The sequence below is a fragment of the Anthonomus grandis genome, chromosome 12, assembly GCF_022605725.1.
Source record: "Anthonomus grandis grandis chromosome 12, icAntGran1.3, whole genome shotgun sequence".
Taxonomy (NCBI): domain Eukaryota; kingdom Metazoa; phylum Arthropoda; class Insecta; order Coleoptera; family Curculionidae; genus Anthonomus; species Anthonomus grandis.
This window is the reverse complement of record NC_065557.1, coordinates 23,790,075-23,856,720: the sequence shown is the minus strand read 5'-3', so window position 1 is coordinate 23,856,720 and position 66,646 is coordinate 23,790,075. Positions and strand designations below refer to the sequence as shown.

At 32.4% G+C, this 66,646-nt stretch overlaps 1 protein-coding gene across 1 annotated transcript; it reads right to left on the bottom strand.

Moving 5' to 3' along the window:
• Nucleotides 1–11,521: 11,521 nt before the first annotated feature.
• Nucleotides 11,522–43,450, bottom strand: LOC126742767 (chorion peroxidase-like). The gene is made up of 14 exons (XM_050449555.1): nucleotides 43,290–43,450; nucleotides 42,385–42,528; nucleotides 41,585–41,864; nucleotides 41,316–41,530; nucleotides 41,084–41,260; nucleotides 28,166–28,362; nucleotides 27,895–28,087; nucleotides 27,587–27,784; nucleotides 14,721–14,871; nucleotides 14,512–14,665; nucleotides 14,293–14,451; nucleotides 13,997–14,201; nucleotides 12,451–12,565; nucleotides 11,522–11,755 (listed from the first exon to the last, which is right to left on the bottom strand). The coding sequence occupies exons 1-14, from the start codon at nucleotides 43,441–43,443 to the stop codon at nucleotides 11,689–11,691; spliced, it is 2,409 nt and encodes an 802-aa protein (XP_050305512.1). The 5' UTR covers nucleotides 43,444–43,450; the 3' UTR covers nucleotides 11,522–11,688.
• Nucleotides 43,451–66,646: the final 23,196 nt, after the last annotated feature.

Below are 66,646 nucleotides of genomic sequence, written 5' to 3'. Positions count from 1 at the left end.
GGAAATATATAAAATTTGAAGACAAACCAAAACATTTTACACTTTTGTGTCAAAAAGTAACTATCTAATGCCTTAATCCACAGAATAAATGGGCCTAAGTATTTTGTCACCTACTCTCTCATTAAACTCAAAAATGCTTTATTGTCAATATAAACATAGAAGTTGTAGACAAAGCCAATAGACTGTACATTAAAGGAATAAAAACGAGAAACTAATTTAAAATAAAATAAAATTATATAAAGCTTTGAAAAATACTTAAATGCTAACCATTAAAAATTCATCATAGTTTAGGTGCTACATAGTTTAGTACGCTTTACTAGCAAGAAATATTTTCTTCCTTGTACGTAGGCTTTTTTCAGTCTTAAGTTGTCTTATTTCTAGTGGAAGTTTATTAAACAGCTTTCTACCTCCATATATGATAGAGCTACGGACAAGTTCAAAATGAATAATGGGTAGCCTCAACAAATAGTTTTGTCGCGTATTATAGTGGCTTCCTAAGTGGAGTTCCTGTTTATATTTTCTAAAAACTAAGCAAACTGTTTCCAAAATAAAAATACAACACAGGGTTAAAATATTATGACTTACAAAAAGCGGGCGACATGAATCACGAGGCTTGGCCCCACATAGATATCTAATGGCCCCTTTCTGGAGTACAAACACTGAACTAAAGAGTGAATTTGAACATGAACCCCAAAAGCAAATTCCATATCGAAGGTGGCGTAGCAGCCTGATGAGACTTTTCTACATACATTCACAAAATGGTCTTCAAATTTAAGGAACTTGTCTATGGAAAGACCCAAAAACTTACTGAACGGTGGCATGTTGATGGCTTCATTATTTAAACATATATCATTTGTATTACATTTAAGGATATTTGTTTTGGAAACATTAAATGTCAAAAAAATTGCATCACACCAGTCTTTTATTTTTAACAAATCTGCACGTATATTGGCCTCCATTTGAGAAACATCAGAGTCGTGCCAGAGGATGGTGGTATCATCGGCACACCAGTTACCTGCAGTTGTGGCAGATCGTTCACATAAATGAGAAAAATTAAAAGACCAAGTACTGATCCTTGCGGAACACCCACATTTATATTAAGTTCCTTAGACATACCACCATTAAATTTGACAGCCTGGACACGATTTGATAAGTAGGAACGAAACCACTCAAGGGCAGTTCCCCTGAAACCATAAAGCTCCAGATTCATCAGCAGCACTCTGTGACTCATGCAGTCAAATGCCTTGGACAAGTCACAGAATACCGCTGCTGCAACTTCACCAACATTCAGTCGGTTGTACAGGTGCTCTAGAAAGCTAAAGATAGCATCATTTGTGCTCACAGACTCACGAAAGCCAAACTGCTGAAGACTCAATAGGCCAAATCTATTTGAAAATGAAACCATCCTCACCTTAACGAGCCGTTCCACTATCTTGGCTAAAGTAGGCAATAACGCTATAGGTCTAAAGTTAGAACGACAGTCGCGATCGCCACCCTTGTAAAGAGGAACAATCATTGCTCTTTTTAAGCACTCTGGGAAAACTCCAGACATAAATGAAAAGTTAATTGACTCGGCCAAGACTTGCAAAGCAACAAGAGGTAAAACAGAACATATTTTAAGAGAAAGCCCAACCTGATGAACTCTTATTCTTAATATTAACCATTAACTGTTTAAGCTCTTCTACACTTGTGGGGGCAAAAAAGAAAGATTCGGCTACTACCACATTGCTGAGATAGCTCCTAGGATCTATTTTTTGTGAGAGATTGGCTGCAAGGTTACTAGCAATATCACAGTAGAAGGAATTGAGGACATTGGAATCTAAGGTACTTGGAATAACCAAGACATTATTTTTACCCCTAAGCTCATTTAAAATCTTCCAAGACTCTTTTGCTCTGTTGGAGGAATTATTGATCCTCCTTTGAAAGTAGGTCTACTTAGCCATTCTGATTGAGTTTCTGTAAATCTTGCGGTATCTGTTATAATAATTTAAAAATGTTGCATTGTTCATAGCGTATTTCCTAATGTAAAAAAGGAAGCGCATATTTTTCCCAGATACTCGTAAACCCTTAGTATATCAAGGTTTTCTATTTCGTTTCTTAATATTGACAACAGGAAAAGCAGTGTTAAAATTGTTTGATACTATTTGATGAAAGCTATGCAGTGGGTTAACAGTAGTCAATACATTATTCCAACTTGACATATTGCAAAGCAAAGAGACTTGACTTGTTATAAGGGACTGATGGCGCTAAAAACTAAACTTATGAAATTAAAATTGTTGGTTAAACTCATTTAACGTACTTAAATCTTATATTTAAATTAAATATTATCTTGCTATCAACTATCCTGAATTTCTAACTTAATAAAACTAAACACAAAAATCCCGAATAATAAAGTTTTAAATACAAATAAATTTTAAGGCCGGACCTGTGCAACTTTTCACGCTTGAGTGGCTGTGACTAAGGTCAGGCGTTTAACAAAATAGTACGTGGGCACATGCAGTCACATTTTACGAATCAAATGTATAAATTCTTAAAAAAATGATTAAAACATTTATTTATTTAATGAAATGATTAAATATCGCTTAGAATAATACTTTATGACTCTTTGACATAAAATTTTGCGGTTTAAAGATGCATGTCATGTGACAATACAAGCAACACCGGCACACGGACTATTTGCGGTACATCAAAGATTCTAATAGATCTCTGAACTGAACTATACAATTGTATAGATGGTTAAAAAATATATATGTTTAATTTTTTATTTAGGTATGGTTGTTACATGTTTCTTATAATATTTTGTACACTTATGAAAACAAAAAAAAGCAGGTAATTTTTTCTGACTCTAGAAATTAGGATTTTTAGTTAAAATATGCTTTATACCTGTAAAAATTCAATTTTTTACATAAAAGGTCTTATTAATACCATACTTACAGCTTGGAGTATTTAATTTATATTGTAACTTTTTTATGCATTTTAAAACCCTTTGATAAATTGATTTTTAATTCATCTTAAAATAAAACATTTAAAAAAAAATTTAGTTTTGTTTTTTTTATTTAAAATTTGGTCCCATATCTATCGTGCCAAATTGTCTTAGGAACCAAATTTAAATTAAATAATATTTTAGTTGATGTGTTAATTTTTGAAGTGATAAGGGATGTCTGAGATTCTTTAACTGATAATTTCTTAACTTAAGGAGATTTCTTAACTGATAAGCATATTGTTTTTTTAAAATAAAATAAAATTCTATTTAAATATATCTCATCACTCGTCACTTAACGCATCAACTTTTGTAATTCTGCAAATTACTTCAAATCTAAATATCAGGCAACAGATCAGGCTTAAATTTCCCGCCACACGCCACCCAAGATGGTTGTCCCCGTCTTTGTCAACAACGTCAATAAAGCTGTCAACAGAATTTCTGTTTCTTTTTGTCTGTTTTTTTTGTCTGTTCATTAGGCAACACGCATTTCTCTATATTTGTGTTCTGTGGCCAAAGAGGTAGGCGGTAGGCGGTGCCTGATGAAATTCACTTGTATAGTTCAGAGATCTATCAGAATCTTTGATGTGCCGCGAATAGTCCGTGTGCCGGTGTTGCTTGTATTGTCACATGACATGCATGTTTAAATCGCAAAATTTTATGTGAAAAGAATCATAAAGTAATATTCTAAGCGATATTTAATCATTCCATTAAAGAAATAAATGTTTTAAGCCTTTTTTTTGAATTTATACATTTGATTCGTAAAATTTGACTACATGCGCCCACGTACTATTTTGTTAGACGTCTGACCTCAGTCACAGCCACTCAAGCGTGAAAAGTTGCACAGGTCTGGCCTTAAAATGTATTTGTATTTAAAACTTTATTATTCGCGTTTTTTGGGTTTAGTTTTATTAAGTTAGAAATTGAAGATAGTTGATAGCATGATAATATTTAATTTAACTATAAGATTTAAGTACGTAAAATGAGTTTAACCAAAAATTTTAATTTAATAAGTTTAGTTTTTAGCGCCATCAGTGGGGTGTTTATAACAAGTGATGAGAGAATAGGTGGTACGAATTACTTAGGCCCATTTATATTGTGGATTAAGGCATTAAAGATTTACTTTTTGACACAAAAGGGTAAAATGTTTTGGTTTGTCTTCAAATTTTATATATGTCCTTTTTTTGGATATTGGGATTTATTTTTACTTGGTGGTGATTATTAATAGGGATTTTGGCTGCCATATTCAATGTCCTTTATTATTGTTTTTTTTTTAAATTAATCCATATTACGATATATTATTATAATAATATACTCATGAAAACCCCCATCTCTATATTTAGTACCAACTTCTTTTGATAAAAAGTAATTATGTAGTCAGAAAAGTGGAAGTATATTTTTTAACATAAACTTTTACATTAAAAATCATCTAGCTGTCTATATCTTAAGGGTGTAAAAGACATAAGTTTTACTTATAAAAAAACACACTCTTTACATCCTAAATGTCATATTTATTAATTTGTTTGCCTCATATCTAGTTATTGTGCATATTAGGAGAGATTAGATGAAAATTAACAAAAACAAATGCTTATACTAAAAACTAAAAATCTTATACAAAACACTACATTTACAAGTATACTGGATCCTAAAACTACAGTGAGGATACTAAATACTTTTATAAATTTAACCACTCATTTGAATCTGGCCCAAAGAGTTAATACAATTTTCTAAATTCTGTTTTTTTGCCTTTGTTCTTTAGCAGTTTCTTCCATTAAGAAAGGAAACAGTTTCTCTGTTGCCGCTATGGATTCCAACTTCATATCGCACATCAACATATGGATATTAAAGCATTACATTATATATACTTTATTGTGTCGCTGACAAACAAGGGCAGTAAGCTGAAAAAAACAAAACTTTAAACTTGTTTAATTAATAAAAATAGGGTTTTCTTACTATGGCAAAAAATGGACTTTTCTCCAGAGAATGGAGGAAGAAGTAGTCTTTATTGTGTCGCTGAGGGATAACAGGGGCAGTAAGCTGTAAAAAACAAAATTTTAGACTTGTTTTCTTGATAAAAACAGTTTTTTTCTTTTTTTTCTTACCATAGCAGAAAAGGGTTTTTCCCAGAGAATGGTGGAAGAAGCAGTCTTTATTGTATCACTGAAGGACAAACAGGGGCAGTAAGCTGTAAAAAACAAAATTTTAAACTTGTTTAATTAATAAAAATATGGGTTTCTTACTATGGCAAAAACGACATTTTTTCCCAGAGAATGGAAATCATACATCAATCATAAATGTATCATACCAGGTTTCGGCTAAATAATATATGGATCTTTCTTCCTCCCAATTTTTTTTAATTTTCTTCAAATATTCTATACAAAAGCTGACAATTCCATTACAGCAGCTCCTTTGTTAACCATTTTAAGATTAAATCCAAGTTTTATCAGGTATCTCCGCAAGGTTGAGACTGATAAATGTTTGTCCCTTGCCGATAAGGTGTCCTTAATCATCTCTATGGTCAGAACCTCATTGTTTTTGTATGTAGAATACACACACTTCCTTAGCAATTTGGCAATATCCGTGTCAAGTCCCTTTGATTGTCCTGCATCTTTCCTTTTTAGTCTTTAATCCCTTTTTTTACAGGCATATTGTACTATAGGGAACCCCTGTTAAAAACGTTTTTTGCAAAGCACTACAATCATTTGTGAACTGAGGATTATTCCTTATATTGTTATTGACATTTAGATAAATTTGTTTGGCGTCTGTGCTTAAACATTTACGTTTTAAAACTGCTTGATTTTCCCCTGTAGCTTCTACTTCCCATTAATTCTCCACATTCATAAACGTGTAAAAAGCAAAACCGGCAAAACTCATCAAATAATAATACCCTCACATGACCCCCCTTCCAACTATTAAAGGTGATAGACCCATCCAACAACTATTTTAAAGGCGATAGACTCATCCTTAAAGATCTCTTTAAAAACACGACGAAAGTAATACAAAAACAGCCGAAAAAATTATTTGGGGACGGACCCGTAATATTGAAAATAAGTGGGATAGAAAGAGATACAAAATCACTTGCACAGCCTGAAGTAGGAATGGCCAGAACGCAGGTGTTTTATCTTTGTTTAATAGACTGGCTAAAAAGAGGTGATAAGTCTGTGAGTGCTGGAGATGTTTAAAATATTTTGTAAAATGCTTGTATTTTAGTCCGCGGTCAATTTTTTTATATTATTTTCTTGTGATATTATTTTCTCTCTAAAAATGGACATTTTCGAAAGAAAAATAAAAAATACTATAAAACATGGGGTTTTACATATATTTAAAATGATTTCATAGATAAACAATATAAAATTTTGCCATTTAAACATGTATATCATGCGACAATAAATACGACATAGGCGCACGGACTAGTTACTGCAGCATCTGCGACACATCAAAGATTCTAATAGATCTCTGAACTGGACTTTATGAAGTGTGCACGCTTCGACGTACGAAAAATGTTTTTTATAGTTTGTAAAATTGTCTCTTTTACTTTTCTTCTTACCTAGTATTAATTAATGGCTGTAGCAATTGTCAATTTCTGCTAAAAAATCTGCCATCTGCTTTTTAATAATTTTTCTAGCTAAACGTTGATAAAATTTGGTAAATCTAGCAGAAAAATAGCTAAGTTGGCAACACTGCCCAAGATGGCCGATTGATTTTGATGGACTAATTTTTGACGTACATCAAATATATCAATAGTGACATTTTAACTGTCGTATTTGACGATTGTCTTTTGTAGGGTCTCTTTGGGTGGAAGGCAAGCCAAGCCTCATGATTTTCTTCCAATTTAAAGTGTTTACGTAATTTTATAGCTTTTTGTAGTTTTTTTTGAGTCATGGGTTGATAAATTATTTTACAAACGTGCCAACATCGAATCGTCGTGCAACTACATAGAGTAGGAGACAGGTAAATTTCAATTATGATATACCTAAGTGTTGTCTAATAATGTTGAGGTGCATCTTGGATGTATTATCATTTTCCAGGGTATAATTATAGATTCAATATGATTTTGGACATATCTATGTCACTGTTCTCAATTTACCATTTTTTTACAATTTAGTTTTAATTCTTGGATCTCCACTGGGAACCACATGGATGAAACTTGTATGGTGAAAATCGGAATCGTATATCGGCCATCTTGCTTGGCAAAATTGACAGGGAGCTGACAGACAGTTATTGACATTGACTGATAGAACATCATTTGTCATTGTCATACCATTTGAGTTTGTTTTTCATTTCAATGAATGCCAGCGTGGGTTGAGTTCGCTATTTGTTTTAAGGATGTTATTTTAAATTTACGACTTTTTTTCTAAAAAGTTCTCTTTCAATATTGGGAGTAGTGTTTTAATTAGTTTGCGGCAAGCAATTTCAGGTTTCTGGTAAGAAAATCTGATTTTATTTATTACTATTATGTTTTTGTATTGTCAATTTGAGCTTTATTGTCAAGCTTTGAGCTATAGAATTTCTTCTGATCAGTTCTCCACAAATTTTAATAATGCCGATACCCCTGGCTTTACACTACAATACATATTTATTTAAACATTTATTTTGTCTTTTTTTTTACATGAATCATTTAGTAAATTGGTTTATAAGGTTTGCACTATGTATTTTTTTATTTTATTTCTTGCTCGTATCATACCACTTCCTATGTTCACTGAGACAAGACATAGGTATAGCGGCTAAGAGACCTGAGCACCCGGAATGGATCAGAATTAATGTTTTTCTTACAACATGTTTTTTTAAGAGTTTCTTTTTATTTTATGTAAACATCTATCCTTGAATTAAGTTTTTAGTAATATTATAGTTCCAAGATATGTTGTTAGTATTATAAGAGATCAACAAATATATTCTATGTAAGTGATATATGTTTATACTAAAAAGTTGTTTTCATTTTGAAAGAGTTTATTTTGTTTTGTCAATGGATATATTGTTTCTTTCGATAATAATCTGTTATAGAATTTTTAATTAATTTTAAAAATTAATATTTAGATTATAATTTAAATAATTTTAAAATCTGTTTAATTTTTCTTTAGGAAACAGATACAAGTACATATTAAATAAGAATAATTCATTCTCTATTGACTCTATGTGTTAATCAAATGAGGATATTATTAACCTAATGGAAATGCCTTTAGATGTATTATGAGAAAATAGCACAAAAATGTTGACAACCTTTTCTAATCTGTATAAAATTAGGGTAGTTCAGTGCTAACAAAATAATTTTAAGCATTTTTAGATTAATTCTAATTTATATAATGTCTGTTATAATGAATTATTGAATATTATGTATATCATTTTAAGTAATTTTTTTTTCCAGGAAAATTAAATAATAAATGTATTAAAGCAAAAAAACATTGTTTTATTTTCATTTGTCCAATTGGTGATATGTCGTATTGTTAGTACACTTTCGTAGATTATTGCAGTAAATTAACCTATTTAGATATGTAAAATAAAGCTGAAAAGTTTTATTTTTGTTCAGATCAATATCTGATGCTAACACCTAAACAAAAAGGCTCTTTTCTCTATAGTCTCTATACCTATGTCTCGTCTCAGTAAACAAAGAAAGTAGTATGATACGAGCATGAAATAAAATAAAAAAATAGGCAAAACCTTACAAATCAATTTACTTAATGATTCATGTGAAAAAAAGGCAAAATAAATGTTTAAATAAATATGTATTGTAGTGTAAAGCCTATCTTAAAATGGGATCTGAAATTAATTCATTTTTGAGCACGCCAAAAGCATTACAATCCGCATTCAAGTCAAAAGGTACATCCTTTGGGATCAATGTCGGTAGTGGTTTGGAATTTTGGGATAAACCGCCGATAATAACCAGTGAGACCAAGGAAGAATTAATGTCTTTTGGAGATTTTAATTATTGTAAATTTTTAATGCATTTAATTTTCTCAGGATTGGGTTTTACTCCATCTTGTGTTATTAAGTGCGCAAGGTAAGCTACTTCCTTTCTGAGAAATTCGCACTTGTCTGGTTGTATTTTAAGATTAGATTTTCTTAGGCGTTTGAAAACATCAGTTAGTCGATTAATATGATCGTGCATGGTGGAAGAGTAAACTATTAGATCGTCCATGTAGACAAGACAGGGTTCATTTAAAATGCCAAGGAGAATGTTGTCCATAACGCGCTGGAAGGTGGACGGGGTATTTTTGAGACGAAACGGCATTCTGATGATTTCATAATGGCCGTTTTCAAGGAAAAATTCAATTTTTGGGATATTTTTTGTGCCGATTTCTATTTGGTGGAAACCAGATGCGAGGTCAAGTGTGGTGAAGTAATGACACTTTTCAAGCTGATATAGTTAATCGGAGATGTTGGGTAGTGGGTATTTGTCATCCACAGTAGTCTTATTGAGTTTTCTGTAGTCGATGACTACGCTCCACTTTTGTTTTCTGGAAGAATCAATTTTTTTGAGAACATCCCAAACAGGGGAGGACCATGAAGAAACAGAAGGCCTATTATAAAAATTTCTAGAACTAACATTTTATTGACTTGGCGTTTTACTTTCTCTTTATGGATGTGAGGGTATCTATAGGATTTAGTGAGCATGGGCCTGGCATTATTTATTTTTATTTCATGCTTAATTTCATTAGTGAATGAAAGTTTGTCGCCTTCGAGATAAAATATCTCTTCATATTCAAAACAAAGATCGGTAATGAGCTCGGTTTCTTCTTCTCTGAGATATTCTGTGCGAATTTGGCTTTTAATATTCTCAATTCGAGTGGTGAAAAAATTGGATTGATTTCCAGAAGTTTTGTAATTTAATAGGTTAAAAATAAAAGGCTCAATTTGAATATCGGAAAATTCTATGCTTTTGGGAATGACATTAGCATTGACTATTGACGTATAAAATTCTGTAATAATAAACACTATTTTTGCTTATTGAACTAAAGCTTTTTAACTCCTACAATATGAATATTACGGTACCAATTATAATTTACAAATTATTTTATTACGACAAATAAAATAAAGTTTTCAATAAAAGAGCAAATACTACAAGGCATATTTTATTTTTTGATGTAAGAATATGGGGATTCAAGCTGTTCTCAAAGATAAGTCATTTATTTTAACACCTTGTAAAAAACGTCAAAAGAATATTAGCAGTAAAATAGTACATTTAGTAGTTTATAAAAGTTGCATCACAGAGTTACTTCACATTATTGAAAATTATTTTTAAATTTTTAACTTAATTTTTATAAAAAAATTAAGTTAAATTATATAACAGTACTATTAAGTTAAATGGTTACCGTTTTTACAAAAACTGTTCAAAATTGCCTCCATTTGTTTAATTAACACACAATCTTGCTCGGCGAATCTACGACTACAAGCTTCGAAAATAAAATCCTGGTGTCCACGAATTAAATGACAAGACTTCTCAAAGCGCTTCTTGCTCGCAAGTTCTTCTGTGGTGGAGCCCTATCATGTAGGAACCACATATTCTGTCTCACATTTAGAGAACATCTAATAATTGTGGCAGCTTATGTCGAAGAAAAGCTAAAGAAATTTATTAGCTTACTATAAGAAAGCTCAACTTCTGAGAGTTCTAATACTTATTGTTAGGATGTCTTCGACTATTTCTTAAATATCTTCCTGAATTTGTAATGTTTCAATTAAAGCAGCTTTTCCAGCGTGGGCCAAATTTAAAGACATAGGGGGGTCAATCCACAAGGGTGATTCCTTAAAGGAACCCTTTCCGCATACAACTATTACAACCTGCATGCTCCGGCTGCATTCTGTTGACACTCTCCATAGGTAAGTATTACGTTCACTAGTTTATTGTTTTCCTAAATATCGGTCATTTTTCCGCACAAAATAATCGGACAAATGAAATACGCATTATTAAACGATATAACCAATCGAACCAAATATTCGTACTGAAAACTATACAATAACACAAATTTTGATAAATGGTAAGAGCAGTAAACAAAAAACGGTAAGAATTTAGAGAATATAAATTAACATTCTTATTTTTTTCAAATTTTTGATGTTTTACTATTTGGTTTATAATGCAACTGGTATATTTATACAGGGAGTTTCCTAACTACGGTACAAAACTATACAGGGTGAATGATTTGTTTCTGAGATACAGGGCGATGAAGGTTCAAAAAAATAACGGTATTTTAAAAATACTTTAACTATCCTTAAACCGATTTGGTTGAAATTTGGTGCAGTTATTTGAAGTTATAAGACGCTTATTTAGCTGTAACTAGATTGAAATTATTAGGTCCAGTGGCGTTTCATCACCCTGTATCTCAGAAACAAAGCAACTCCCGACATACGTTCATAGGAACTTTTTTTCATAAAACGACCTAACGATTCACCCTGTATAGTTTCGTGCCGTAGTTAGGAAACACCCTGTATATGTGATTCTTCGTATATCAACTCCTTTTGACAGTTAAAATTAATAACTCAACTTGGAAACACCCTGTATAGTATAATTCTGATGCTGGGAGTCTGAAATTATATTGGGCTAAAACTAAATTTATTAAATAGAAAATCTGCAAGTTTTTATTTATGTTAATCCTAACTAAAACATGTAGCTTTTAAACCACTTTTTAAAAAATTACTAGTGGATATAAAAATAATGTGATATAACAATAACAAAAAATTAACAAATAAAACACAATTAACAACACAACACATTAATCTTAGTCTTGCCAGAAAGTTAGATCAATCGAAGGTATTTCCGTACCTGTGCACTCAAACAGCTCATTTCTAAAAAGAAAATAAAAGATTAATTTACAAATTCGGGGTGAATTTAAGAAAAAAAAATGCTAGAAAAATGCCTGGCAAGATAATAATTAGATATTGCACTAATACACATTATTAAAACGTAGATTGTTATTCCATAGAGGCAGCATGTTATATTATTTATTTCTAGAACTCCGTGCTGTTTATTTAATTATGTGTATTATTACTATTCTTCTGGAAAAGAAAAAATGACAGTGAATAAAGTAAAGCAAAAATAATTCTTAAATTTTGTTTTTCTTTAATCACTGACAACAAGACACACAAAACCTGTCCTATAAAAGGCATGTCTTGTCTATGCCTTCAAAGGAATAAAATTTTACATAATATAACGTAACGGCAAATAAATGTTGAATGTTAACAGAAATTGCTATGGAGGCTGTTAAGAAATGGGCGAGATAACTAAGTCAAATTTGCCTTAACTCAAGAACATAGTGCGTGCAGGATATTAACAAAATGTTTCATTATATTTATTGACATGTTAAATAATAATAAAGTTTGCTACGTTAATTAGTCTCAAGATTAAGGGTTATAATTAAATTTAATAATTTGAACCCTAATAATTTCTTTATCATATCTTCTCTTTTCATTAGATTGTCGAGTCATTAAAATAAATGCAGTAATAGAAATGTTTTTAATATTTCAAAAACATTTAATCTTACCCAGGTACTCCAGGTTTTCTAAAGGCGTTAGGAGCTTGACGAGACAATAGCAATTTATCACTATTATCGCAAATAATTCGCGAGAAGGATGACTTTCGAATTTCTTGCAGTTGTTCTAAAATGAAATAAAGTTGAATTTAACAGAATAATTTAAATTAGATACAGATATTTAATCATTTTTTAATACAATGGACCTAATTCACGTTTATTTGCAACACTAGCTTAGATGCCGCCACGGTACATACCAGTAAAAACAGAACAAATTATTTGTTTGAATAGTTTAAGTTTTCAGTACCAGTAACCAGTGATGTTATCATTTTTAGACTGCGCCACGATACAGTAATCAGTAGCAAGGGCAAGACTAAATATTCGCCCACTGTTTCCTAATAATCGTACAAAAAGTTCATTAAATTTTGAAACTGTTTCCGTGTCTGTGTGGATGATATGCTGCACGGCGGTAATGGGCAACATCACCGCTCGGTATATATTTGGGTATTGTTGTTTAACGTAATATTTGCTTATATCACTAAAAAGACCAAGGACGGATTAATTTCACTCCTATAAGTTCTAGAGAATGCGGCCTATGAACTTAAATTTTATGGTTTCTACTGACTTTTCTAATGAGTTATCTAGGTAATTTTATACCTCTATCCAAGTTCGAGAACACTGCATATTTTAATAATATGAATAAGTAGGTTTTATGAAAAAAATTATTTGATTATTACACAGTACTTATGATACAGTATAGGCACATTGTGAACCTCCGGCAAAGTTCATTTTTAGTTTATTATCCCCCTTAGCAATTCTAGCTATTTAACGAAGGCTATGATATCGCAAGTAACGTCATAACTCACTCTCATGTCTTTAAGAGATAAGTAGGATTGTCCCAGGATTGGTTTACTTATCACCTAGGGATTAGAGCAGGATAAAGAAGATGTTCCATGGTCTTGACTTTATTAAAAATTGATTTAATTGACAGTGACGTTTTTAAGTCATATTTTTGGCTGATGCAGAGATGAGGTCCATAAAAGGTTAGTTATGTTCCAAAAGTCATAGCCTTATTTTCCATAATTGAAATAATTATTTGAAATATTTCTTATGTTGTGATGATATATACCCAGGTAATTTTGATAATTGTGTCATTGTTGAAAACAAACATTGCTGATATGAGTTGTGGTCTAAATAAGGCTAGTCTCGTTTATCTGAAATCTATGTGATTTGCAACTATGGTCATTTTGTCATGGTATGGTGCGCCAGCTAAATCAAATATCAACTTTAGGGCTTTGTAGTATAATCCGCAACTTAGTCTTAGTTTTGAATTCATCCGTATAAACATTACTGGTACACATATCTTTTATGTTGATTATTTCTAAAGGATTTTTTTTCTTAAAGACGAAATTTCATTTAGGTACGTTTTGTTTACCTTTTATATAGGATTTTGGAATGGTACGGGAAAAAAGTCTCAAACGTAATCGTACGCAGACAGATTATAGATGGTGGCGAATCCTATTTTATACTAGTATTAGCTCCTGGAGAAGAACCTTACCTGGTGAAAAATATCCTGGATTTATAGAAGGATGATTTTCAAAGAAATATCGATCTCCTTTTTTAAGGCGTGCAAATTGGTCAGCAATTATGTCTCTAAAAGTAGGTCCTACCATGCTACCTGGGGCTTTAGGCTCTAAAAGTCCTCCAATCCAAAGATCGATGTCATCCACTGACTTATATACTTTTTTCAGTTTTCTACCTATCTAAAAAAACTTTTTGTTAACTAGAGCCTTATATTTATAAGTAAATTAGAAGTAAGATTTACTGATAAGTTGAATTATTTAAAAACCCTACTTCACTGCCGAACTCATCAAAGTCCTGGATGCGTGGTAAGCCTGTAAGCTCTCTGTAATCATTGTAAGGTCTTAAGCCATGATCTCGACCTCTTTGAATATTAATTGCTGCTAAGTCGACTCCGAATGGATTTCCACCTTTAAACATGTATTTTGTAAGCTGAAAATATATTATTATAAATTAAAAATGTTGAAGTAAATGATTAAATAGGAAAACTACTGCGTCTGATAAAGATAAATCAACGTCTTGTAGAGGTTCAGTTGCAAGAGTGCTCAGGGCCTGGTCCAAGAATTCACGGTGTCTCATTCTAGATGGAAAAAACATAACTTCTGGAATAGATATCATCTCTTCCATTTTATCTGTACCATAAATGCTATAATTGATAAAACGTGGTTAATACGTGATGATTGCTTGATTTTTAGACATACTTAAGCTGTCCATGGACAGTTGAATGGCCAAATCTATAAGCAGCTGCTGCTAATTCATTTGTTATTGATGGATTGACTTTCGGGTTGTAATCTAGAGAGTAGTGTGACCCTTCTTGTAATGTAATACCGAACTCTTCGATTGCGTCATTACCTGTAATATAATAATAATAACTAAGCGGTTGCTACAAGAAATTACCTTAAGTACATTACTAAAGATGAGAAAGTAATCGACGATCGATAGAACGATCGTAGTAAAATGCCTGCGCGTACCGGAGACAATTCAACATATAACATCAGGATGCACATCTCTATCAGCTACCGAATATCTGCACCGACATAACTGTGTGGCAAAAATTATTCATCAAGAACTGGCAAAACTTTATCATCTAATTGGCGAAACTTGCCTCTATTACCAGTACAAACCAGAAACTGTACTTGAAAATGACGACTTTCGCCTCTACTGGGACAGAACTGTTTTGACCGATAGGACTTCAAACAGACCAGATATAATCTTAATAAACAAAGCCCAAAAGAAAACCTTTCTAATTGACATAGCAGTGCCAAATACCAATAATGTCCTAGAAACGACACTCACTAAACTTGGTAAATACGCAGATCTAGCTCACGAGATAAAAGAGCAATGGAGGCAAGATAATGTATATATACTCCCTCTAGTTATTTCATCCACTGGAATTGTCCCTTTAACACTGTCCAAAAACCTTATCGCATTGGGTCTTTCCTCCTGGACGATTGTAACTATATAGAAATCTGTTATACTGAATACATGCAACAAATGTTCGAAAGTTCCTAAATCTACCATAGCAAAATTCATCTCGCCTTCAGGCCGATGAAATTGACAACATCGCTATCAGCGAGCTAAAACAGAATAATAATAATACTAATAATATTAATTATAATGTCTCAGATATTCGAAAATTCAGAGGATATTTCCCGCAGACCAGTGGTGAAGAATATAATTTTGTGAAACCATGATAGAAAAAGCCAATGAAAATTTAAATTTCTAACGAACTTTACTGATGGCATTTTAAAAGTCTAAAAATACCTTGAGTTGCTGCAAAACCAAGTTCTTCCTGTCATAGAAATCCGCCCTCACTTAGACCCGAAATCAGTATATTTTCAGCAAGACCGCTCTCCTGCTCATAATGCTCAGCTATGTTAAAGGAAATCTTAATAAATTATTAAGATTACTTATCCTAAGTGTCCTATTAGTGGAACTGACGATATTAAAAGGCCCCCTAGATATCCAGATAGTTTCTAAAAGACAGATTTGTCCCTAAATAGCATATATTTTTTGAAGTTATATTAAGAAGACCCTTGACATACTGGAATTTAGTAGGCTAAGTAAGACCTTTAATTTAATTTTTTATAGTGTTTAAATTTTTCTACACTTATTATTAGAGTTGAGCTTATAATTTAAAAAAAATTAGAAATGCATAAGCTTACTCGTAATATTCTTCTAAATCTGATTGCAAGTACAGTAAACTCTCGTTCACAAAAATGTATTGCAAGTTTCATTTAATACAACTGTCGCCAAATGCAATGCGATACTTCTGTTTATTGCAACTTCCCCTCATTTGCTTTATTCCCACCAAGCTGCAGTATAGCGTACTTCCGACTAATCAAAAACCGAAGTAAGACTGGCGCGAGTTTGACTTGTTTGAATTAAACCAAGATTTACAATATGTAAATTAATACAGATCATATGAAATATCACGTGCAAATAAGAAATTTATGTATATTTTTAACAATACATAAATAAGCATGTTATATTATAGCTTTATTTTATTAAATTTAAGGTTTCGTTAGTTGTGGCGCGGTTAGACTGCGACCTGTGCGACAGATGGGCTGTCGTGTTGAAATGAGAGGCAGAGTGGGGACCCCTCTCGAGTTGGGATAGCCGAAAGAGATCAGGGCTGGGATTCTAAAATCACGACTCGATCTCGATACGATCACGACTTCGAATTCGATCGCAACCCAGTCGTGACGACAAGGGTGATTCTAAATTTCAATCGTCGGCTAAACTCGTTTTATTCGATTTGATTTAGGTTTCTTGGGATATATTTGTTATTTTCCCTAATATTTGACAGATGGAAGCGTCAATTGTCTTTTCTACTGATAAACACAAGATTTTTAATTTATTTTGTTAATTTTTTTCGCCTTCGTGTTTTTTTATTTAAATATATGCCTATATTATTTCTTTAAAATAAAAAATTGTCGTTTAAAACCATCACTATCCATTGGAAAATCATAATTGAATTCATGGAAAATCACAAAAACTTGTTGTGTTTATCCACTTTTGGTATGTTTAAACGTTTTAATATGGCAACATGTGTGCAATCAATAGGACCTAGAACACCAGGAAAATTGGATCTCTCTATAAATGTTAATTTAATAATTTCTCTAATCTCTTATATTTAAAAAATTAATGAATCAGTCAGCAAGGTGATTGTCAATAATTTCAGTAATTTTATGGATCCAATGACTTGTAGTAGTTTCGCTAATTTCAAATTTAAAATCTTGTCCAATGCTTCTTTGGTAACAATATGTGGCATAAAATCTTGATATATGATATATGTACTAAAACTGCCCATTCAATGGTAACTCCATTTCCTCTGCCTCTATTATTAACAGAAGGTTGTGGAAAAAAGGGTCGAATTAAATCTATTAGTTGTTGTGTTTAAGAAAGCTTCTTGATATACTAATGAAAACCTGGTATCATAGATAATATATATAATAACTAAAAATGCCTGGTATGACTATTGGTAAACAATAAATGAAACAAATACGTTTAAAAAAGGATGCTGTTACATTATGCACGTATTAAAAAAGGAAGAAGCTATATCGTTTGGTGTATACGATATATCCAAGCGTGTCGTCGACAAATCGTTAAAAACTAGGCAATCCGCAAGACACTCACGACTGAAAATTTTATTTAGAATCAGTCATATCGAGTAATCGTGTCGAGTCGTGATTTTAGAATCCCAGCACAGATTCTGGGACGCAATAAACAAGAGTTTCCTGTGATACAGTGACAATTAACGTCAGACGCTTATTAACGACTCAACGTACTGAAAAACAATGACGTATTAAGCGAGTAGCAAAGCGTACGAAATGCATGCGTGCGCGTTTTATTGTCAACGTCACGCCTAGTTGAGCGTTTGTTTGCGTGTTATATACTGCTCAAAAACCGTTTCTTTTACAGTAAATAACCAATATTATTGTCTCCTTTTGTACTTAAAGTGATGCCACCTAGTGGAAGAACCTGGAACGGTTTTCCCTGGGTTTGAAAATTCTTCTATGAGCAACCTATAAACTACCGAAAGTAAACATGGCATATATTAGACTTTGTACACATTGTTTGTTGATTACATTTATATTATCTGCCCTATGTTGTTGCTAAAAGTATTTTGCTTTTCTCATATACCTTATTGACATATCTAATAGAAAATTGCACATTTTTTTGTCGAAATGTGGGCAAAACTCTTAAGCTGCAACGTGGGCGTTGTTCTGCAATGGTACCTCAACTTTGAAGGCGTTACTGAGGTGGGGGCTAGATTGATGGTAGCCCACAAAACACGTTGGAACTGCAAGGACTGCGATAGCAGCAGTTGACGACTGATAGCCGGTAGCATCATCTTCTAAATCTTATAGTGACACGATGGAACTTAAGACAATGATAAAGAAGCCAGAGAGCGAGATACGAAACGTAAAAAAAACATGGACTTCATCAATGAGCGATTTGATGAAGGGAGGGAGTGTAATCGAATTATATTTAAACTGTTTTCCGAACTATCAAAGGAAAAAAGGAAAATAAAATACCAAAGAAGAGAATGGAGCGACTGAAAAAAATGGACCTGCCGATTTGGAGAACATGAAAAAATTATAACAAAACTCTTACCCTTAATGGTTATAATAATAATACAAAAAGGCCTTCGAACGCATTCAACACGAAATATTAATACATGTTTTGCTGGGCATGGGACTATCACAGCCACGATATAATGATAATCCGGAACACACACTGGAATCACCGGGGATGCACAACAAATTAATACATCTTATATTAATATAGAAAGGGAAGTTCGTCAAGATTGCTTCCTATCCCCCTTACTATATTAATGTATATGCAGAGTATATAGTTAAAAAATCATTAGAGATATCGTATATAATCATAAAGACCGACCCGAAAGAGCAAAAATAATCGGTATCAGAAGCAACAAAATAAGTTACACAAACGACACTATACTCATGGGCGAATCCAAAAAACAACTGCAGGTATTGATGAGAACCCTAACAAATGAAAGTTTAAGAATGGGATTAGAGATAAATGTGGCTATTTAATACCATGGTTTTCGGTCGAAACTCACAAGAACAACATATAAACATTGTAATTATATAATAATAATAATAATAATAATAATAATAATAATAATAATAATAATAATAATAATAATAATAATAATAATAATAATAATAATAATAATAATAATAATAATAATATTAATAATAAACCCCGCCTGGGGTGCGGGGCATAGAATACCCTATGGGTATCTCCCACTCGTAAAAGGCGACTTTCTTTGTAGAGGAGCTGTCCGCTGTCCTAAACCTGTATCCTGTCATTCACTATTACCCATCCTCGAGGAGTAAACGTCGCATTCAAAAATCACCTGGCAGTAGGTCTAAAATGCAACTCTCGATAATGTACAATCTTCGGAATAAAAGGGTGAATTGTACCACAAAACCTCTTGTCGCGTTCAGGCTTCTGGCAGCGGGACCTGTTCGAAAAATGAGCTACCGTCTCCCTCGGCTAGCGCCAGGCGCACCGTGACGCCGAGTAGGGCTACTGCGAACCCCACCACTCCAGAGGAACACAGCAACAATTCTCCTTTACCAGCTTTTGATGTTTCTGCGGCGACGAAAGTCAATTTGCCATTAATCACAAAAGCTGAACTGCCTAGGAAGCACATGAAGTGGACTACAGAGATCAATTCCTTCATAATGCGCTCCTATTTTAAAATTACCAAAATGGATCTGACCATCTATAGATGTGCTGTTCATCGTGCTTTTGTTAAAAAGTACGCCGAACTAGAACATCTTACCGAACAGCGCGTTGCTGACCAGCGGCAATTCTCCAAAGAATTCTTCAAAGAACTTCCCCCAACAGTAAATGCACTCGATGAAGACCACACTTGCGTATAGGAAAACAAATTCGAATATGACATCAATTCTATTAGAGACAATAACACCCAAACCGATATGCCCGATCGTGTGACTTCGGAGCTCTCTAGAGCACTGGCGGAATTTTACAGCACCGATCCTACCCGCAGGCCGAAACTACCAAAACTCAGAACCAGTAAGAACAGTAATGATATTATTACGGCTGTAAATGCTCTCTTACGGGATATCACCAGATACTGTCACAATCTAGAACGACTCTATTCACTTGTGTACTCCGGAGCAGTGGCAGTGCTTCGCATTCATAATCAACCAGTTTACCCGTCTAGGAATGAGTGCAGTGGTAATAATAATAATAATAACAAAAGTTTAAAACCTTGGTGGCAGCGACGACTCAAGGGCGCGATTGATAATATTCGAGGAGAACTCAGAGAGACTTAACGAGTTCCATAAGATCCCAAAACCATCTAAGCGCCTTAGAAACCGAATTAGAAAAATCTTTAAAAAAATCGGTACTTATACGAAACATCCAGAATATCAATAGCATGTGTGTGAGTATATTGATCTGCTTAAGCAAAAACTAAAGGCTAAAGCTGAGCGGTTATCCGGATACGTAAAATGCACCAAAAGAAAACAACAAAACGCCCTATTTAACAACAATCAAAAAGTGTTCTTCAGGAAATTAGGATCTTACGCTAACAACAACAGTCAAGCCATGCCAAGTAGAGAGAACCTTATGAGCTATTGGAACCATCCGGAAGACTCACCAAGGTTCCTTACACTGGAACTAACCGCATTTACAGGCATGTCGAACTTAACAACATTTTAGCCGAAGAGCAGAAGGGATATAAGTGAAAGCACCACGGGTGTAAAGAACAACTTATTGTAGATTCTGTAATTCTCAAGCAGACTCAGAACAACCACAGAAATATATGTACTGCCTTTGTAGATTACAAGAAGGCCTTCGACAGTGTGCCGCATTATTGGCTTATTAAAGTTTTAGAGATCTACAAAATCTACCCCACCATAATTACATTTCTTTCCAGCATTATGAAAACCTGGCGGACAAACCTACACCTCAACTTAAATAGTAAGTATTTACCAACGGAGGAAATATATATTTGTAGGGGAATTTACCAGGGCGACTCTCCAAGTCCATTGTGGTTTTACCTCGCAATGAACCCACTATCTACCATGTTAAATGACACCAAATATGGTTTTAAAATCACAGCCAACAGAAACACCAATTGTGTTGTCTCGCATCTTCTCTACATCGATGATATAAAGCTTTACGCAGCAAAGCAACAACAAATGCGACAGCTGCTGGACATTACGCAAAAATTCTCCAGTGACATCCATATGGAATTTGGTCTTATTAAGTGTAAAACCTTAAGCATCGAGAAGGGTGTCATTGTGGATGGAGACGTTAAGCTCCCAAACGGTGACATAATTCAGGCTATGGAGAATGACGAGACTCACAAATATTTGGGATTCTAATAACTAATAACTAATAAACTAATAATCAGACTGCTCGAAGATAAACAAGCTAAAACCAGGATTGAGGGACCAGTATACACAACGGGTAAGGTTCTTAAGCCTCTCAAGCCTCCATAATACCGTTGCGAAGGCAGACAAGAATTATACGCCTCTTAACCTCGCCTCGCCTAAACTAACGTCTGAAGTAAACTCGAACACTACAAAGATGGATGAATGGGCTCAAAAAAAAATACATGGTCGACATTATCATGACCTTAACCAACTTCATATCTTTCCTGAGACAGAATACTAACAACTATAAGAAATTTATCATTAGGGATCCAAACACCGAGTCAGACAAATGCAGGAAATATCACCAAGTATCGGAAACAATCCAGCACATAACATCTGGGCGCAGCTTGTTGGCAAATACCGATTATCTTTATCGACATAACCAGGTCTGCGATATCATCCATCAAAAGTTGGCCAACAAGTATGGACCTATTAATACTTACACTCCATACTATAAGTATCAACCCCCAAAGGTACTTGAGAAAGACAGCTTTAAACTCTACTACGACAGGCCCATTATCACCGATAGACAGGTGAGAAATAACAGGCCTGATATAGTGGTGGTGGATAAAGGAGTCAACTCGGTCCTTCTAATAGACATTGCGATACCAAATAACAACAAGGTATTGAAAGAAGAAGGTAAGTAAATATGCAGATCTAGCTTTTGAGATCCGACAAATGTGGCATGCAAACAGTATTATTATCATCTACAGGGCTTATACCGAAATCACTAGAAGCTAGCCTCTTGAAACTGGGGCTGTACAGGAACACCTACAACGACCTCCAAAAAGCGGTCATTCTGAACACTTGCCGCACCGTGAGACAATTTTTACAGGTTTGAGAGTTATTGAGAGAGCCCAACTCTTTTTATACTTGCATCCGGGGGTGGGTGAACTTTATCCAGCCAATTGGCTGAGATAGTTTGTGCATATTAATACTAATAAACTGTCTCGTAATACCATAATTTTTCATACAGCATTCATACAGCTGAAAAATATAAAACGTTAGGTGTAGAAGACTGGAGCAGTCTATGTAATAGCTACTCTACGCACCAATCAGCACACCTTAATGGAGATGTGTCAATATGTAATACTTATAAATACGAAAAATAAGTAGGTGTCTAAAGCACTATTTATTAATAAGAGTAAATATATATTTTTATTTTTTATGTCTGCACTACTCAAAACACATTTCTCAGACTGGGAAGTCAAATGCAAGGAAAATAAACAAGAAAATAATTAAAAATGAACCTCATTAAATTACATCTTTGCCAGATACTTCTTAAATGTAGTCATTAAATCAGACATTAACTGGTAAATTTAACTGATTTACTGGTAATTTATTGTATACTACTGCTACGTTATATGGAAAAGACCTTTCAAATATAGCACTCCGATGGAGTGGAACCGAAAAATATATACATATATACATATCAGGAAATCTAGTCATGTTCATTTTTAAGTATTAAGTAAGCAAATTTCTGCTGGCGCGAATTTAAGTTCCAAGTATTTTTAAAATGGGCATAGTTATGACCATGTTAAAAATATGGGCAAAGATTATGAACAGATGTAAATAATAATAATAATAATAATAAAAATAAAGGTGTTTTTTATTTAGGAAAAAAATACAATTACAAAGTTAATAGGTTAAAGGCGAGATTCAGCGTACAAAGATTCAGATATCTAAATGCCTGTTCTTCCATCTAACCTAATTATCTATACTATACTAAGTTTCAAAATAGGAATAATATAAGCGCTATAAATTATAAAGAGTACATCAACCAGCAACAAAAAAAGAGAATATCTGACAGCATATATGCCTACACAAGGAAAAAGAAACAAATTCAACCCACAAACAAAACACATCAGAAAGCAAAAGATACAGTCTGTTATATGTATGTATATCATAATATATAGTCTATTGCATTAATTATTTTTGTTATCATCATCGGGATAGAAAAAAGAAAGTAAAAAGAAACGAAACAACCACTAAATTATGCTTTATTGTTCCTGTAGTAATTTCTTAAAAATGTATTTCTTTAAAGAATATAAGCTAAAAATGTTTTCGGTATTAGTTTGGCAGCTATTTATAATTTTTGAAATTTGATAAGAAAATGATCTTTTATAAGTTTCGGTTGAGTGAAGTGGAGGTGTTGCCTTCCTTTATACCGGGTATTAATATTGTGAAAATCTGTGCGAAATTTTATTTTATTATATAAGTAAGGTGGAGATCTTAAATGAATTATTTTAAAAAACATTGAAGGTGTGTGAAAAATTCTTCTGTTGTGCATAGTCAATCACCTGGTTTCCTTAAGCTTTTGTTTTATGGGGTGGCGCTTTCTTATGCCATATATATCTATCTGCTATATATATCTAGGGCACGCCTTTTGGAGTCTCTGAATTCTACTCTCTTCAGCAGTTCTCAAGCATGGACCATACACTGCATCGCAATGATTAAGCTGTGATAGGACCAGCGAATCACACAGTAGAATTTTTATTTTTCTATTTAAAACGTAACGATCTGGATAAATATTTTTAAGGCTTAAAAATCCTTTTTGAATACTTGAATTTACGTGCTGCGTGAATCGCAGGTCACTATCCAGAATTAAACCCAAGCTCTTACAGTGCTCGACGTGTTTTATAGGCTTGTTATTGATATGAATTAAGTCCCTATACTGCTGTAAAAAATTGTTATGTCTACCATTGCCCCCAAACAGCATAAATGCTGATTTCATAGAATTTAATTGTAAGCAATGATTTTTAGAAAACTCGTAAACGTTAGTTTACGAGTTTTCTAGTTAGGTTAGTGCTGCTTAGATGATATGAATATTTTTGCCATGTTTGATATATAAATTGAGAAAAGGATTGGCCCAAGGATGGAGCCCTAGGGCACGCCAGAAGAAATCTCTAAAAAACCAGAATCTACCCCATTATAAGAAACAACTTGATACCTATTTCTAAAATAATTAGCAATTAACGCGCATGCCCCCTCCCCTAAACCAACAGATGACAAAATATTTATTAAGAGATCATGGTTGAGAGTATCAAAGGCCTTGCTATAATCAAGCATTACTAGTAATGTTAGACTATCTACTGTTATACTTACTGTTATGTTTACTGGGCTAACTTTCGCTTAATAAGTTTATGACATATAAGGTATATTTTATAACAATATAAGGTAGTAGAAAAGGCAGGCATAGTCGGATGGTAAGTATTTTAATTTCATCAATGCCCGTGGCAGTAGTTTTAATGTTATTAATAACCTTTACAATATCATACTCCGACACAGTCAAAAACCTAAAACTTGCTTGAAATAAGTTATTTTTAACACTTTTATATTCATTTAGAGTATTTTTATTTAAATTAATTTTTGGAACAGAGTTGATAAAAAACTGATTAATAGTTTCAACATTTTCAAGAATTTTAGGAATATTATTTTGTTTATTTTTTAGGTTAAGTAATTTTATTGAAGACCAAACATCTTTTGTAGCAGTTAATTGTAAGTTAAAATATATTTTTTTTTTCATTACTTATTGCAAGAGTGTTCATATTTCTTAGGAGTTTATAACTTATATATTCTTAACTATTCCAGTCTTTTATTATTATTCCAGTCAGTTATTACTTTATTTTTTTTTATTTTGCTAGCATTCTATTTCTATCCTGCATCATAGCCCTTACAGCGTCAGTCAACCAAGGAGCGTACGGCTTGGTAATGCGAAATTTTATAGGTGGTGCATGTAAATTACGCAACGCAACTATGTTGTCGGTTATAAAAGAATTTTTTTGATCAACATCTATTAAATGATTATTCCAGGGTATAGACCGAAGTCAAACCCATTGCATTAAATAACTCATTAATTTTAACTACATTCGAATTTTCATAGTTAAGTAGATTTATATTAAAATCCCCAACACAATAAATATTATCATGTACTGGAATAAGATATGAGAATAAGAGTATACTTGAAATTATTTAAAAACTCCATACATAAAAAAGTTGGTGGCCTATACACAACCCCTATAACAATATTTTTTGCTTCAATCGATAGTTTAAACCAAAGCTGCTCTATTGCAAGTGGAGAATTAATTAATGAGAAAATAAATTCACTTCTTGCATAAGCGCCGACACCTCCGTCCCGACCATTCCTATCACACCTTAAAAGCCTATATCTAGGAATTTCAAAAGACTTTTTAAGCCAGGTATCAGTTAATACAATAATATCATAAATAGCACATATTTGGTCTATAATCTTGTCCAACACGTATATTACTTATATTTGAATTTTAGAAATCTAAACTGTAATTAATTTTTCGTAATTATAGACTTCATTGAGTTTTGGCTTGATTGCTATTGATTATATGATAGCATATTAATGTTTTTTTTTGGAACTAAGGAATTAAGAGGGTTTGTGAGCTTAATAGTGATTTGCTGCCTTGTAGTATTCATTATTGGAGGGACGATCTATCATTTGAGCAAATCGTGTGGGGAGAAACGAAAAAGGCGAGCAACCATATAGGGTGAGGGTTAAGCATTAAGTTCGCTGTCTATTTCGTCAATTGAGTTTAGACAAAAATCATCGGTTCTCTTCTGAAGTATTTATTGTGTGATAGGGCTGTTTTATAGAAGTCTTTTATATCGGGGTATACAGTTTATTAGTTAAAGCTGATATTATAATAAGATAAAATCTATTGTGTTTTTTCTCGGTTGCAGGTATAATTCATTATTTATCCAAAAAAAGATATTGTAAGAGCTATATAGTGCATAGCTTACGTGATCACGTCGGTTACATTATTTAGGTTATTATTGCAATATATGTATAAGCTCTATTCTATTAGGTATATCAGATGCCCTCAATGTCAGTTGCCATAAGTATAACATATTTTAGAATTTTGGTAGACATATTAATGACATAAACAATTCTAATTGTATTTACTTTTTTAAAAGTCACTTATGTTATATTTTTAAATTGGTATTTAAATGATCAGGGTTTAGAACTTGAATCTTGAGTTAATTTTTCTATAATATTCTTTTAAAATAAGCTAATAATAATAATTATTGTATCGGGTTTAATCAAACCAAGCTAGCAAGGCATTTTGCTGCACCATTTGGCATCCCCAACCCTACTGTTACTCAGCAGTGTAGCAACCTAACATTTAAATTATGAATATGTCAACGGAATATCAGTCTTTCTTGAAGGATGGTAGGGAAAGATGGATCATTAATAATTTTTATTATAAAAATGCAACAGCCTTCGACAATCCCTTATAAGCCACCCAATATCTCGATATAAGTTAGATATCTTCTTTAAGTATTCGATTTTAATATATCAGATGTATCATTTATGAAAAACAAAGACCTCAATTTTAAACCTTGAGAGTCATCACAAGTAATATTTATTTGATCTGAATATCTATTATCTAAGAATCTATCGTCTGTTAGTTAAATATGATTGAACATTAATAAAAGGGCAAAGGAATCGTTAAATCCGTAATATTTAAGTTTAGCCAGTAACAAATTATGATTCTTGGTGTCGAACGTCTTATAATAATACAGAAATATATAATAATACCAGAATACTATAAAATTCTTATCCCAAACTCTAATTATGTCGTATGTAAAATTAGACAATTCGACTGAAGTATTAAAATTTTTTGTAAAGCCTCTCTGTGTGATATGAATCAAATCGTTCAGCGTAAAATATTCATATATTTGATTTGAAAGTATTCGCTCCAAAATCTTAGAAATTGCAGGAAAAAATATCTTATATACGCAGATCGATTAAATGTGGATGGAGTGTTCATTTTTGAAAGCGGCATAAAAAAATATCAATAAAAGGTCTACAATACCTTAATGGCGAGATATAATCAGTACACACGGCATGTTTGTATATAATTTAAAATTGAGTCAACATCTTCTCCATCAGTTAATCGAAATGAAAACCTATCATTACTACTTGAATACCACACCAGCAAAAAACCTACCCAATTTATTTATCATTGGCATTAATGCCATTAAAAATACATAACTATTACATAAAACGATTTCAGTTAGTAGTGTATAAGTCCAGTCATAATAAGTACAATTTATCATTAATCATCTTAAACGTTTTCTTATTTACTCACCGAGTACAACTGGCAGATACTCCTTATATAAAATATTTTGAGTCTCTGCAATTAATATCTGTCTAGCTTCCAAAAACAGCTTTTCATCCTGCCAATGCGGATTCAGTCGAGCGAGTTCGGCAGCTAATCTGTTATGTTCTCTATGAAATAAGGTATGCATAACAACCAATGTGATCATCTGATTTGTTCGAGTATCACCTGAAATTTGTTCGATTATCAAATGCTCAATCAATTAACAAATGCTCGCATTTTCTTAAATCATAATTTTAATCGATGCACTAACAACTTAACTATTTTATTTTAATTACCCGATTCAAAACATGCTGATCCCTGCTCCATCGAAAGACAAGCCTCAGGCTGCTTAGATAAAGGTAAGAGGTCTCTTCCATAATCAGTAAAAGTGTTTAGTTTACCACCATGAAAACTTCTGAGTTCGCTAGTTTGATGTGGCGTTGAGCCATAAACAGAAGATGCATCAATAAAATGGGTAAGTTTGTTCATCTATCAAAAATCATAATAATAATAATAATAAAGAGATGTTTCTAAAAAAACTTTCAACATTTATTAAAAGTTACTTACTTGCTGAGCATATCCCATTGTACAGTCTTCTCTTGGCGCTAAGACTGACCTAACAAAATTCATACAACGCTGGTTAAATGTGGAGTAAAAAGAGTCGGCTTCAGAAATAGAGATAGGCATACAAGCGTAATGGGAAGATTTCTCTGGAAGAATAGCTGTCCCGTCCAACGTGCAGCAAGATATAGCGCTACCATTGCCTGAAATTGAAAAAAAATATTTATAATATTTAAGACTTATACAGTGCCATTGTTATAATTGTTTTAATTCTTATTGATGACAATTTTATTTAGGTTTTAGCCCTAATAATGCTTTTATATTTTTTGATTGTGACTTTGTGGTTTTGTCAAATATATTCATTTGATCTCTTAGAAAGGCTCAGGGTATTCTTATTATAAGTTAGTAGGGGAAGTCTTTTCTCCACAAATAAAATGCCAATCCTCTAATTTCAGGAGTGATGCATTTCGGCAAGTGTTTTTGCCATCATCAAACTCTAAAATATATTACAAACAGTTTAAAAACATATACGAACATTTTTTTCCTTGACAGGCGGCATAAAAAAATACAGATAAAATTATGAAATTGTAAAATACTTACTGAGTTACTTAACACATACACTAATTCTAAACAATAACAAACAATACTTGAATGGTACATTGCACGACATCTAGTGAACAGTTAAAATTATAACAAAATTAAACAATATGAGATTAGCAGATTTGTATTAAGTAATGGGAGCGAGTAAGAGAGAACCACCACTACAACAACACGAGATAAAGAATAACTACAGCAACTTAAATGACACTAACCAGAAACTAAAATTTAGTTATTTTTTACTGACCGATAAGCTTCATGCTTCAAGCTCTCATGAACTATATTGAAGACTTTGTAAACCGAGAGAGCGAGAAACATCGTACTGTATTAAACAAGAAACTCTATTACTTAAAATTAAAACAAAAACCTTTATACGACAGTGGCTACTCTGTTACATCTGATAGAACTTCAAAAACATCTCTACATCAATTTCATCCCCGTTTTATAAATTTAAGTAACATACAGCGATCTAAAAACGATGAAGAAATATTAAATTTAGGACTTAAATTTAACTTTGACCATTCTGATTGACTAGCGGTGTCTGAGTAAACTCTGGTAGACTGTGAAAGAGTGTTGAAGTCCACCAACTTACCTAATCCAGATCTAGTTAGAGCTGACATCTCTTTGAAGGTTAACAAATTTCTAAATTCAAAAGAAATAACTGAAAATCGTAAGAACTCCCCAGGTCAACTCATAAACAAACTCAATGATCTTAAAGTTAAAATCAACCAAAATGGCCTTATTCTAACAAAATCCTCCCTTAACTCACCAATTTCTCTAACCCACTCTCAATAAAAAACTCATATGAACTTACCAAAAATTTAATAAAAACAGAAATACCCTTTAACTTATTTCTTGTTTCCTTCGATGTTTCACAAAGCAATCTACCTACTCATATCATATTAGAAATTTGTTCTCTTATCGACAGCAGTGTACTGAAGCAAAACTTCTTTCAAGTTGATAATAAATTATATAATAATAATAATAATAATAATAATACATCGTTTATTTGCCCAATTTACAATAAAATATTATATCTTAACTAGATACAAAGATAATAAATATCATATGCTTTAAAATAAAAAAAAACATCTTAACCATAATATAGGCAAAAAGGAGGCTAAAGGCAATTTAAAAAAGATTCGTGTTTAACCTCCTTTATTAAATAAGTTATAATTTCTTTTCTGTTTCTTTTGCATCCAAAATAATTTACTAGGTATCCCCCAACAAGTGCCAAACATCCAATAAGCCTTAACATACCCAATACATACATATTTAATAAACGCGACGATCGCCAGATATACCCATTTTACCGCAATAAATATTTTTTGTATTTATGTTTAAATACGCTTGTTGATACATTTTTAAAGTCCTCCGGAATCTGGTTGTAAATTAAATAAATATTATAAGAAAATGACCGCTGATAAAACATAGTGGTATGCAAAGGCGGAGAAATTAGACCTCTATGCCGGAGATTCAAAGAATGTACGTCAGTTCTATAGCGTATTTTATTTAATAGATACGAGGGGCGATTTTAAGTTATTACTTGGTGAAATACAGTAGCAGCATGCAGATCTCTACGATCCTCCATAGAAAGCCATTTGGTTTGTCGTAGCATGTAACTTACAGGATGTCCACGACGAATGCCGTAAATTAATCGCAAGCATGACTTTTGCACTCGCTGAATTCGACCTTTGTCGATAGAGTCTAAGCATGGACCATATACGACGTCGGCAAAATTAAAATGACTCAAAACCAGAGCGTCGCATAAAGTAATTTTTTGAGATGTTGAAAGCAGGTGTCTATGCGGAAACAGTTGTTTTAAATTAAAATAAGCAGATTGAATGCACTTACTTATATGCTGTTTATACCTCATATTGGTGTCAATGTGAAGTCCCAAATTGCGGGAACAAGTAGAATGCAAAAGCTTGTTTGAGGAAGCTTCCAAAGCCATACTCTGATGCAATACTTCGCGATTTTTGCCGAAAATCAAGAAGGTAGATTTAGACGAGTTTATTTGCAGATTGTGTTTTTCTGAAAAATCTATTAAGGCTTTTAGATCATCGTTTATTTTCTTGGCAGCTATTTCTTTACTTTCAGGAAAAAAAGAAAAGTAGAGTTGCGTGTCATCAGCATATAAATGAGCACTGCAATATTTTAAACAACTGGTGAGATTACTAGTATAAATACAAAATAAAACAGGTCCCAATATGGAACCTTGTGGAACTCCACATAACTGAAATGCAGTAGATGAAATGCCCTTATTCGTTTCAACGTATTGATTTCTATCGGTTAAATAACTTTTAATAATATCAATTGCGTCAGAGTCAAACCCATTATAGCCTAAGATCGCGTAGAGTAATGTATGATTGATACGATCAAACGCTTTGCTGTAGTCGATAAGTACTAAAGCAGTGGCCTTACCCTGATCAGTAGCTTCAATAATATCATCTGTGATCTTTAAAAGTGCCGTGGTACAGCTATGACCCGATCTAAACCCTGACTGAAATGCCGGTAAAATATTATATTTATCTAGGTACTCCCTAATTTGGACATTTAATATCTTCTCCATGACTTTAGAAAGAACTGGCAGAATACTAATAGGTCTTAAATCATTAAAATCGGAAATATTTTGCTTTTTTAAAAGTGGAAATATTTTTGAGACCTTCCAGACATCAGGAAAACATTTGTCTAATATACATGAGTTTACAATATTAGTTACAAAAGGTATAACTCGGTCCACACACAACAACAACATCTCCAGATTTATTTGATCCGCCCCGGTAGCAAGCGATTTAATCTCGAATAAATATTTTCTCACAATATCAGTGGACACGGTATGAAAATTAAATTTTGATAATATTTGACGATTTTGCTTATTTTGATACAAATTTAAAAGATCTCCATGCACTGAATTGTTCTGCGCTGAGGCCTGTATAAAATGATTATTTATAGAATTGGGGACATTAAGATGATCGGGTAATTCGTTAACTTTGCCATTTGAAAATACATTAAGTTTCTTTAGCCTTTGCCAGAAAATCTTTTTATCTTTAAAACCCATAGTTACTATCTGTGCGAGGTATTGTTTTTTTTCTTCACGTATTGCAATGCTAGCTTGATTTTTAATTTGTTTGTAATAGTCCCAATTCAAATCAGTTTTAGTCTTTTGATATTTTTTGTAGGCTTTGTTCTTCAAACTTATCATTTTTTTAATGGTATAAGTTAGCCATGGAGGTTGTTGTTTTTTTATTTTGTGCTGGGTTAGAGGTGCTAAAACGTCGAACAAATTTATCAAAAAATTATTTAAGGCAGCGACTTTTTCGTTAACTGTTTCCAAATAAATTATGTGTTCAAATGGGGTGACCTGTAAAAATTCGTTAAGCAATTCTCTATCAATGTTTTTGAGGTTTCGTGACATAAATTTAAGGTTTTTGTCAGTTTTTTTGTTTATTATGTTGCAATACGTCAAGAAATGGTCAGAAATTTCTAAATCGCTAATACCCGCCTCAAAGCTTGTTTCGTCATTTGGAATCAAAATTAAATCTAGAAGTGCAGATGATGTCCCTGTAACTCTTGTAGGTTCCATTATAACCTGTTGTAAATTTAAAGACTCTATACAATCATAAAAAGTTGATACATAATGATGTTCCATATTTAGAAGGTTTAAATTTACATCACCGCCACATATAATTTCCAAAGGCTGAAAATCAGCCAACCTTTTTTCAAAAGTCTGTAGAAAATTATTGATATTACCTTTGGGAGGTCTATAGAGGACACCAACCATATAATTTTTATGAAAAAATTTTAGTTGAAACCATAACTCTTCACAAGTTTCTTCACTAACAGAAACCATATTAGAAAATTGTAAGTTATTTTTTATATAAAAAGCCAACCCACCACCTCTAGTTTTTCTATCATTTCTTAAAATGTTATACCCATTAATATTAATATTCGATGATAAAATATTCGAATTTAACCAAGTTTCAGAAATTCCTACAATATCATAATCACCCTCATTGATAATTTCCTTTAGTTCTGCCAGTCGTGGCACAAGCGACCGCGCATTTAAAAAACATGTACGCAAATCCACCATATTAAATATTTAACAACAAAAAAAAATAAAAATTTTGAAAAGAAGAAAAAAATGACACCTACCAAACGGATATAGAAACAAAAAAAAAAAAAATTTTTCCCCTTTTACTACAAATAAACAAAAATATATATATGTATATAAGTAAGAAAATCTTATATATAGAACTGCACTGAACTTAAACTATAAAAAAAAGATTTCGATGGTAAATACAAACCCAAAGAAACGTATTTGTTTATGGCCTCAGCTTATCCAATATTATTAACATCAATTTCGGATTTTATGGCTCTTTTCTTATTATTTACGTTGACAAAAATGTTACCACCGATAGTCCAAACAGTCTGTTTCCCAAATTTTTCTTTTGCAAGAAGCATTAACTCATACCTTGTTTTTGTTAATTCTTCTACTATACTTATTTCGCTTCCCTTAAGTTTTTTCTTTTCCTGAAAGATAGCATTACGATCCGTGGAACTGTTGAAATGAACAATTACAGGCCCGTTTTTGTTATTCTGAAATCCTCCAAATTTTTGACAAAAAGCAGGTTTAATATCCTTAATACCAAGTTTTGTTTCAAACATATTAGTAACCTGTGCCATAAGTTGTCCTTGGTCACGAGAGTTTCTGGGTAATCCATATACTCTCAGCTGATTTAGTTTGCTTCGCTGATCTAGTTCATCTATCCTTGCTTTATACTGGTCATTCTCCTTCTCAAGAAGTGTGATGCGTGTTTCCAAGTCATTCACCTTGCTCGATAGCTGCTGCATTGTATCGCTTATTTTTTGCGACACTTTATCGGAAATTTTGTCTATTAAGATATTCAGAAATTCCGTATCCGATATAGTGCTTTTTACAATGTCTCGTACCATACCGTTGGTCAAGGTCTTGAGCTCGGTTTTTTGCCTCTCCGTGAATACCATTGTACTGTATTATGGTAAAACAATAAAAACAAGTGATTGTTAAGGTTTCTATATCGTGAAATACACCACACTATTGATTGATACTAAATATAACTGTGCAACACTTTTCAATCAAAACAATTAACTTTAGCCCTTTAAAACTTGACTTTAAGCCGGAGCCACGCCAAACACGTTCAGTTTCTGTGGACGCACATTTTAATATGCCAAACATATTGCCAAAAGGCTGGTCTTGCAATGGATTCCAACTTGTAACCTTTTCTGGCAGAAGTGTTTATGTTTTTTCTTGAAAGAGAAATCTCAAATTGCGAGATTTATAAAAAACATATAAGATGTTGGTATAGGTACGTCGATGAAAGTCTCGTTTAAATAAAAAAATCTCGATGAATTTTCAAAGGCAATTTTTTTTAGTTATGACTTAAATATTAATATTTTGGAACATACGTAGCGTAAATCAATACACAACCCAATATTTAAACTGTTTCAGTTGCATAGGGTACGTAAGTCCCATACAAAATTGTATAGTCATGTCTTTCTAAAAAATTATATCAAAGATATTATTGCTAAGCCGCCTATCTTAACAAATGACTTACCAGACCACTTTCTGATACTATTGAATCTGCAAATCCCAAATTAAATCAATAACCCCAAAATCTCAGTAACTAAATCATAAATTTAAATAACTTTCAAAATATCGTAAAGTCATTGAATAATTTTAATTGGAATAATATTTTAGCTCAAAAGATCTGAATTTTTTAAAAATATAATGACCATAATTAAAAATTCACCCAGTTTAAAAATCAACTATTTATTAAACATAAGAAAAAGGTATAGATTATACCGGCAAATATAAATTCATATAAAGTAGTAAGGGTAGTGGAGCTAGAGCTCAGGCAATAGGTCTAAAAGTCGCTTTTTGCGAACCTCAGAACTCGTATATAACTATATAATAAAACAATTTAAGTAATATATAAATATTCTTATTAAGCGTATCAAAAGAGCAAAATATATATTTTTTTAAATGTATAGTAAGTAAAAACCCACAAGGAGAAGTCGAACATTATCGACCAATTACTATTACTAGTACTCTAATTACACTGGTAGATGATATATGTATTAATTAAGCTAGAAAAACGTCTGGAAAGTAATAAACTGTTGCAGATAATCAATTTGGGTTTCGGACTGAAATGTGCACCAATGATTACACCAGTATTTTATAGATAACATAAGGATATATATCGATTTGGCTTTAACAGTGTGGCACATCATATTCTATTAGAAAAATTAAACGATATAGGTATTAGAGAAATCGAGTTGGCACTTTTAAAATTCTATTTTATTCGCACTCAGCAAGTGAAAATATATAATTTCTGGATCAAATAAATGCTTATAAAAAGAAAAAATGACCTACCTGAAAAAAAATTTAACTTTCTGCTCAATGGAAAAAACTTTGGTAACCGCTTTCTAAAATAGTTCAACCTAAATATTTGACATCAATTATAAGTGTCAAATTCAAATAATAAATTATTATCTTGTTATTTGCAATTGGAAAGCTTTTTCAAAAACTCATTTATCTGCAGGTTAAGTTTTTGAATTAAATATATCTTATGCCCATTTTATCAATCATACACATATATTTCGTAAAAACCATAATATAAACCATAACAAGTAAATTGTAGACTCTAATTAAAGCTATCGATGATATCGTAAGTGCATCATGTTATCGTAAAACTCCTTTATTTAAGGCGTTTCCAAAGAATCCTCTTACTTCTTAGATGCCTCTATACTGTTTTTCAGATAATTTATGTTAATTAGTTAAAATTAATAACAGCCCTCCAGATTTTATAATTAATGTAATATAAGAGACTCTTAGAACATTGAAAGGCTAGAATTAGGAAACAGCAACTTTGTTTAAGTTCAACATGTGCACAGGGGCAAGGGGGATGTTTTGTTTACAAACATATTCATGGATTCTCTGTTGTCAAATTTACACTCATTTCTAAAAGAGGACATTTTCTGCTATATATCAACACATATAATAATGTTAATTTAACTAATTGGTGTTATATTTTTAATTAAAAATAAAAAGTAGATATAGATATACATCTTCAAAGCAAAAAAGTATTAACATTCTTATTCTTAAAACCGCTTCTAAAAAATTTGAAATGGTAATACTGGACTTAAAAGCTGATGTCATCTTGCGAAATGTTATCTTCATAAACAGCTTTGTGCTTATATTCGGGATTTGTGAAGTTCTGTGTTTTTTCTTTGGTTTTTGGTTGAGGAAAGAAAAAGGTTGAGTTATTTCAGTGTTTTTGTGAATTGTTATGATAGTAAAAAGTTGTGCCGTTTGTGCCGCACCATGGGAAAAAGGCGATTTAGGCCGATCCTGTCACAAGTAAATACTGATATTGTCATAACATCATATGAAGAGACAACTGTCGTCATAAACGTAGAATAATAAACTTATTAACTTATTAGGAAATCTATAATAATTATAGCATTATAGGTTTGTTCTCACTGCAAATTTCTTACAAGTTTGAAACTGTTTCCAAACCATTCTTGATGCGCATGTGTAAAATATTACAACTTCTGATCGATTTGAAACCGTCTGTGCGAACATCAAATACGGGTTGGGTGGAGAAGAAAAATAACCTCATTTTTTTATGCCAGTGGGAAATGGGAAAATAAATAAAACATAAACAAAACAAAAATTATACTACAACCTTGAAATAGCTGTATATTATTAATAGAGTTTAAGATTGTGTGATTATTTGCTACTTTAAGACTTACTCTAAAATGGTCGAGAAATTCTATTCTATTAAATTGGGACACAGTTTCATGAAAATAGTTTTGATTTTTGGGGTTTGTCCGTTCTTCAATTAAATCTTCTTTAAAAGTCTGTGTCGGAATCAACATAATTCTGATCAGATTCTTTCGACGATTCAAAATCACTTGTTTCCTTAATATTTATTTTTAGACTAATCCAACAATTTAAAATACAATTTTCAAAACGAATATCAAGGACTATACAAAACGACAAAATACAAACAACAACTTAGAGGTTATGTTCATATTCCGAAGATCGGCGTTGATTGGCTACACGAATGCTCTGACACTTTGCTTGAAATAAATCCGAAAACAAGTCTGACTATCAGATGACGATCAGAAATTTGTGTAAGAACATCAAAATTTTGATTTGAAACCGATCAGAAGTTCCTGTGCGAACGCATTTTACTCTATTGCGCATGTGTATTTGTCGAAAACTTGTTCCTTACTGCTGTGAGAACAAACCTGATGTAATTTCCGTAAAAATGCTTTTTCTTAAACAAATACCTTTACTCTAATGAAGCTTGTTAAAAAATGCATAAAGAGTTCATAAACGGTATAATTGTTTATAATGTAAAGCATAATCTATTAATAATAAATATAAATCATGTATATATTTTTTGACGACGTCACTGGTAAAGATTATTTGTGTCGGTGGAATCAACAATACGATCGAGCGGCGTTGCGATATTGTTCCCTTATTCTCTAATAAAGGGACGCTATCTACATTAATTTAACTTTCAATGTTGATTTCTTTACAGAGTATCTTATCTTTATTTTATTTTTTATAAGTTATATTTTATGAAAAAAATGCTTCATATATTATTAAAGAGGAATAGTATTATGTTGCACCTGTCAAAATAAGTGACAAATTTTTATAATATAAAATGTGTTATTTGGCATCATTGCATAAGAGATGTTGCAAGCAAACAAACTGCTCATTACACTCAGTATAAAACGAATAATTTCCACTGTTATAATTTCTAAACAATTAATAATTACTAATCAATTTTACTACCGAATTTGCGAAGCACTGCATTTTGTGCTTAGCAATTATGTGTATTTCATATTTATTTTACTATGGGTCATTGACATAATTTTTAGGTATAAATACCATAAAGCGCTGGTCTCCACCTAAGGGTGGAATACCCTTGTAAGGGGGTAACTCTGCCCTCTGGGGGAACCGACAAATTACCTGCAGTTACCCAGTCGGTCTCCTTGCCTGAGGGAAGAGTTGGCTCGGATAGCTGGGTTCCGAGGAACCCCGGGACATAATTATCCAAAGGGTTGGATTTAAAACTATTTCTTAATTTAGGTATCTTTATTATTGATAACGCCCCCTCAGCTGAAAACTTAGTCTTTGTCAAAGTTACACCCCGTACTACCATTGGCCTTTTGTGGTAAGGCCCTTTGTACAGCCTAAGGTCACACAATACATTTGTCAAACTAAGTTGTTTTCCAAGAGCTATCTGTCCCCCATCCCCGTACGCCGCGCATAATCAGGGAGCCAGAAAGGCCTACTGGCCCTTTAATCAACGCAGCTGCGCAGGAACTACTTTATCCAAACGGACCAAGTCGACTGGGCGGGGTGACAATTTGATACACCCAAGCACAAGACTGAACTGGTTTGGAGACCCTTTTATTATTTGAATCCTACCTAATGTAGCCGACATCTACAAAGTTTGCTACTAATTAAATAAGTTATTTAACCAAAAATTAAGAAAAAAACATTTATTCAGCAAATGCTAGGGAATTTTCTTTTTGATGCCTTTGATTGATATGTTATATTCTTTATATTTCTATATGTTCTTCTGTTTGTTGTTCATCATATAGAGAGCAAGAAAGAAATATCGGAATATTTTAACAGATTTTATGGAGAAATAGGAGAAAAACTTGCTGCACAGATAGAATGTATAAACAGTGAAAACCTAGAATACCTTGCAACTTCATTTTATTTGTCAAACACAAATTGTTTAGTAGTGAAAAACACCGTATACCAACTAAAACAGAAGAAATCGCGTGGTTTTGATAAAATATGAGCAGAAAGTTTACCAACAGTGGCGAAAGAAATGTCAAACCCACTAATTAATCTGTGTTTTACCACTGGTGTTTTTCCCGATATTCTAAAGACTGGAATTATAATACATTTACACAAAAGCGGATTTTATACTGATGTTATTAATTTTCGACCGATTTCTTTGATTTACAATCTATCTAAAATCTTAAAAAAGATTTTTAAATCTCGATTGGTTGAAATTTATATATTGCTTTAGGTAAAAATAAACCTGCCATCTGCATCTTTGTGGACCTATCGAAAGCATTTGAAACCGTAAACCGTATAATTCTATTAAGTAAAGTCGAGGCTTATAGTATAAGAGAAACTTGTAAAAGATTGATAAAAAATTACCCTACCAATCGGCATCAGTCTGTGAAAGAAAATGAAATACTAGGCAATAGTTGTAAAGTAACTTATGGGGTCCCTCAGGGAATGGTGTTAAGTCCTCTATTTTTCATACTATACGTTAAGTTTAAAAAAAAAATTCATTGAGAAGTTATCGTGATAATACTGCAATTTTGTATAAGGCAAACACTGAAAGAGATTTTGGTAATATTTCAAATTTGTTCCAAGATAGCAGGCATTCACTTAATGAAAGAAAACAGAATATATTAGTTTTACATCGTATATGGACAAGCTTCTCAGAATAAGGCTGTCTGAATTCCCGGAACAGGAACCATTAGACATCTAGGAATTATTATCCATCAAAATCTTAAATGAAATTTTTACATTTGACACGTAACCTAAAAGCTCAGATGCAAATTTAAATACCTAAGGACTTATTTAGATATTAAACTATTAAACACCTGGTGGTAATCTACTATTCAATAATACATACAAATAATACCAGAACATTACAAAAAAAATATACGTTCACCAAATAAAAAAAATTACCCGTTATGCGGAATAAAAACAACAATAAATAAAAGAATTAAAATTAAAAACATAGTACAATAAGGACATCTACGATTCAAAATATAAAATTTATACTTAGGACGATACAGATTTCTACATATTAAAAGTAGGTACTATAAGGTAAACTATAGTACCTACTACCTACCTACCTACCTACCTACCTACCTAATAATCGTAACTATTGTATATTAGCGTTGCGTTAAAGAAAAGATTTTAAATTTTGATTAATACAAGTGTTATAAGATGAAAGAGTTAAAAACAATAAAGGTAAGAGTTATTTTCTAGGGCTAATTGAATCAAAGAAGCGTAAATTGTCAAACTTAGTTTGCTCATTAATGCATGTGCAGTCTGGGGAGTTTATGGCCCTATTTATTTCAAATGCTTCTAACAAGTCCAATTGTAACCCTTTCTCACAAAAAAATACTTTTATTAACAATACCAATTCTCCTTTGGCGAACCACATATTAGAGTCTGGGCATCCGGTCCCGGATCAAAATTATGCCCAGGAAGGCCCTGCATGTTTGTGAGAAAGGGTTACAATTGGACTTGTTGGAAGCATTTGAAATAAATAGGGCCATAAACTCCCCAGACTGCATATGCATTAATGAGCAAACTAAGTTTGACAGTTTACGCTTCTTTGATTCAATTAGCCCTAGAAAATAACTTTTACCTTTATTGGTTTTAACTCTTTCATCTTATAACATTTGTATTAATTAAAATTTAAAATCTTTTCTTTAACGCAACGCTAATATACAATAGTTCCTTATAGCACCTACAGTTAATATGTAAAAATCTGTATCGTCCTAAGTATAAATTTTATATTTTGAATCGTAGATGTCCTTATTGTACTATGTTTTTAATTTTAATTCTTTTATTTATTGTTGTTTTTATTCCCGATAATGGATAATTTTTGTTTCATTTGGTGAACGTATTTGTTTTTTGTAATGTTCTGGTAAGTTGTAAATCTGTATTGTTATAGCGAATAAGCTCTTTTTTAAAACTGTCTTGAATTACCTGTATTTTATTTTAGTATCTGATGATGGCTGTTTACACAGCCGAAATGCATAATACATTTAGCTAAGTGACCTACATGCATTTTTCTTGAAGATAAAGACTTCCCCTATTTGTAATCTTTATATACACATTCTCCTACAAAATATGGACTTCTATTCAACTGTTATTATATTGTGTTCATAATTTAATTTTTTTTATTTGTAGATTAATACCTATACTATAAAGATGTTATGCTCAATGTCCAAATTCCATTTATAGTTATTTATCTTTAGAGTAGTACAGTACAATATAGGAAAAAAATCAGTAACAAGTTGCCAGTGAGTGCAACATGTGTGATTTTTTTCGTTTATTTGTAAGTACTTATTTCTGATAAATTGTATTTTTTGGCAATAAAATTAGTATTATTATGATTATAAATAAGTTTAATACTATTAAATTCAAAGTTTTAAAATACTTTTTTTAAATATTGTTCTGCTTTCATTGTAGTAAAGCTAATGTGTCTGACTTACTATATGCCATATCCATAGATTGCGTAAAGTCATGCGAAATGTATTGACCAAACGTCGTGACAAGTTGGGTATATTCATGATTTGGGACATCAATATCTGATACTATGATTTCACTGATTTTTCGTGCATTTGGCAGCGGTTCGTCATTAATTACCGAAACTCTTGGAATCCAGATACCTAAAAATTTAATTAAAATAATAAATTATTTTAGTACTTAAAAAATTGTATGTACCATCTTGATAACTCGCAGGCAACAGCCTAGAGTATGGAGTAAATGGTGCGCCCCACGCTGGGTTAAGCACATTATTGCAGGCACCATCTATTCTACGATATTTATCTGGTATCATCGGACAAAATGGGGCTGGGACGCAAGTGTGACCCAGAACGGTTGGACGCAAATTTTGATCAAATATTCCTAGTTCCAGTTGTTCAGGGCTTAAACCTTGTCTAGAAATATATAAAAAATATATTTTGCATTATTTTAACCATTGTGAATGTTACCTGTCTTTAAAGGCCCTTGTTGCTATCGCCAGTTCCAAAGCACTATTAGCAACGTTCATAACCTGAGACAAATCCGCCATATCAAAAGACCTAGAGTTCCGAAAATGCCCAAAGGCTGCAGGACCTGGATTTAGAACTGTAAACTCTTTGGAAGAAAGTAGATCGGCCTCTCTTGATTTTAACTTTGACATTTCGGCTCTGCTTTTACGCTGGATAGCTCCAAGAGTTACACTATCCAAATGGATTCTACGATGTCCGCGATCTTTTTCGGTTTTTATTGCTAAAATTAAATATATGTATAAAAAAATATATACATATATATATAGTTAACGATGTATAGAATAAAATTTTCTTATAAAAGAATCTATAATACTTGCGAAAATTTTTAAAATTTTTAAAAACTATATAAAATCAATATGTTATTCAGATAAACTGGTCGGTTATATATATATATATATATATATATGTATATATATATATATATATATATATAGTATATAAAAATATATAGTATAAAAAATTAATTTAGGTAGTACAAATAATAATGAATAAATAGTAATCATCTTAGTAGAAAAATTGCATTTTTAATGTATATATGAATTTAAAAAATAATCCTGAATACAGTCTCGGTATAATTGGTCCTGAATTATTCCTAATTCACGAGAACCTCTAAAGTAAAAAAAAATCCTTAAAAAGATGTAAAATAAACGTCGAAATGTCAGCGGATTTATAATTTTGACGTTTTATTTACTTAACCTGAATACTAAATACTAAATACCCTCCTACTGTTAAATAGTTACCTGTATGATTTTGTCCTGTAGTACAAATAATTCCCTTTCTTTTCGATTTTGTCAAACATAATTTTTTCTCATCTAAATTTACATGAGCTGGACAACTAACTAAGGGAGTACATTCATCACTTTTCTTTTTAGGGCTTATAGTTCCTAGAAACAGGTATATAGTAATAGAAATGAATCTTAAAAAAAATTTTCTTAAATAAAAATCACAAGCAATGCAGGATATCCTTGAACCACCTACATTACAATACTCATATTCTTCAGATCCTCTGACGATATGCAGTATCTGTGATATTTTAATTTTTCTTAGTTTTTAAAATAGGTATTTTTGGAAATTTATTGTCATTGTTCGTAATGACATGAAATTATATTTGAAAATATGTTTTCTTTAGTTTCCCTTATCAAGTACAAATATTCGACGAGAAAATTCAAAACTGACTGCAATGATATATTAAATAACAAAAAAAAATCAATTTTTTTTTAAATAAAAAGAATACTAAACTGTCTATTTGGAATATATATGTTGCTTTATATGTATTCTACTCTACCAAATCCTATAAATATTCTAAGAATCTTACTTCTCAGTTTTTAACAGGTTTAAAAAAACTATAAGGTTAACAAAAGTTACGGATAGGAGCATCCCTAATCTGTACGTAGTATGCACGTCATAAAGTTGCTATTTTTTAAGAATGTAAATTTAAGAAGCTGTTGATCAGGTCTGATGATGCCTTTAGGGGCGAAAGACGAGTAACATATGCACTGAAAAATACAAGGTCTATAACATGGTAACGGCGATATTAGGATATCCTGTATATATTTGGATGTAAAAACCAACTTCTTCAATTTGCTTAGTTAGCTTTAGAAATGTTTTAATTAATTTTATTATATTCTTCTCAAAAAATTCTAACCTTTTGGTTCATGTGTATGGGGTAAGAAGGCAGTATGTTGCTCAGGCTCGTCAAGATCAATGAGCACCTCAGCCGGATGAATAGCAAGATGGCATTTCCCAAAATAAGTAAGTGTTGTAAATGTTAGAACCAGATATATTAAAAACCACCCCATTTTGTACCTAAAATGAAATATTTATATTACTTTTTGCTCTTTTATTATTGAAACTATAAGTGAAGACTTCACAGTCCGTAGAAATTCAAGCCTAGATAGACATTTTTTAGCAAGGCATTATTGAAATATTATTTTCTTCCAGTTAAATGATATATTTTATTATTTCTTTTCCGAAGTTTTTATTCTTGAAGGCAGTTTTTTTAAAAGGCTATATTTTTATCTATTTTCGATAAACTCATAGAATAAGAGAGTTATATTTTACAAACTTTTTTGCTCTAAAATTAATGAGGATTTTAAAATTGTGTTATTTTTAATCTGATGTGTATGTTTTGATGTGATGTGCCTGCAGCAAAACATACTTTTTTTAAAAATAAGAAAAGGTACTCTTTTAAAAACCTAGACAAAAAAACATTTTGTACATATCCTGTAGAGAAGCTACTGGTTAAAATTTTCTACATTCAAAAATTGCTATTGATACATAACGGCTGGGTTAAATATCAAATAAAATGTCTAGGTTAGTTAAGTTATCATAAAAAAATAAGGTTCTTCCTTCTAAAGCTCAAAAGTTAGAATTTAAGTTCACATAAACTTCTTTCAGCCTCACCAGTATTGGCATCTAATTCTGATTAAGTTTGATTAGGCTTAAGCTATCTTTCTCAGAAGGGATGAAAATTTGTATCCTATAAATTATATAAGTCAAAAAAAGCATATTCATTATTCACAGAATATAACGGTACCACTTTCTGCCTATTAGGTAGAAAAATTATTTATATTGCTTTTGAAAATAATCAGTTTTAAAAGTTCATTGAAAAAATTAAATTGCATGCATAAGAATTATTGAAGGAGCACACATGAATTTTCTCAAATTCTATCGGATAATGAAGGAAAGGATGACTGGAAATAATAGTAATGCACGTTGCTTTGCCTTAGGGACGATCGTAATTTTGGACTCTGCCTCTATTTTTAAATCGTCTTGCGTGATATGTAAGAAAATATTTAAATAAATTTAAAATTTAAAAAAATATTACGGTTTATCGAAGACAAATTTAGACATGATTAAGTGCTGATTAAAACCAAATAGAGAATGATTGAAATGACCATGAAATATAAGTAAGAAATAAAAGGTAAATGTATGGATTTATATTAATGTTATTGATTAACGGATATGCAACAGAAATATACAAAATCTAAAAATCATTTTGTATAAACTCTGAGTTAAGGATTAAAACAAATTGGAATTAAAATATTTGGTTTTAAAAAAATTTCTATCTCAAAGAACTTACTAAGATAAATGTTATTATTACTTTAATTAGACTTTTAAATAATCAAAAGAATTTCAGATCATATTAAATTTAATTGGCCACTAAAAATAATTATATATATATATGTACATGTATATGAGTATATGCATCAGATATTCTTTTGTCTATATATAATATGTTTTAAAATCGCAATTACATTTATAACAATTTGTATCAAAGCATAATCAATGACGTGCTATGTTTGCACGTGTTTAAAACTAAAAATTAAATTCTTAAACGTTAACTTCTTACCTTCTTAACAACCACAGAAGCACTGATATAACTTATATTCTTCCAAATTCTTTTTACATTCTTTGTACACATTTTTTGTTAATATAATATATTGAACTGTGTTTTCTTTTTTTTACAAACTATACAATGCACAGCACAAATGATGGTACGGACGGTTTAAAAGAAATATAAAATATATTTCTGATTAATATATTATATAAGCTCGATAAATCAAAAAAATTTTACAGTTTAAAATTTGCTTATATCCAGAACTCAAAAAATTTGTATATTTATATCTAAGATATTAAAATATTAATTTTTAAATTCAAACATATTTCTATTTTAATTGGGCATACTATTTAATCGTATATCACTAAAAAAGCTTAATCAACCTTTTCCAGATGCGTAAAAATTTAGTCTACCCTTCATTTTTACCCTCCTTGAGGAAAAAGGAATGAAACTCCATCTCTCTTTCCCTCGGGAGTCTGGTTAAATTTCTATAATTCTATGCAGCGAAACACCACTCTCCTCCTATTACTATAGACTATAGACTATAGACTATAACTCATACATTTTAATTTCTTTATTAACTCTAACAAAGTCCGTACCCGAGTCAACACCCTTTGCCAATCCAGGATCAGGAACGAAGGAGGATTTCTGAGGTTTAGGTGGTCTTGCTCGGGAGGATATAGGATTTGGGTTTAGGAATTTATAGAAAGTTAAAGTGCCTCCTGGGGATCTTGCCCCACTCGTTCTCTTTTTTATTTTTGGTGCATCGGTCTGTAAGTTATCCATCAGACGTATATAGTTCTTTACTTCTTCTCTCCAATAGACTACGGCATTGATTTGGATCCCCACTAATGGGGGACGAATGAACGTTTGTATCGGCCGTTGCTTGTATAAAATGTATTTTGATTTCATAAGATAAGAAAAAGCTCGCTGTTATTTTTATTATTATTAGGTTGTGATAAGCAAAGTGCGCGTGTTGCCGAACGAAGCCGCAATGACAGCGAATAAATGAATTAATTAAAACTAGTTATGTAGAAAAAAAAGCATTCGTCAAAATTAGCCACCAAACGTTTTTTTTTGTAAGTTCTATAAAAAGATATCCAATATATAATTATAAAATTTGCTTACTCCACCCTGATGGATTTAAAAGATAAATGTCATTACCACTTCAATTTGGGTCAGAATAAAACGCTTGTATGGTAAAAGCTTACTTATAACAGACAGGTCACGATTACCTGACATTCAATAAATTCTTTAAAAGGCGAATTGCTTTTTCTAATTCTATATTATCTTCTGTATCCTTCCGCTAATGCATTTTTTATTATATACTAGTTTTTTTCGCTTGCTATAATTAAAACATGTTTGATTTTTTTTTTATATTTGCATAGTTACACAATAGAAATAGTAAAAAATTGACCATGATATTAAATCCATAGTATCTTTAACAAGGCATTTTATAAGAATGACGAATATTTAATATTGAAATAACTTTGGTCACAAAGATAAAGATAAACTAAAATCAATCCCAAAGATGAGACACCTTGATTTAAAAAATTAAGCGACTATAATAAATAGGCTTTAAATGAATTCCAAACTTACAAGATTCAGATGGAATTTACTCAATATTGTATAAATATACAGTATTTAAAGCTCTTACTTAAATAACACGTTATTCACGTACAAAAGAGTAGCGCAACGTTGAATTGCTGTTACATGACTCTAATATATGTTGCTATACAACATTGTATATTAACAGATTTTTCCAATATTTTTTTTTACTGCTAAGTCATACGACAATTCCCGAAGTATGGCCGAGGAACAGTCTTATTGGATCACCCGGTACATCGATTGTGAAAGTATATTTTACTAGAACTTTTTTGTGTTTTTAAGTATTGATGATTTTTAAGTATGAGAAAAGTGCTGGGCTTAAATCTTAAATAACAGAAATGAAAAATTATGACTGTAAGTTGGGTTTAAATTGTAAGTATATACCTAAGAAAGAACCCTACCCTAGATAATTTGGTTTCAAACGCATATATAAAATATTATAAAAATGTAAATCCAGTAATTATTCTATGTGTGAAGCTAGTGTCCCATCGGTTGCCAGCTTAGAACATTGAAAGGCTAGAAGTAACATGCCGTGGAACTATGGGCAGGTTTGTTTGCTTGCATGCTTGCAACATCTCTGATGCAATGATGCCAAATGCTTATAGAGAAATGGCAAAAATCACTTTATAATATCATAAAAATTATGTTTCCGAAGGCACAAAACAATACTACTGCTCCCCTTTAATAAAATATAAAGCATTTTTTAAAAATAAATTTGATAAGATACTCTATATCGAAGTCAATATACGTTAAATAAATGAAAATAAAGTACGAAGAAACGAGAAAACGGTAATGGCACCGCAACGCCGCTCGATCGCATTGTTGAGCCACCGATACAGGCACTCTCTACCAGTGACGTCGTCAACAAATATTTACCTGATAAATTTTTATTAATTATTATAAAGTTTGAGTATAAGTAATATTACCATTTATGAGCTATTTATGTGTTTTCTTAACGGACTTCATTAGAGCAAGGTCCTAATAAAAGGCAGCATTTTTGTCAAAGCATTTTTATGGAAATTAAATATTTTATTAATATAATATTATAGATTTCTTAATAAATCATGTTTTAAGACACACATTTTTAACATTTTGCCAAATTTTATTGTTATTGTTATATTGGACAAAACTCAGTTTTACATCACTTACTTTATATCACATAATATATACTTCTATGGTGCTGACTTTTTCAAAGGGACAGTAGTGCTTCGGCGGAAAGAGTTAAAACTACAAGGATGTTCAAATTGTGAAGGAGTTGCAGGTTTTTTGTAGGTTATAAGATTTTTATTATGAGTATTTAGCCTGTACAATGGTTTTGAGACATTTAACAGTGACCTTAATACCTAATACCAATTATTATATCATATTAATTTATACTAAAAAAACAAAGCTTACCTAAGAATAAAGACTATGTATAATAGATTAGAGTAGATAGTTTATTAGTAGTAATATACAAACAAGTACTTCACAAGTCAAATCAAATATGTAGTATGTTGGGCTTTTTCGAAAATCATGTTATTATTTCTTAAGTATTTTAATAATGACTTGAGACATCTAATTCAATTTCTTTGTTGCAATCTTCGAATGTTCTTTTTTTTCCATAATTTGGTGACAAGTGATTTAGCTTTTGAAACGGTGGAATCATCAGTGCTTAGGTCCTCAGGATATCATTTTGATTTTACCCTAGAATAATATACATAAAAATATAGTATTACCAAAATTAAAGAGTTATTATAAAGAATCTTTGTAATATCATACATTTGATTAATTGCATTTAATTAAACAAATATAACGCAATAAAATACTATATCACTTTTACACATGGCATAAAACTAGTAGTCTATTTTGAGTGTATTTTTACCTTTTCCTTGGCAGAGTCAGGGAATGTGTAGCAGTTAAACAAAAACGGATTGGATGAGAAATAGTAATTGTTGACCTAGACCCCACGGTTACTGTAGAACTATTAATCTCAGATGCAGTTATTGTTGATGATGAATGATCAGATCTGTAATTATACAAAATTTGGTGTATCAAGAATATTAATCTATTTTCATTATCCATACTTGTCTATATTAGCTTCACTGTTTGTACTATATACCATTTTGGAAGCTAAAGAAGTTTTTACACTCTTCAGGAAAGCTACCCCTGCAGCTTTAAAGGGTAAACCACGTGGTAAATTAACTGAATTATCGGTTGCTGTGTTTTTAACCAGTCCATCAGAAATCCTAGTAAAAAAATAGTTTTACACACATACCTAATTTAATAAGTATTAGGTATAAATAAAGCTTATATGACTAACACTAATACTTTTTGTGACGAAGCTGTATGTTTTACAACACAGCCTAAGCACAAGTTTTAAAAGGTTGTCTTTTTAGCTTACATAATGTAGTTAATAAAAGCATTCAAACCTTTAAAAATAATTATATACTATAATATATATACTAGAAAAATATATTATAAAAAAAATTACCTTTGAGGTAGAGCTGATTTTTTTAATAAAGTCTGGCTACGGATAATATTATCTTCCTTATATAAGAAATCACTTCTAAGGATGTGATCTGAACAAACAAATTTAATGTTCTTTTTAATTGCGTTGATTTTTTTTTAATGAAATCCATTGTTCCCTTTGGGCATATATTAGGCAATCTATAATAAGTATTTGATATTTTATCAATAAGCAAAAAAAATTACAGTAATAAATTAATATGTGGTGCCAATTACTATATATATTATTAAGAGTTGCAATATGGTAAAACAAAAAAAATTATCAACCAAATTTTAGGGAAAGAAAAAAATCACTTTATACATAGATATCATAAATTTCATTATACATAAATTTCAAAATTCTTTAAAGGCAATAAAAAATTAGTAATTTCATCTATCTACCTAATGTCTATATTAAAAAAACATAACTATATATAGATAGGTACAAAATTCTAGTTTTATATTTTTTATAGCCTATTAATAGATGAATATGCTCAAAAAATATTTAGATTTAAAAATATAAATATTTTGGTATTTTACGCACACTTTCACATTCGAGTTTTTATTAGGTTTATATCTATAAGATCCCCTATTCTACGTTTATATTATGGCAACCCCATGATGTGATGTTATAAAAGTATCGGTACCAGTGTTGCTAGATGTACGATAATTATCGATTTCGTACGATAAAACCAATGTTTGTACGATGTACGATAGTACTTATGCGATAATCACTTTGTACGATAATTTTGACTAAATTTTATTTTTTTTTAATTCAAAAAAATTATTAAACCCTACTTCATACAATAGTAATATTTTGTTACCAATAATATTTGATTTAGTCACTAACATACTATAGTATTAAGTAGGAATTTATAAGTGTTCTGTGTATCAATAAGTGTTTGTGGTTGCCTATCTAATGATTCTAATGGATGGCACATATTACGAAATATATGAACGGCTATGGGCGGCGCGGCGCCGTACACAACTAGAATATATCGAATAGCGTATCGGGGATTTCCCGTTCTTATTTTTTGTCGTAAATTACTTACAGCTTACAGTTTACCTGCATCTTTTACACGTGTTTGTGGTAATTATGAGCGGTGTTGATTTTGTGTTTGTCGTTGATTTTATCTAAAACTAGTGTAAAAACTAGACTAAAAAAAATAAGAAGTAAGCATGTCTAATTCCGAATCTGAACGTGAAAGTAGGAGTTCAACTCCTGAATATAAAAACTTGAAACGCGGCGAATGTTCCCAAAAGTTTAAGCACCGAAAACAAAAATACCGAGTGGAGTGGGAACAAGACTCGAGGTTTAAAGGTTGGCTTATTAAAAGTAATGGTAAATTGTCATCAATAATTAAGTTTCTTCCCTTTATCTCATATATTTAAATTGCACTTTCAGATGAAAAGGCTAGGTGTCATCCTTGTATATTTAGAGCTTACTGCAGAACTAACCGTTATTAAAAATCATGCTAAATCATCAAAGCGTGTTAAGAACGTAAAAGCTTTTCCAAAGACGACAATAACCTCTTTGGAAGAGGGAAGTGGCTGTGTTGCTCGAAGGACAATACAAATCAATCAAACCAGATGTATTCAGAGCAATTTTTATTTTAAAAGCTTAGCAGAGCGCTTTCGACGTATGAGCCATCATCAGTGCTAACTGAAATGAGTTGGGTGTTAAATGCGTAAAAGACACTATAGTCAAAGGTGAACGAATGGAATCTACTCACTTGTCAGTTAAGCCCAGAACACATTCGATATTATTAAAATTACACGTAACATTTAGACACACTTAAAACTATACAGAACAATGTTCCAATGTTCTAAGGTTGCCAGCAACTAAAACGAGAACGCAGCATAATGTCGTTTGCAAGTAACCTATTTGAATTGCTAACTGCAGGAGATATATAAGAAATAGCTCTATATTGCCTGCATAAATAAGAAATAGCTCTACTCTCACTTGATATTGTAATACAATTAAATTCTTGTTTACCGCAAAAACACATATACGGGGACATATTTACGAGTTGCTCCTTTACTGCAGTAAAAATAAAAATGTGAAAGTGATTTTTTTTTAACAAAATAACGAATAACGAAAAAATAACGTAAATAGTGCTAAATGGAAATGAAATGTTATTAGGAAAGCCAGAGTGCAAGGATTAGAAATATTATGGCAAACAGATTCCTGCAAAAGTGGTTGCTGGTGATCTATGGGAAGATTTATCAAACCATATTTTTATTATGGTTAAAAATGTACTGTGATTTACTTTTAATTGCCACAAAAAGTGTCTGAGCAGTATAACTCTGGATGAAAAACAAGCCATGCTTAAGTTGTTTTGTAATATGGAAAGTAAGGACTTGCAAGATTTGCATTTATAGGCTTATAGAAATAAATAATGTTTTTCGGAAAGAGATCTGATAACTGATACTACTAAGCCAAAGTCATTGAGTGCTAATTATTTTATTCTAAATGGGTCCAAAGGGGTACACACTTAGAAAATAGCGTTTGTAGCAGCTTATGGTATCTCTAAAAAGCGTTGCGAACAAATAGCAAAACTTTTGAAAATTAACCAAAGACCAAAAGATAGATATGTGTTGGGAATGCACCTTAATAAATGAACGCCAATGAGTCGAATCTATTGAATTGAGTAAATTAGTAATATTAAAGACACATTGTTTTTATTTTGTCGGGCGAATTTTTCAAAGTTTAATAAAATTACCGTTGCGTTAATAATAAACTGGGTTTTATTATTCGAACCGAGTTACGAAAGGAAAATCGGGTAGGGTTTTTACATCGTGACACAAAATATTGGCGACCGTGACAGGACACTCGGTAATTATTTGGTTAAAAAGATACGCAGTGACTATAAAGAATGTGTTGAGTGCATTATCGGGTTTTTTCTAAAAATGGAAGGAAAGAAAAAATATCGCGCCGTGTGGCGTGCTAGCTTTACCAAGTATGCGAACGAGTTAGAGCTCCTGCTGGCTGCGGAAATTGTTGACCTCCGGTCGGTTAATGTAGCCTGGGAAATGTTGAGTGCTAAATATGAGGCTTTTGTAACGACAGATAATGAGATTTGTAATTGTTTTATGGAAATTGCTGAGACAAGTGAAAAGAATTTAGCAGCCGAAATGGATTCGACAAATACCTACAAAAAACGGTTTGTAGTTTTGCAACTTAGGTTCCAGAGCACACAGAGGTAGGGGTGACTATATCACAAAATGAAGCTGATGATGACAGTGACCGGGGATCTATGGTGGGTAACACAGGATGAATTAAGCTAACTAAATTTGATGGTAATATACGTAAATGGTTACTATTTTGGGGACAGTTCGGAAAAATTGATTCTGAAATTTAGAAATGATATTAACGGTAACGATAAGATTCAATATTTATTAGAATCAACAGTTCCGAATAGTAGGGCAAGGGAGTTGGTTGAAAGTTTTGAAAAACATGCTTTATAGTCGCGTTTCGGACGGGAGGATCTTCAGATAAAGGTAATAAATAACGCGATTTTCAAAAATAAAATGGATGTATCATCTTTATACGATTTATCATCTTGATACGATACGTTAGAAACGCAGTTAAGGGCATTGAAAACTTTAAGGGTTGCGTCAGATGTTGATCAGGTGTTCGGCAATGTTGTTTCTCTCATTGAATCATATTTACTATCGGAGTTATTGCGGGTTTGGCAAAGGCCGCGGGTTAGTGTTCCGGATAATCCAACTATAGAATTTTGGCTTGAAAGATTAATGATGTTTCTTAGAAATCAAGTAAAAAGTGAGCAACGGATAACGTTGGCTGGAGAGGGTTTAGGGCTTTCTGCTACGTCAGGAAAATATTTATTAAATACGAAAAAAACCAAATCTTACGAAACAACGCTACCTACTGCTACTGGATTGATAAATTGTGATAATAAATAAAATAGTTCCGTGACTTCGTTAAGCATAATAAAGAAGCCAAGTATATTGGCGATCAAACCTGACAAATAATGCGGATTATTTAATTTTTTTGCAAACTTTAAGAGTGACAGCGAGGTCCGACATCGGAAGTCGTAAAATACGTGCGCTCATAGACACTGGTTCACAAAGGTCGTATGTTTTAAAATCTACTGTTTCTCATTTAGGATATGGACTTTTTGATGAGCTCAAAGAACTAAACATACATGTATGTGACAGTCAAGATTGTTCATCCCTTGAGCAATTGATTGGTGCCGATGTAGTTGGAAAACTCTACACAGGGAATCGTCGTGTTTTGAAGTGTGGCTTAGTTGCCCTAGAAATTTTATTAGGGTGGACGCTCTTAGGTAAAGTGGCTGATGTCGGGGCTACAAAGGGGAAGATACTGTTCCGGTTTGTCAGCCACAAGCTTGACCTTGTTGTTAAATGATACTTATTTAACCAATTTGTGAAAACTTGATATCCTAGGAATTACAGAACCATCTGAAAGAAAACCGAGAGAAGAAAGAGCTGCCGCAGTTATTATTTATATCGTAATGTTATTATTTAAAACGTAATAATATTTATCAAAGATTATTACGTTTTAAAATTGCTAAAACTGAATGTTATATTTCTTATGAAAATAATTGCATACTATTAGGCCGGGGACACACGGACCGGGTAAACGCCCGTCCGAGTTTTGTCCGGGCTCCGGATGATCGAGAAGTACATTGTGAAAGTTGTGAAGAACACACGGAACCCGGACGGGCTTCGCTGACATATATTTTGTTAGACGTTCTAACATTTGACTTTGACAAAAAACCCGAAAGGGTTCGAGAAGGGTGAAAACTACCTTCACCCCTACATAAATTGTATGTAAATATTTAAATATTTTTTAAAATACCTTAAAAAAATGTGTTTTAAAAAGAAAACTTTCACACCCTCTAACAGACAAATGAAGCACTTTTGCATAGAGGTAAATCATGTTCAATCGACTTATTTTGAGTCTAAAAATACGTGGTACTTCTATGTCCACGGAATATTGGGACACCCTGTATATAAAACTACAAACAAACTGTCTCAGACCTATGATGTTTTGCACATGAACCTTTCAAATCCTAGACATTTGCCAGGGCACTGAACCCGCATCACTAAAAAAATAATCTGCCAACACATTTCTAATCTGGTTTGCATTTTTCCCTCCTACTCTAGTTTGGTTCTGAGTTGGTACAAATTCGATATCCTCGAATCCAACAACTTCCAGTGTGTCCTCATAGTTAAATCCATCTCGCTCCCTAATTACATTGTGAAGCACAACACAAGCTTTCACTATATCAATGCAAAAGTTTGGATTCACATTGAGAGGGCGATGAAAGATTCTAAATTTGTTGCTTAATATACCAAAAGTACATTCAATATATCTTCTTGACCGGCAGATTCTGTAGTTGAAAACCCTTTTTGTAACAGTCAGTTGTTTCCCCCCATATGGCCTTTGTAAGTGTACTGAGAGGCCAAATGCCTCATCTCCTATTAGAAAATACGGAATGTCTGGGGTAAGAGTGCCATACAAAGACCTTGGTGAAGGTAGCACCAACCGATTTTCTTCAATACTTTTCCACAAAGAACTTAGATTAAAGATATTTGGATCAGCTTCACTGCCATAAGAACCAATGTCAACATAAATAAATTTATAATTTGAATCCGCAACTGCCATTAAAACTAACGAAAAATAACTTTTATAATTGAAACACACAGATCCACTTAATTCTGGTTTAATAATTCTGATGTGTTTTCCGTCTACTGCTCCAATGCAGTGCGGAAAGTTACTTCGCTTTTCGATTCCTTCTGCGACAGCCTCGCATGACTCTGTTGTGAGTTTTGGTAGGAACTCATCGACAAGACTTGTCCATATAGACTGGCAGACTTGCTTAACAAATTTCGCTATTGTAGATTTTCCCAGTCTGTATGAATAATGTAGGTCAACAAACGTACAACCGGTAGCAAGATACCTGAAAACAAAAGTGGCATCAATAACATGTGAAATGAGAATGTATGTATAAAAACTATGTACATGTTTTTGTTTCAGGTCAATTGATTCTGAAACGATGGAACAATATCCGGGACCACTGGATGAAATGGAAGAAAAAAGAAAAAGACTCAAAGAAGTCTGGGGCTGGAGCCTCAACATTAAGAAAATATAATTACCATGAAGCACTGCAATTCCTAAAAAAGGTAAGAGTGCATGCCGAAACTACGTCAAATATCCAAGGGGAAGGTCAACAAGACGACACTGTTGATGAATTTGGGGTCGACTCTCAAAACACTCAACAAACTACAAATACTGTACCTAATACAGTCAACAAACCTTCTAATGTTGTTCCAAAAAAGAAGAAGAAAATGGACGATTTCGAGTTAAGGATGCTGAAGGTGGTGGAAACTTCGCAGCAAGATGGAGATCGACATCTTTCCTTTTTTAAAGGAATAATTCCTTCCATTTCCAAATTTAGCGAGCCACAGATTGTAGAGTTTCAGTTGGGAGTACTGCAATTGGTTCAAAAAATGCAACAAACCACACCACCAACACAGGTACCACATAATATTGTCCATTATCAACAGCCACTTTCGATTCAAGTAGAACAACAACAACAACTATTCGATCAACAACAACAATACATGCCGATGCATCAGCCCAACATAGGTTATAATACTACAAGGTATGCTGCACCTGCACAACAACCATGTAGTTCCACCATGGTCCCACAGTACCATCAGCTAACTTCAAGAGTAAGCGAAACTCGTCCCACCTATCTACAACAAGCTGTACAAGAAGCTAGGCCTAGTCCGGCCGAATCAGATGTAACACAGATGGACAATATATCACCTGACGACAGTGACGTCGTATACTCTCCCAGTTCCGATTTGTTTGAATGAAAAACATTATTGCATATGTACAGCAACTTAAAGTTAGGTGGAGGGTACTCTTACTGTAAAATGTTCTTAAATTAAAGACAAATGTTCATTAAACATAGTTTTAACTTGTAGTTATGGTTATTTTTTATGGAACCTCTATGTAAAATTAATCTGACATGTAAGAATTAGTTTGTGTTAACTAAGAAATTGTCCATTAATAGTTACACCTAAATTAATTATTTAAGTTAACATCTCTTCTAGATAACTTAATTGAACTCTTACCTTAAGGTCACTGCCAGCATTTCTGCTGGTTTAATGCAGGTCCTCATGTTGGTATCCTGTCTACGAAGCTGTGGTGATATCTTGTGGAGCACCTCATCGAAAGTGGAGACAGACATGGGAAAATAGTTGAAGAATTTTTCTTCATCTTCTCTTAATTCTAAAAATAGAGTATTGAAGTGTTCTAGTATGTTTCTCTTCTGCACTACAGTAATAGAAGTGTACAAACGTAATAGAAGTGTATGTATCCATACACTTCTATTACGTTTCTTTTTACGTCTGTGACGCAGTAAACAAATCACTGCTAATAGTTTACGTTTTTCTTCGTCCATGATCAAGCCGAAACTGACAAGTGGAATAAAATCTCCGGGACGGGAGTTTGCTCAGTGTTCTGTTCTGTTCATCAAAATATCGTCCGTCCGGCCAATCGCCCGTCCGGGCAGTCACCCGGACCGTGTGTCCCCGGCCTTAGACTTTAAAATGTAAAGAATCAATAAAAATTACAAATTAGTACGCCCTCTCGAGTAACCGAGATAGTTAAGATAAAATCCAGTTCGTGTCTATTCCTTCTTACAGTTTTCTTCTTCTGGTGTCACATTCTGAATATTGTACTACATCTTTCCTTGTTTTGACATAACCACCATGCTTTGGCTATGCAGATTATTGACAGTTGTGGTTAGTGACAGGCCTGAAGTAGTATTGATTGTGGAATTTTTAATTACCAACCTGGTTAAAGTTAATTTTAAGATTATAGTTTTTTATAAACAATTTTGTTGCTATTTAGAAAAAGTATAGTGTAATTTTGATTAAGATTTGTACTTGGTTACGTGTTTTGGTGAGAAACTATAAATATGGGTCGCACCTCTAAATCTTTCCTTTTAGTGCCAGAACTATGCAGTGAACAAGTGCGTTAGTCAAACAGTTTTCTTTGAATTATCCCGATTACCTCTATCTAACTAAATGAGGGTAAAGTAAAATCAATTGGGGCTTAGTGATAGTTATTTAGTATTTGATTTTACTGGTGATTTAAAAGCCTAAAAACTTTTCACCTGTCCATATTACATCGCCAAAAATTACGGCAATACTAATTGGCAACGTGGTTTTTGAGGAAAATTCTTTAATATAGAGAGTTTTTCTGGTATTGGACAATTTTGGAGAAACTAATTTGTATGTTAAACTTGGTTCTGAGTCCCACCTAAATTTTGCATCCTAATGTGGATTTGGCTGTAGCAGACATCTATCTAACTTGCTACTAAAGTATGGGTGTACTGAGGTCGAAGAGGTGAAACTCGAAAACCTGCAGTTGTTTCCTTGTTGATGTTTTGATGTCTTTGGGGTCTGGAATTTTAGCTGCTGTGTGCTGAGAGCTAAGTACCTGATAGGCATACCTGTTTTTTTTTACAACTTGAAGAACATATATTTAATGAGTCATTGGAGAGTTGAACTTTATGACGTATTATTTAAAATTGTATTTATTTCCTTTCAAGTGCTTTTCAAGTGCTTTATACCACTAATATCTTGCGTATCCATACCTCATAGAGTTCAACCTCACATGGTAATCGCAAAATAAGCATTTATAAGTTAATATTAGTTCCCATAATTACTTTTACTTTTACTTATATTTTAATTTTCGAGTAGTAAAGATCGTAGTTAAATAGATAGTCAATCTTTTTTTTGTGTAGAATTATTTGAATAAATTTAATTTTTTTCATCACTGGCGCAGTCGTTCGTGTAGGTGTCTCAGAGGTTCCTGGTTTTGCAAAAACATTGCCGAAGCCCAGAAAATCGTCAGTATTAACTGTTTGCTGACACAGTAACCAAGGCAAGAAAACCACAGTTGCGAAGACAAAAATCGTAAGTGAGTTTTCCTATCCATTACCTCTATTTTTATATTTTATCTTATACAATTGTTGTGTGTATTTAAAAAAAAATACTAAAAGTGCGAAATAATTCTTTTAGACTTGTTAAATTTTTAAATTACATTTCATTATTTTTCATCTTAATTTTTAGTAAAGTTAATGTTACATTCTGAAATTGACGTTAACGCTCTTATAAAAAATCTTTCAAATATTACGTTAAATCCTTTAAATTCAAATATGTGTACTCTTACAGCAGCAAAAGAGATTGCTCGTACCCTCTAAACATTTACAGGCATTAGCAATAGAAATAGCACGTTTTTAATTTCAAGCATAGATAACTTTTATAATAGATATTATATAGGCACCACCGATGAATCTCTTAAAGAATTTGTTTTGCTGCAGTCTGCTCTAAAATTACCGAAGAAGCAAGCGATTTCTTACTTTATAAACCAGATTTGACTACCTGGCCCAAAATAAAAGACGCTTTAAGACAACGCTTTTATTATCGAATAAATAGACAAGTTCTTGCTCAACAGCTTAATTTTCTGACTCGATCTGGAAGAGAACCCATATTAGACTTTTTCGAAAGAATAAAACTTTTAAAATCTCGTATTTCCTTAAAAATTGCTGTCGATTCTACCCTTACTCAAGGCACTAAAGACAGCACTGACAGACGTTCCAGTTTTAATCTCTAACTGTCCAAGTGAACTTCGAACTATTTTAATGTTGCACAATCCTAAAAACATTGATGATGCAGGTGCACATGTTTTAAATCATTCCCTAATTGAACAAGAAATTATTGCTCGTTCGTTTACTCCACGACAAGAGAATTTTAATATTTACATAAATAGAATACATCCCCAAATAAATACCCATCAAAACCTTACTCATATGTATTCTATGCCTTCAAAAATCCAACAACCTTTAATTAATCATTTACCAACTCCAAGTCATATTTTAAATAACAGTATTCAACCCCAGTCTCAGTATCCAAATAATGCAAATGCAATTCCTAAACAACAATTTCCGAGCCAACCTGTAAATATTCAACCTCGACTAATACGTCAAAATTTTCCCACTAATGAACAAGTCTTTGGGAAACCAAAAAATGTATTTTCTAGACAAAAACCAACAAATCCCCCAACCCCAATGTCTATAACTAGTAGAATACCATCTGGAATAAGTAAAAATAGCTCTGAGGTTCATATATGCACAATTCAAACTCGAAATCAAAGATCATTTCCCCGAAATCAAAATCAAAATTCGTTTCCCCAAAATCGAAACTCATTTGACTTATCCTATATTGCGGATAACAAAGCCCACTATCAACAAGACTATGAACATTTTGCCCAAGAATCAGAATATGAAAATTGCTTCGAATCTCATGAATACAGTGAGGAAATAGAATATACCTAATATTACGAAAGTTTAAACCAACAAGATTTCTAAATCTAGACAGTTTCCAAGTAAATTCCTTGCGCTACATTTAATTACAAAACCCCCCAGCTAAACTTCTTATCGATATAGGTAGCCACACACAGACCATGCTATAGATGGTCTGATTAACACATCCCTAATCAGACCATCTATAGCAGAAGAATATTTTCCGCATTAATTTTTCCTTGTAAACACACCCTTGTGACTTCCACTGATAATACCACCCAACACCCAAAATAAAGCAAAATTTTCTATTTTAAACGAATTTAGCATAAAAAATTAACTTGAATTAATCCTATATAGTTTTCACTATTATTTTGATGGTATAATAGGTATTAGAGATCTACGTAAATTAAGTCTTAATATCGATTTAGGAAGTTTTCAAAAATTGAAATTCCTATCTATTACAGAGATAATTTTGACTTACAAAAAGTGGAAATACCACCCTTATCCATAATAGTAAAAACATAAACACCGATATACCTGACAAAACCGAATTGTACATTCCCCAATTACGCACTGTACAAAATATTAAAATTCCAAGCTCCCTTTTAAAAGTACAAAATGACACTGTTCTCCTAGAATTTCGAAATAATACGAATGAAAATATCGTATTGGAATTTTACCCTGAGTCACTCAGAGAAGTAGCCCAATTTTTCGACTCCCAAAATTTCGAGATATTTAATATCGAACAAGTAGCATCCAAATACAATACATATAATAATCTCGATATAATCCAGGATCTCTCTTTAATCCGCACTGAACATCTTAATAGTGAGGAAAAAGCTGCCTTAAAAAAAGTAATTCTTCAATTTCTAGAAGTTTTACAGAGACCCAACAAAAAATTATTATGTACAGAAGCTGTTAAACATGAAATTAAGACCACAGACAATGTCTCAGTCTATACAAAATCATAAAGATATCCATTTGTACACAAAAAAGAAGCACAAAAGCAAATCTCAGAAATGTTAGAAAATGGAATTATTCGTCCATCTTCGAGCCCTTGGTCTAGCCCTGCCTGTGTCGTTCCCAAAAAGGCTGACGCTTCCAATAAACAAAAATGTAGGATCGTTATAGATTATCGTAAAATGAACGAAAAAACTTTAGCCGATCGCTACGTAATTCCCAACATTTCTGACATTTTGGATAAACTTGGCCGTAGCCAATACTTTACAACCTTGGACTTCTTGGAGCCTCTGGCTTTCATAAAATAGCCATGCATCCGAATTCTATTGAAAAAACTGCTTTCAGTATCGAAAACGGACACCACGAATTCCTCCGAATGCCCTTTGGTCTTAAGAATACTCCTGCCGCTTTTCAAAGGCTTATGGATAATATACTCAAAGATATCCAGGGTAAAATCTGCCTAGTTTTTATGGAAGACATAATAATATTTTCTACCTCTTTCCAAGAGCACATTTCAAATTTAAAAGCTGTTTTCCAAAAACTTAAGGAAAACAATCTTAAAATACAGCTTGATAAATGCGAATTTCTGTAGAATTTTTAGGGCATGTCATCACGCCCGAAGGTGTAAAACCCAATGCAAAAAAAATAGCAGCTATCCAAAAATTTCCATTGCCAAAAACATCTCGCGATATTAAGTCATTTTCGGATTAATCGGCTACTACCGGAAATTTATAAACAATTTTGCACATTTAACAAAACCATTAACAAATTGCCTAAAGAAAAATAAAAAAAGTTGAACACACCCCTCAATGTGTTCAATGCGTCGAAATGCGCAAAAACGTGCCAACGAGTGACCCTATTCTCCAACACTCATATTTTACAAAACCTTTTGTCCTTACTACAGACGCTTCAAACGTCGCTATCAATGGAATTTTGTTTCAAGATCCTATTGGCAATGATTTGCCCATTGCATATGCTTGATATGCTTATAGCAGTTTTAATGAATTATGCTATCCTTTCCTATAATAACACCACCCATATACTAAATACGTGCATCTAAATATACCCCTTTTCAAAATTATCAGAGGCAAATTAGACTACAAAAATCCTCTAGAACTTTCAAACGAAGAAAATCTCTCCCAGTATATGCAAGAACATGTAGAAAACATAAAAATAATTAGTCAAGAACTTTATGAGAAATTGAATTCAAAACAACAATCTTCCTTAGACAAATTAAATAAAAACCGTACTAAGATAGACATTGATCCTAATAAACCACTATTCACGAAGACCTTTCCACAGAAATCAAATGTCAAAGAATTTGATAAATATAAAAAAGTAATGAAACCTGTAGTAGCGAAAGAAAATGTAGTGACCACACAAAACAGGAAAATCCATAAAAACCTATTATAACCACAACGTCTCCTTGTTTCAGATGAAACAAATCCCCACTCCTGGCCCTCCTACACATCGCTACGAACTTAGAAATGAAAAACATTAAAAATCCCATACTACCAACAGCTCTAGGAAAGACTTACATAGTTACTGCCAAACATACAACCCATTTTCACATAAATCTAACCGAAATAGAAAATCCTCTATATAATATACAAAACATCCTAATTCAGGTAAACAAATCAATTTTTAGTACCCAACAAACAGAAAGCTTTTTAATCCTTACTTCTTATAAATTCAATCAAACTTACGAATACCTGCAGACAATTCTAAGAAATACTACAATTTTTCACAAATCTAATGGAGAAAAAAGAGGACTACTTATTAGTAGACAAAGTTGATAAATGGCTCTTTGGCACTCTAGATTCAGATGATGAAATTCGTTATAATAATTACTTCGAAATATTGACAAAAAATCAAGAAATCTTAAATACAAATTTTAATAAAGAGCAATCAATCCTATCTACTGTTACACAAGAACTTAGTAAAAATTTAGAGAAAATAAATTCTAAGCAACAAATCATATTGGAAAAAATAAATTTATTAGAAAAAGAACAACTAGATTTGTCGAATGCCCTGTATATGTCTTTAATTCTAGACAATATAATGTTACAATGAAATACCTTAAATTCCATAATTATCAATATTGAAAATGCAATGTTCTTTGCTCATGTAAATAAAATGCATAACTCGATTCTTAACCCTAATCAACTTTTAGCCTTAATAGAAAACATAAAAACAATATATGGTCCAAATAGAATACCTGAATTTAAAGAGTTAATTAATTTTTATAACTATCTATCTGTCCAAGTAATTATCAAAAATAACTCAATTTTATTTTCTATACACACACCAATTATTTTTCCCAACCATTATATCCTTTACAAACTCTACCTCATACATACCTATTGCAAATAAAACCATTCTTATATCCAATCCCTATATCCTGCTCATGCAAGAAGACTACTGGACCACGAAAGAAGAATGTCCGCAACTAGAAGACCTTTTTATCTGCAAACAAACCACCCTAACGAAAGATGAACGTCGTCTCTTTAAGCTGCTAACAACCTCAAATAACAGATGCACATTAACTAGCATTAACTTCCAAAGAAGTACTATCCAACGCCTAAATGGAAATCAAATCTTGGCGATTCCTGTGAACGAGATAGTCGCCCCGGACGAATGTCAACAAGGACTATACAAAGTTCTTGAGCCCAGCATCGTTACCCTATCTATATGCCCTGTAGAGATAGGTAGCCAAACTTACGAAGGTGAAAGCACATCACAGTTCCAATATGTGCTAGAATTACCCAACTTTTCGTATATACCAAGCAGCAACAACATCTTAAAACTGACCTTGGAAGAAGTAAATTTAGACGAATTGAAGACAGCCCAAAGAATTTTGTCAACAATTCGGTTACACCCTATCGAAACACCCGAAAAAATTGGCCCACCTTTGGATCGCTCCACTCTCATCAATTGCCGCCCAACCCAACCCAACCCAACCCAACCCAACCCAACCCAACCCAACCCAACCCAACCCAACCCAACCCAACCCAACCCAATCCAACCTCGATGACCGGACAATCCTGCCTATTCATATAATATTATTTCATTATTATTGTATCGCAAAATAATAATATCGTAGATATAATAAAGATCGTAGTTAAATAGATAGTCAACCTTTTTTTGTGCAGAATTATTTGAATAAATTTTAATTTCTTTTAAAGTTAGTATTCATATATAATTCCATCACTCAAGTAACTCCTGTAAGGTATCAAGCATATGCTCGTACTACGAGCATATGCTTGATTTTTTTTAAATATGCATATAATTGGAAATATTTAAGGGTTTATATGACATATTTTGGAGTGGCTTTATAGTTATTTTTTTAGTTTTTTTAAGCAGGGACACTGTCCATGGCGGGATATACCGTGCCACTGTAAATTGTTAGTGTTTAATCTTAAGAAAATCTCTCTTTTAAAATATTTTAATAACTTAACAACCTGGTAGATTGGTTCTCTGGCTCTGTGTAATTTTCTCTTTATTTTACTTGAAGATTTCAACTAATCAGATTTTAGTCTATTACTTCTTCTATAATTTATAAGTTTTGTCATCAAACAACACTTAAACTTAACTCCACTGTTACTTTATTTTATTATTTTAAGGGCGACAGAGATTAAAGCTGATATTATTTGATTTAAACTTATAGGGTTAGTTCGATTGGTTCCTTTTCTCTACATTGGTGTCTGATTATTTAACTTTTTTCAACGCTGGTCTTAGACTAAAAAGCATAGCATTTCTTAATATAAAGTTAACTTTAGTGAATTACAGTTATCACATAACATATAAAACAATTTAAAACAGCATTCATTTATAGTTGTTATCACTCTTACTTTTAATAAATTGTTATTCTTCTGTTTTTAATCTGGTTTTTCATTTGTTGTTAAGCCTTCATATATCGGTTGATATTATTGGAAAAGCGTAAGTGATTGTGATATTTTCATTTTATTTCCCAAGTTTTGTTTTAAACTTGCCTAATAGGATATCAATTAAAAATAAATTTGAGCTCCAATAAGGATTTTATAAAATTAAAAACTTTGGTGGCACCATACCGGATTTGACTTGGAGTTGGGTAATATTTTGGTGACTTTTGGCACAAATATTTAAGTGCAATTATTTAGTAAGGGTTGTGTAGAGGAAGAAAAGCAGAACCCACACCGACTGTAGCTAGCAGCATGGTTTTGAGGTTTTTTTTGGGCGTTTTGAGGTAAGAGAGTATTGTATTCTTCGAGCACTTTGACAACTTTATTTTTGCGGTTCCCTCTTGTACTTGTAAATTGTCTTAACTTGTTTTAACTCTCTATACCCTTACATCATACTATTTTCTTATACAAGTTCTTCTTTTAAATACATTTCATAAGGAAAATGGTTTTAATTAACAATTAACTAACTATTGTTTTTTTAGATTTATTCAAGAAAACGATAACGCGAAATGCGGAAGGTCGCTTAAAATGCACTTCCTCGAGTGAAGGGTCACCGTCCTTTGCCCTCAAATTTAAAGATTGTGGAAAAAAGACTATAGTCAACATTAAAGAAATTAAAAATGGATAACTTAGTAGAGCCTTATGATAGTATTTTTCAAGAATGGTTATCAGGGGGTTACATTGAATCAGTGACTGATGAAAATGGCTTTAGTGGAACCGGACATTATCTTCCGCACCGTATTAAAGAGGGTTTTACGACAACAATTCGTTCTGTATTCGACGCCTCAGCAAGGGAAAGTGACAGCTCTTCCCTGAATTATTGCCTCAAAATAGGTCAGAACTTAATTGAGTTGATCCCGTCCATTTTATTAAGATTCCGAGAAAATCCGATCGGTGTTGTGTCGGACATTCGAAAGGCATGTTCATAAAAGAGATCGTAATTTTTTGAAATTTCTGTGGGTTGATCCCGAGGAGAACGTCATTGTGTATCGCCATAAACGTGTAATTTTCTGGGTTAACAGCAGCTGATTTTTATTAGGGGAAACTATTGAACATATTCTAGCAGATTGCTTAAAGAAGGAGCAAAGTGGAAGAATCAAATATTCCGTAGATACGCTTGAAAGGATAGCAAAAGGATTTTATGTTGATAACTGCGTTGTTAGTGTTCCGGATAAGACCGCTTTGTTAAGGTTTATACAAGAAGCCACTGAAATCGTGAGGAAAGCTAGCTTTGAGCTAAGAGGGTGGGAGTTCAATGACAAAGACAATGATGAGACAGTTGCTGTATCATTGCTTGGTGTTAATTGATATTTGGCAAAAGAGGTAATAAAAAACAATGAATGTTTAAAGGGCAGTTCTGAATTTGAAGATGTGGTTGTAAGCAAAAGAATAATACTTTCTATAGCGCAGAAAGTATATGATGTGATTGGCTACATGTGTTCCACAACCTTGGTTTCTAAATTGTTGCTTCAAGATATATCGGAAAAAAACTAAACTGGCATGAGTCAGTTGATGTAAACTCCGAACGGCTTTTTCGAGACTGGCTTAACGAGTTACCGCATTTGAAAGAAATTGAAATTCCTCGTGGGATGGGTATTGGTCCTAAAGAGACAGAACATCTTAGTTTACATGTCTTCAGTGATGCCAGCAAAATAGCTTTTTCAGCAGTTATATTTCTCCGCGTGGTCAGCGATGGTGTAGTTAATATTGTAGCAGCCAAAGCAAGAGTGCCCCCGTTGGAATTATTGGCCGCCGTAATCGGCGCCAGACTGTATGACTATGTGAGAAAAATCTACAGAGTGACGCAGAGTCGTATTTTTTGAGTGATTCATCTGTTAATATCGATTAATCCTATCCTGGATTACACTTCAAGAAGAATGGGGAGCATTTATGTGGGATAGAATATTAGAAATTAATTTATTGACAGACCCTTTAATTCTTAGCGACACCTACATGGTGAACTAAATCCAGCGGACCTTCCTTCTTGAGGTTGCTCTCCTAGGCAACTTGTTAATACAAAATGGAAGGAGGGGTCGAGGTGGTTGTACGATGATGAATTGAGAGTGGTGAAAAACATATTTTTAGGATCGTTTCAGAGTTTTTCGGGAACAGATGACATAAAGATAAAGCATCTTGGATCTTTCCTTGACGAAAATGGAATAATACGATTAAAAATAAGAATTTCCAATAGAGAAGATCGTGTAGATTTCAGATTTCCTATAGTATTGCTCTTAAAACACCCGGTTGTGGAAAAGCTAATCTTACATGAGCATTTCAAATCTTCTCACGTGGGTAT

Excerpts from the sequence above, each read along its gene's own strand:
- LOC126742767 (XM_050449555.1), bottom strand. The coding sequence starts at position 43,443 with ATGGGGTGGTTTTTAATATATCTGGTTCTAACATTTACAACACTTACT. Across the intron at positions 41,261-41,315 it reads GCCTGCGAGTTATCAAGATG|GTATCTGGATTCCAAGAGTT; the intron begins GTACATACAATT and ends TTAAATTTTTAG. Across the intron at positions 28,363-41,083 it reads ATCTATGGATATGGCATATA|GCAATGGTAGCGCTATATCT; the intron begins GTAAGTCAGACA and ends TTTCAATTTCAG.